General features: G+C 36.5%; 3 protein-coding genes across 3 annotated transcripts; 1 reads left to right on the forward strand and 2 right to left on the reverse strand.

The window, feature by feature from the left end:
* Window positions 1-12,105: 12,105 nt before the first annotated feature.
* On the reverse strand, window positions 12,106-15,205 carry LOC145059154 (F-box/kelch-repeat protein At1g55270-like). The gene is made up of 2 exons (XM_079007020.1): window positions 14,654-15,205; window positions 12,106-13,599 (listed from the first exon to the last, which is right to left on the reverse strand). The coding sequence occupies exons 1-2, from the start codon at window positions 14,723-14,725 to the stop codon at window positions 12,349-12,351; spliced, it is 1,323 nt and encodes a 440-aa protein (XP_078863146.1). The 5' UTR covers window positions 14,726-15,205; the 3' UTR covers window positions 12,106-12,348.
* Window positions 15,206-17,722: 2,517 nt separating this feature from the next.
* On the reverse strand, window positions 17,723-22,704 carry LOC145059155 (DEAD-box ATP-dependent RNA helicase 11-like). Its single transcript, XM_079007021.1, has 7 exons — window positions 22,512-22,704; window positions 21,292-22,257; window positions 21,122-21,205; window positions 19,844-20,086; window positions 19,591-19,758; window positions 18,659-18,772; window positions 17,723-18,584 (listed from the first exon to the last, which is right to left on the reverse strand). Exons 2-7 carry the CDS (start codon window positions 22,066-22,068, stop codon window positions 18,051-18,053), a joined length of 1,920 nt encoding a protein of 639 aa, XP_078863147.1. The 5' UTR covers window positions 22,069-22,257; window positions 22,512-22,704; the 3' UTR covers window positions 17,723-18,050.
* Window positions 22,705-61,541: 38,837 nt separating this feature from the next.
* On the forward strand, window positions 61,542-64,930 carry LOC145059156 (serine/threonine-protein phosphatase PP2A-2 catalytic subunit-like). The gene is made up of 11 exons (XM_079007022.1): window positions 61,542-61,835; window positions 62,300-62,356; window positions 62,436-62,519; window positions 62,600-62,671; window positions 62,761-62,832; window positions 62,968-63,008; window positions 63,181-63,247; window positions 63,878-64,069; window positions 64,160-64,249; window positions 64,327-64,434; window positions 64,588-64,930. The coding sequence occupies exons 1-11, from the start codon at window positions 61,743-61,745 to the stop codon at window positions 64,651-64,653; spliced, it is 942 nt and encodes a 313-aa protein (XP_078863148.1). The 5' UTR covers window positions 61,542-61,742; the 3' UTR covers window positions 64,654-64,930.
* Window positions 64,931-72,089: the final 7,159 nt, after the last annotated feature.

Consider the following 72,089-nt stretch of genomic DNA (forward strand, 5'->3'; position numbering starts at 1 on the left):
TCTTCATGCTTTATTTAGCTTGAATCTACAGTATGAGAGGTCCCATGGTGAAATGATTCCTAGATCTGGACCTTAAGAGGTCCAGAGAGTCCCTTCCATTCTGCTTTATGCCTTTTCCTTGGAGTTATGAGCTAGGGTTGTCATGATATGAAGGATTTCACCAAAATAAGCATAGAGAGCCTTGCATGTGTACCAAGATTCGACCTTTATGTGGTTATTGTCGTAAGGAATCCAGATCTATGGATTAGAGGAACAGATCTGACCTCAGAAGGTCAGATGAGTGTTGTCATGGGAGCAACTCGCCGAGTCCATGGGAAGACTCGACGAGTCGAGTAGGGTTTCCCCGCGATTCGAATGCAGTGGAAACTCGTCGAGTGAAAGGTTCACTCGACGAGTCGAGTGAGGCCCTAGAGGAGTCGGGTGACACGCATGGACTCGTCGAGTCACTCTTGTGCACTCGACGAGTCTGGTCAGAGTTGACCGTTGACTTGAGTTGACTTCTGTTGACTTTGGGGTTTTGGTCAACATGAGTAGTAGAGATCGTAGAGGGGTAAAATGGTCTTTTACCCACTACCCGATTAGAGAGGTAAAGAGATATTCTCGGTTTAATTAGAGATATTTGCCTTATGTGTTAGGCGGTGGCGAGTTCGAGATTCAAGTGTAAGGATAACTGCTTTCTGCTTTCAGGTGAGTCTTCTCACTATACTTTACCTTGAGTGGTAATTAGAGTTATGTGACAGATTTATTGTATGTTATTTATGTGATGTGTTGCACTGCATTATTTCTATGTGATTTATGTTGTGTGTATTCCAGAGCTTGACAGAGTCGGGACCGGAAGGTCCACAGAGTTAGAACCGGAAGGTTCACAGAGTTAAGACCAGAGGGTCCACAGAGTTAGGGCTCCAAGGCCCACAGAGTTATAGCCTCGAGTGGCTAGTATGTGTTATGTGTGGTATTTTGGGGAACTCACTAAGCTTCGTGCTTACCGTGTTATGTGTTATGTGTTTCAAGTTTTCTCAGGATCACGGAACGGCACCGGCTCGATTGTACACACCAGAGGAGGAGTTATGTTTTAGAGGATCATGGATTATTATTTAATTTATTATGGAGTTATGTTTAGTAATTTAAACTAAGTGGGATTTTTTACGAAAAGGGTTTTAAGAATTAAGCGAATTTAAATGAAAATTTTAGTTTTGAAAATTTCGGTGTTACAGAATGCATTCCATCTCGAGTATTTTGTCCTGATTAGGTCATGACAAAACTAGGGGTGGCCACGATGTGATGATGATTGGAATCGAGACTGGATAAGTTGATTGGTTGAGTTGACTCGCTGAGCTAGGACCGAGTCGAGTTAAAACTCACGACGTGACCATGAGTTAGTCACGATGTGAGGGTCAGCAGTTGGAGCTTGGACCGTTTACTTTAGGCCATTTTCGAACTTTTGGGCCTATGTTGATCCTTACAGTTCTCTAGTTGGGAATGGTCCATTAGTTGGCCTAGTTTGGATTTCGGCCATTATTAGGCCTTATGATTTATGGGCTCAACCTTAGATAATAACTAGGGTTGGTATTGATTATGTTCAGTGTGAGGAGCCACTGTGCAAAAAACTTGGGTGTGAGATTTGCAATCTTCTGATTGAGGTGAGTCTCCTCAATGTGATTGGTGAGTCGAAGGCACCAATGTCGACTCATGATTTATTATGATTAGGATGCTAGTTGTGTGACATCCCCAAATTCACTGTCATTTTAAAAAATTTAGTTATGCTTATTTGAAATTAAGAGTATTCATTTTAAAGAAAAATATTGCGAAATTTGTTCCCATAAAACATGATAAATATATTATCAAAGCATTTCCGAAGAAATGTATTTTGTTTATATTAAAACTTGGGATGTCATCGCCAATACAGAAACATAAGCATAAACTGACCTGATATTCATTTACACTAGTGATTTACATCTCCTTTAATCGCTCAGTGTAATGTAGATTCGTATCGAAACCTATGATACAAATAAACTGAGTGGGTCGGGTTGGGAAACCTAGTGAGTACATAGGGTTTTCAACCCACAATAATAAAGTTATTATGTTACATCATCAAACAATTAACCCAATTTCCCATCCCCATTATCTTCTTTATTCTTAATTGTCTTCCTTAAGAATCATCTATTCCTCAATATTTATTCCTAAGGAATAGGCACGAAGTCAATCGCTGTCAGGGTTTATATAACAGGCACTAAGTCCATAGCTCCCGATGCTATTTATTAGGCACTAAGTCCATAAATACCAATGTTCATCTATAATTCACTAAGTCCATAGTTGCATGGGTTTATCTCCTTTATTGACAGTATTATTTTAGGGAGTCCACCCACAATACATGTCAATAGGTTTTTAGAGTACATCTGGTGAACATATAGTTCACAACACCTATAGGTTGCGAGCCCGCTATTGTTCCATTGGACTATCTAGAATAGTTCGTGGTTGTCATCTATACTCTGCTATACGACTGGGCTATTGCTTGGGTCAAGGCTTCTGATCATCTTTCACCTCTCATCATCTATATCATCTTTCATCTCTCATCTCATCTTTCAACTACCCATCTTTACCCATCATAATTATAGGTATAAAATATGTATACAGTTTAAATCGAATAAAACATGTATATCTTGTTCATCAAGCATAGATATCAAGAACATAGATAATATGCACGCATAGCATGTAATTTATATTAAATACTTCATATCTATGTGTAAGATGAAATTAACTATGCACTCACTTGTTAAAGTGATGATTCAAAACTCGAGCAGCGCTTCGCTTCTAACAATTCTATTTTCCTTCGACGAAACCTAGTATCATTACCGCTAGATTTTAGTCTAATTTATCGTGACTATTTACGAGCGATATTGTTTTATAAGTGTTAAACAATACTTTTCAACCACTATGTACAGACATGGGCCAGACATGAAACACCAGAGGGCAGGACCATTTTGGCATTTAAGCTGTTCTAAAATCCAACAACCCTATGCGGCCCTTCAAACCAGATTCCCCATAGCAAAAGTACTTAAAAGATATTATAATAACACTTTATATTTTATAATACTTAGCACATATATTTTTATAGGTTCATAATAACGATATTAAACTTAAACATAAGCTATACTTAAAGTAAGGTAAGCAAAACTTACTTATAAGGGGGTTTGGCTAGGAACCGGGCTCTGCGGGGGCAGAACTTCCAAACCAAAAGCTCTTCTTCTTGGAGCCTTCTGGCACTTCGGGACTCGCCTCTAGCACTTAGGAAGTACTAGGGAAGGGGAGGGAGAGTTTTGGAGTATTGAGAGAGAAAGAAAGGTTAAGGTGTGAAGAAATGAGGCTTCCCTCACATATATTTATAGCTGATCTCCTCGGACTACGTTGGGCGTAATCCTCGGAGTACATTTCATGTACTCAGTATGTTGTGCGTACGATGCCTATGCTACGCGTACGAGGGGGAAGCTATCAACATCCGAAGCGAAGACGTGGGGAGCAAGGGAGGGTCAGGATTCGGCCACGTCGCCCTCTTCGCATCATCCAACATCCATTTTCGTATGTCTTTATATCGTTAAGCTCCTATTAACGAGATCTTCGATTCTCGTTTAGATTGTGTCGGCTAAAATTGGTCGATCAAAAATTCAAATTTGGGTTGTGCACTGTTATGCTAAATCTTAGAAAAATCATAACTTCCTCACACGAAGTCAAATTTGGACATTCTTTTTATGCATGCTCTCGGTTTAGCGTATACTATGACTTTTGTTTAGATTGCTAAGGATAAAAAGTATTTTATTGCAAACTCACTTTTTACGTCACAAAGCGTCGTGTCGGTTTAGCCGTAAAACTTCGACGGGTCATAACTTCTTCGTTACAAATCGGATTTTAGCATTCTTTATATGTACGTAACCCTTGTGAAATATACTATAAATTGGTTAAAGATTATTTATTCTAAATAATCTTCTATCAAAAAGTCATTTCTGACGCTTATTGTCTCTAAATTGACTAGCTCGAATCTGTCGGCGTTACAATTATCTCCCCCATAGGATGATTACGTCCCGGAATCATCAACGAAACAGCGCTCGTATAATGACTTCATACGTTATCTTTTCATCCTAGGTAATAATCGTAACTCTTATATCTTTTACTAACGAGTTTCTAACTCTTAGACTTCTTAACTGTTGGCGGTGCTCGATCTTGCAATCGTTCTTCGTACTATGTTGGGCTTTCAATCGTAACCTCCGAGTTACAACTAAATCTTTTTTGGAGACTCCTTCTTCTTCTTAACAAACTTAAGACAAGTTCTGACCTCTCATTGTATGATGCAACGCCTAGACTCAGGTCTTTTAGAGTCAAATTCCAGAACGGAATATACCTTCCTTCATGTTCTAATGTGATATAATCACATTCTAGCATGTAGCATTTCTAGCTACAAGCTTCTTACCTTAACAATGGTTGTGATGCTTCTATCGATCGCTTCGATTATCTTTCACTTCAATCTTCTGGCTTAAGTCAGATGTTACATCGATCTTGGTTCTCTAAACCACATAACATACTCGTCTTAGTCGGACTCGATTTGATATGACCACTAGGGTCATAATAACAATCATCTTCTTAGTCATTACCTAAATTATGGTAATGACATACTTGAACAAAACGGAATCAATTATTAGCTTCTTGGTAACCTTGTGACTTTCCTTGATCCAAGTGTGAGTCTTGTGCTTCCGGTAGTATAGGCCTCTACTACCTTTCACACCTACTCATACTTGTCCCAAGTATTGTCTCGCAGTTCTCCAAGTCACCATACAAGAAAAATCATATAGCAACTGAACACATCAGATAACATAACCAAGGTTTATATTATTTCTTGAAATGGTTACATAGATGTTCAAGTTCACCCTACACTAGGCCTCTTATAATAGGCTAGACCACGTGATACTATCAACATGAGTACTTTATATCTTGATATTTGGATATATAGATCCTTACTCCTGATCCCTTGCATCCTCGCCTACTTCATTAAGGATCATCTGGAATGCACTTGCCTTTGGCTTCGGCGGTGTATTAGGCCTTGATGCTTCATTTTTCTTCGGGCAGTCCCTAGAAACATGCCCTTCTTTGTTACATCCAAAACACACCTTATTTTTGAATGTGCACTCATTGGCGTAATGCCCAGACTTTCCACACTTGAAACATGGCACCTCCTCGCCACATTTTCCAAAGTGTTTCTTCTTTCACTTATCGCACCATCTTGCTTTACCTCCTCCTCGTCCTTCGAACTTCTTCAAACCAGACTTCGAGAATTTGCTCTTTTTGTTGGACCTTGAAGATTATTCAAACTTTTTCTTCTCGGCAACTTCAACCATGTTGGCAGCTCTACTCTTGATCATCTCCTCAACAGACATAGCAGCCCAAATAACCGCCTCAAGATTAGGTGTCTGGCGTATCGGCGCAGCATACTCCCATGGTAGTACCTTAGTATACTTATCGAATTTTGTTAGTCTGTCAAGGACGATGTGCAAAGCAAACTCCATCTTTTTTGTGAAGGCATAGGTATAATTGTCAATGGACATGTTGCCCTTTTTCAATGTCAAAAACTTGTTTTCTAGTTCCAGCATGTTTTGGGCTGAGCAGAACTTGCATTTAAAGTGGACCAGGAACTCTGCCAATGTCAGTTGCAGTGGCTCATTAGGGCTTATAGTATTCCCCAATGTGTTCCACCAGCGAACAGCACCACCTCTAAACTAACGCACTGCATAAGTGGTTTGTAGCTTGCCCTTGCAACCACACGTTATGAAAGATAGTTCCATTTCATAGATCTAGTCCATAACTCCAATTGGATCTTCTTTCCTAGTAAAATTTGATGGTTTTCAATTCATGAAGTCTTTGTACTTGCATCCATTTCTTTCGATCCCTTCGTCTTGGTTATCTCTTCTAACCACTGGCGGTTCATCTTGGCAACCAGTTCTACTATAGTTTCCTTCTTCTGACTGACCCTCAGTTCACGTTGTACAATGGGTACAGTAGGTTCATCCCTATTAAGCAACATTTGCCTCATCTCCTCCCTTTGTTCGGCCATCATAGTGAGAATCATTGCTTGGACTACTGCCATCGTGATTGGCTCGGGTGCAGCTGCTACCTCTAGTGCACGCTCAATCACAGACCGCTGATTAGCATTAGCATTTCCATCAGCCTTTCAAAATCCGCTTCGAGTTCACACCATGTCGATCTATACACCAAATCAGACGTACGGTGTGCAGTGATGAGAATTTAGATAGGAAAGCTTTATTTACGATAGACGTATAAATCTCCTTATCACTCTAAAAAGTTATATGCTAGTTCTAATACCGTAATTAAACACTTAGAAATCTGAACACATAAAGTTTCCAGATCCGATCAGCAACAGACCATAGATCCGATCAAAAGATAGCATCATAAAGCATCACAAATCATTTAGCACATAACAGCAATTTAGGCATCTCCCTTAAATAAGCTAGTGCTTTTGTCTTTATTTATAGCAGACACTCATCTCACAATCATCGCTTAGCATTCTAAGTTTAAGTCTAGAAATAAATCCTTATTCCTAGTTTGCTTAAACTAATGCTCTGATACCAACTACCAATTGTGTAATCCACAAATTCACGGTCATTTTAAAAATTTTATTTATGCTTATTTGAAAATTAGAGTATTCATTTTAAAGAATAATATTGTGGAATTTGTTCCCAGAAAACATGATAAATATATTATCAAAGCATTTCCGAAGAAATGTATTTTGTTTATATTAAAACTTGGGATGTCATCGCCAATACAGAAACATAAGCATAAACTGACCTGATATTCATTTACACTAGTGATTTACATCTCCTTTAATCGCTCAGTGTAATGTAGATTCGTATCGAAACCTATGATACAAATAAACTGAGTGGGTCGGGTTGGGAAACCTGGTGAGACATAGGGTTTTCAACCCACAATAATAAGGTTATTATGTTTCATCATAAAATAATTAACCCAATTACCCATCCTCATTATCTTCTTTATTCTTAAGTATCTTCCTTGAGAATCATTTATTCCTCAATATTTATTCCTAAGGATTGTCCTAAGGAATAGGCACGAAGTCCATCGTTGTCAGGGTTTATATAACAGGCACTAAGTGCATAGTTGTCGATGTTATTTATTAGGCACTAAGTCCATAGCTACCAATGTTCATCTATAAGGCACTAAGTCCATAGTTGCATGGGTTTATCTCCTTTATTGACAATATTATTTTAGGGAGTCCACCTACAATACATGTCAATGGGTTTTTAGACTACATCTGGTGAACATATCGTTCACAACATCTACATGTTGCGAGCCTGCTATTGTTCCACTAGACTTTCTATAATAGTTCGTGGTTATCATCTATATTCTGCTAGATGACTGGGCTATCGCTTGGGTCAAGGCTTCTCATCATCTTTCACCTCTCATCATCTATATCGTCTTTCATCTCTCATCTCATCTTTCATCTACACATCTTTACCCATCATAATTATAGGTATAAAATATGTATACAGTTTAAATCGAATAAAACATGTATATCTTGTTCATCAAGCATAGATATCAAGAACACAGATGATATGCACGCATAGCATGTAATTTATATTAAATACTTCATATCTATGTGTAAGATGAAATTAACTATGGACTCACTTGTTAAAGTGATGATTCAAAACTCGGGCAGCGCTTCGCTTCTAACAATTTTATTTTCCTTCGACGAAACCTAGTATCATTACCGCTAGATTTTAGTCTAATATTTATCGCGACTATTTACGAGCGATATTGTTTTATAAGTGTTAAACAATACTTTTCAACCACTATGTACAGACATGGGCCAGACATGAAACACCAGAGGGCAGGACCATTTTGGCATTTAAGCTGTTCTGAAATCCAACAACCCTATGCGGCCCTTCAAACCAGATTCCCCGTAGCGAAAGTACTTAAAAGATATTATAATAACACTTTATATTTTATAATACTTAGCACATATATTTTTTATAGGTTCATAATAACGATATTAAACTTAAACATAAGCTATACTTAAAGTAAGGTAAGCATAACTTACTTATAAGGGGGTTTGGCTAGGAACCGGGCTCTGCGGGGGCAGAACTTCCAAACCAAAAGCTCTTCTTCTTGGAGCCTTCTGGCACTTCGGGACTCGCCTCTAGCACTTAGGAAGTACTAAGGAAGGGGAGGGAGAGTTTTGTAGTATTGAGAGAGAAAGAAAGGTTAAGGTGTGAAGAAATGAAGCTTCCTTCACATCTATTTATAGCTGAGCTCCTCGGACTATGTTGGGCGTAATCCTCGAAGTACGTTGCATGTACTCAGTATGTTGTGCGTACGATGCCTATGCTACGCGTACGAGGGGGAAGCTATCAACATCCGAAGCGAAGAAGTGGGGAGCAAGGGAGGGTCAGGATTCGGCCACGTCGCCCTCTTCGCATCAGCATATACTCGACTTCTAAATTCCTAACTTTCGCATACTAGCTCCGTTTTTTACGTTCTTTATATTCATGCATAGGTGGTGACGTAATCTACAACTTTAGTTTAGACTCCGTCGGCTAATTTTGATTTTATTTTTAACGATATATTTTAACACGCTTAAACAGGTAAAGTCAATTAAAAATTCATAACTTTGTCATCCGACGTCTATTTTCGTCTGTCTTTATATCTTTGAGCTCCTATTAACGCGATCTTCGATTCTCGTTAAGATTGTGTCGGCTAGAAATCGTTCGATCTAAAATTCGAATTACGGGTTGTGCATTGCTATGCTAAATCTTAGAAAAATCATAACTTCCTCATACTAAGTCAGATTTGGATGTTCTTTTTATCCACGCTCTCGATTTAACGTATAGTACGACTTTTGTTTAGATTGCTAAGGCTAAAAAGTATTTTATCGCAAACTCACTTTTTACGTCACACAGCGTCGTGTCGGTTTAGCCGTAAAACTTCGACGGGTCATAACTTCTTCGTTACAACTCAGATGTCAGCGTTCTTTATATGTACGGAACCCTTGTGACATATACTATAACTTGCTTAAGATTATATAATCTAAATAATCTTCTATCAAAAAGTCATTTATGACGCTTATTTTCTCTAAATTAACTAGCCCGAATCTGCGGGCGTTACAAGTTGTCTGTGTGACTCTTGCATGTGTGATAAGTGATATGTATAATGGATGGGGTCTGATTCCAGGCAGGTCCTGATAAGTGTAGTGTATGATGTTTATCTTAGTGATTCTTGCATGTATTTTATGTGTAGTATTTATACCAAGCGGGCCTAATGAGTTTGAATGGGTGGGGCCCTTCTCATGTTAACAAATATGTTCCGGGTGGGGCTCAATGTCGGGCGGGGCCTGATGTCGGGTTGGGCCCGATTTTTGTGGGGTAAGGCCCAATGTGTGTATGGTATGTGATATTTTGGGGGAACTCACTAAGCTCTGTGCTTACGGTTTATGTTTAAAATGTTTTTCAGGTGCTCCCAGTTCGCGAGGGAATGGCCCAGTTTGATCGCAGCGCATCCACCCATGTTTCCACACTTTATGATTTTGGGAATTGTACTATGATAACTATTACTCTGATATACTTTTGAATGATTGAAATGGTTAAATGGTGTTTATGGTTGAACTTATAATGAAATTTTTACCTTATGAGTTTTGGGATGTTACATAAATGTTTTTGTTAATGGTAAATGGTCATCTTGGATATTTTAAGCTTTGTCGCTTACCTTAAAACTTTGTTGCTATATTGGATGCTAAAGGTATTGAGTGGTATATTGCATATGTTGCTATTTGGATCATAAATACTACATTTTCATTAAATTTGAACACCGACTAAAAACACCATATTCTGATTACACAACACATTGTCATTATATTTGAAGGTTTTTTCATAATACAAATACCAATACAAAATACACATAACAAAAAACAAAGAATTTCATTATTGAACCTACACTTTATATATAAGGACTTATTTAAAAAAAAAATTAAAAAATTAAAAAAAAAAAAAAAAAAAAAAACTTCAATTTGCAATTTTTTTCTTCAAGTTTCATCCTATACTCCATACAATCACAGTTATGATCAAAATCATTCACCCAACCTATGATAATGGTCCCTGAACCAATTATAGAAGATCAAGAATTAGGGAAAAATCAGAAAATATGAAGAATGAAATTAGAAAATATTAAAATCGTTACCCTTACATTTACTGTACAAGCATAATAGAGTTTCCCAGGGTTTTTCTTGCTATAAGATGTGTGAATCACTGCAGTAGCTCCACAATTGCATTCTATATCAATCATTATTATCGAGTTGAAAGAAATCGTTGGTGAGGGAGAAGTCTATGAAGGAGAAGATAGCATAGAAAGGGAGGGAGGTAGGGATGTGTATGCTTTTAAGATGCAACCGCATTAAAAAAAAATACACCAACCTTGAAAAGAAAAAAAAAAGTGCACATGCGTGCAAAGCATGTGGGGAGCTTAAATGGAAGCATTTAACGGTTAACGTCTATAGGGACTAACCGTGCAAGAAAAAAAAACAACGGATGGTCCGAGTTAATTTTTGAAAATAGGGACTAAACACGTTTTTGGCATGTGTATGAGGGACGATTAGTGTAATTTACCATATATATATATATATATATATATATATATATATATATATATATATATATCTCTCTCTCTCTCTCTCTCTCTCTCTCTCTCTCTCTCTCTCTCTCTCTCTCTCTCTCTCTCTCTCTCTCTCTCTCTCTCTCTCTCTCTCTCTCTCTCTCTCTCTCTCTCTCAACAATATTGGAGATGAGTAAAGGGTCTATGTCTGAAAGCTCAAGAAATATAGACATAAAGAATAGTAAATAGATTACACTAACGGTACTAAGGAGATTTGAAGTTATTGTAGAGAGAACCAATATTGATAAAAAGTAATAAAATAATAAAATAAAATAAAACTGGATGATTTCATCAAGAACTTTAGCAACGCATCTATGATTCAACATGTTGAATCGCTCAAATGGTTTCATGAGAGATGATACAGAGAGATACTTGAATCAACTTGGTTTCTAGAATAGTTGTTTGATTCGATTGATTGTTTTATAATTATGATAATAAAGAAAGATTCAACATCCCATCATTCTTGTACCAAATATAACGAATGTTCTTTTTTTATGGGTTCAATGTTTCAAATCTCACCAGTACCGTGTGGGATTTCTAATTCCAATGTAGATTAGACTTCTTGCATAATTTGTCTTCAAGTTATATGTCTTGTAGAAGTAGTCGGCAGTCGATAGCTGCGACAAAGACTGGTCCCTAAAAAATGCGACAAAGACTAGTCCTAAAAGATGACTAAGACCGACCCGGTCAAAAACAAGTCGAGAAAAAAAAAGAGAAGAAGAACTGAGATCATTGGACCGGTTTGACAAAAACGGACCGTTCCGAAACCGATCCGAAACCAATCTCAAAAAGACCGGAAGCCAAAATTTATAAACATATCATTTTTGTGTTAATTACACAATTTTTTAATCACGCATTACTCAACTTCTTTTCTTTTCTTATATTAAATTTTAGTGTATCATTTTCAGTAAATCTTAATGTATCATTTTTGTGTTAATCACACGTTTATTATCGGAAAAATTCAAAACATAAACCAAAAAACCGAAAAATATCAAAACCGGACCAAAAAACCTCGAATAAGGCTCACAAAATAACCACAAGACCGGACCGAAAAAGACCAAAACCAGAACGGTCAATATGCATCTCTATATGGGAGTTCCAATTCTTTGGAAATGTGGACTGGTCTAATGACTAATTGTGGCTATTGGGCTCTTATAACCTAGCATATTTTTATTGCAAATAATTTTAGAAAAATAATTTAAAGTGATGCTGGCACAACGGATTGCTAGAAGATAACCATTTTGTATAATACAAACATCAAGTTGGATTCAAACGTTTTTTAAAATGTAAAAGAATCAAGAAGCAATCTAAATATTCATAACATGGAATCCTAAGTTCTAACCAACATGTATACACAAATCATTTCATAACTATACTAATTGGATCTTGAAAAAAAAAATCATACCACATTTATAAAGAAAGAAGAAAACGACATATACGTTCAAAGATACAGGTCTCTCCAATCTGCAACCAAATCCATGTCCTTTAACCAATCAACAGGTTTTCAAATGCCCAATGAATCAATCTTCATATATAATAATTTTTCAAACCATTGCGAAAAAAAACCCTATGCTTTCTTGGATTTAAAGATCATATTCTTTACACATTTGTAACCTGTTCTTGAACTTATCATACCTGAAGCACCTGACAATGCACAATATGACTCTTTTGCCCATTCCTCCCTGATATACTCGACCATAAATTTGTAAACAAAGTCTTTATATGCCCTTTCCCTGCAATATTCTCCCAAAGATTCGGATTACTTTCCACTTTTTTATCTTTACTCGAAACATCAACAAGACTAATACTCATATTATTCCGAATAATACACAACTTCCCATTAAGATTCACAAGAGCAGCTGCCTCCATTGCAGGCGAGCTTCCAAGATGAACTTTACTATCAATAAACTTCTTCCAAGAATTCGTGTCCTCTTCATAAACCCTAATTTTACACCCATCACGACAATCCAAAGCAAAAAGCTTTCCGTTCATGGAAATACTCGGATTCCTCCACCCTGCAATCATTCCATCAGTAATTGACACCCACGTGTTTGATTCTGGTGTATACGCTTCACTCAAAACCTCTCTATGAGCTCCAAGTCCTTTCAAGAACCACTTTCCATTATAAACGACTCCAATAAAAGGCACCATTGGTGTACTCATATCTGTAATAAAACTCCATCGACGTTTATTTGGATCATAAACTTCAACAGATCGAAGAGTCCTATGAACTCCATCACATTCACCTCCCGCAACATAAAGACAATTGTTTATAACACAAGATCCAAAAAAATGTCGCTTTCTTTGCATATCGGGAGCTTTATGCCATCGATTTGTTCTCGCATTATAAAACACCACACGTCTCATCGAACCCTTTAAAGGATCTTTCCCGCCAAATAAATAAAGATGACAACCGCTCAAAACCGCACATCCAAACCCAAGGGCATTTTCGTAATCAACCGGGACAGGTGGAAGTGGTTGCCAAATTTGGTAAGTGGGGTCGAATGCATGCCATGAGATTCTTCCATCACGATCTCGTTTGAAGACATAAACCCATTCTTCAGCCATTCCTAGGGTTTTTCTAAGGGAGTAAAAGTAGTTGCTTGATAAGAGTCTGAAAAATCTTTTGGAAACTAACCGGAGTTTGTTGTGTTCGGCTCGTGGGACCCGCGTTAGACACGCAATTGCCAGGTCATCGGGGAGACCCGGGAGGAGGGGCGGTTGGATGCGGGTCCGCTCTTTTCGGCTGTTTTTGGTTTTGTGTGCGTGTGGGTTGATGTCGGGTTGGATGCAAATTTTTGACCCGGGAACGAATTTGCGGGCCCCGGCGACTGTTTTTAATCCCGCATCAACTTTGCAATAGCATGATACGGAATCCACCTGAATCGGAAGGGTAAAATGGTCAATTACTTTAATTCAGACAGTTTACTCGGTCCAAAAAAAGTCATACAACATTTATTTGAGACGGATATTGTTTATCCAATGTCATGTGGGCTGTCTGTGTACCTGATTTACATCTCACATGATACTCTGTCAGTCTAGCTGGGATGGTGTGGGCCAGCTTAGAGGTTATTGGAAGAATAACCTTTTTTTGAAGGACAATGAGAATTAGATAATAGGCTATAAAAGAAGATGGGGGGTGTTTGGATGTGCTTTTGTAGTTTTGAAGTTGTATAATGCACTATACTCTTTGATAGTAATTTGACCCCAAAATAATTAGATAATCATAATCAGAATTTGGTTATACAAATACTATAAGTATAAACTAATTAATGAAACTTGAAGTCATAGATGTCATAGATGACAATTGGGAGAAACAAATAGTTTTTACTCATAATTTAGCAAATGAACTCTGTTTTCGTAAAGCAGAATTAACAAACAGACAACAATTAGTACTCCATTTTTAAGATCAACAAAACCTTGTTAAAAGAAAGCACATTTAACAGAATTCCTTCCATAAATAATGTCTAAAACTCTTAAAATTTTGCACATTGTATGACTAATTTCATCTGGAAATTGCTATACAGTATACACTACTCTACAGATGATGTAAAGAACCAAAACCCATAAACTAAGGTCAATGATTCTTGAAAAAGAAATGCTCGTTTCATCGTAATTCCATTTGGGTACCTCTCGATACTAGTAATCTACCCAAAGATTATGTAAAGAAACAAAACCCACAACCTAAAATCAACAATTTCATTAAAAAAAAATTGTTCATTTCATCGTAATTCCATCTGGGTATCCCTATATACTCGTAACCTACTGGAAGATGATGTAAAGAATCAAAACCCAAGAAATTCAATGCATATAATGTCAATAATTGTTAAAAACAACTGTTAATTTGAGCACAATTTGATGTGGGTACCATCTATATAGTAACGAAGTACAGAAACAATAAGCAAGAAAAAGTCAAAGAAGACATGGGGCTCACCAATGGAGCTTGAACTCGAAACCCCCTTCGCTGCACATTAGGCGACCTTTCACGTTCAGATAATTGAGCCATCTCGCTCACAATTCCAGTAATTTCATATAAAGAAATTCAATTTCTTTTCGTATAATAAACCCACAAATCAAATAATCAAGAAATACATGGTGTTTCAGATCGATAATCGACAATCTTGAAATCTGATCCAAAGATTAAGGTATTTCAGAAAGAAAAAAGGAACCCCAGTACCCAAAAAATGACTTTTTTTCTTCTAATTTTAGATGAAAATGTAACGAAAGATGTGTGTGTGTGTGTTTGTTGGTGCTTGAAAGTAAGAGCTTTGCAGAAACTTCAAAAACTTGAGAGTGTTGTTTGGTGTGAAGAGAAGAGAGTCTAATTTGATTAAGTGGGGAATTACATCTGGAGACGTGTTGATTTTGTTGTCAAGAAAGTGGAACATTCATTCATATGAATATCATCATCATATATTCATATGTGAATTTTGACTCTCAATTGGGATATTATTGTTTTAGAGTGATTTATTTCTATAACTATTAGATTTAGATTTTTTTGTTGTTGTCAAATAATGATTATGTTTCCAAAAATATCATATATGGGGAATAATAGATTTTTGTCTATAAATATAAAAAATGTATATATATATTTCTTTTTTGTGAAATTAATTATTCTTCTAAAACATACTATTTATTTTGTATTTTCTAAAAATGGTGATTAATTTATGACAAAATAAAGGGTATGTGGCATAACTAATTATTTTTTGTTATGTAGAATTTTTTTAGTTTTCTTGGTTGTAGATTAAGACATTTGATCTTAACATAGTAAAATACAATTTAAATGACATGTTTTAAGACAATAATTTTATCAACTTAAATGATACTTTTTTATATAATCTTATCATTTTTTTTTTTTTTTACAAATCGAAACATAGTGGAAACCATTGATTTGATATACATCTATTTTGATGTTACAATAGTTTGTGCATATATGTTGACAAAAAAAGTGCACTTTTTAGGCTAAAAGGTTAAAAAAAACAATAGAGAATTGAATGTAAAATATTTACTCTTTCTAAATTTGGGATATATGATGAGATATCCTTTTAAATGAAATGATGTAAAGTGTAAATTCTTTTTTTTTCAGACAATAAATCTTTTGCAATGGTCATATTATAGAAATAAATTTTACTAATACCTTATAAACATTATATTTCAAATTTACCCTTTGTTAAGATTTTGATGTGATTTAGATGTCAATAATTATGAAATCAATAAGTATCAAACAGTAAATTTTTCGGTCAATTTGTGTAACACAGTATATTTTATAAAGTTGAGTTTTAGAATCACGTGTGATTAAGATTAACAAAATTGTTATGAACAATAGTAAAAAATTATGATAAATTATGTAAAAGTCATTATATTTTGATATTTTTAATGTTTTACCACTACTATATTTTACTTTTGTGGCAAAAAATATTATCAACCATGTGGACCTGTTATAATACGATTAAAGTGATCACTATATAAAATTTTGTCAAAGTCAGTGACTTTAGTGAACATTATATTATTAAATTTTGACACTGTGTAATATATATATAAATGTTGATAAAACTTCTATTAAATTACGACCGTGTTGACATGTTATAACAGGTCAATGAAGGTCAAAATGATCGACATAGAAAATTATTAGACTTGAATGACTTTTATTTATTATAGAAAAATATAATAGTTATACTATAAAAGAACCAAAATATATAGAAATTTATGTATTTTGCCTAAAAAATACTAATCTTTGATTAGGCTAATTAATATAGCTTTGTTAAGGTCAAATATTGAATTGCCGGCCGTTGGTTATATTATTTTTTTTTCCTACAACTTGATTCATCTAAAGTTAAATATCTTAAATGTTATTTGATAAAACTATAAAATATAAAAACTTAATGAGCTACAACAATATTTTATAATATGATTGATCAAAAGGTAAAGGCATATAACAGATATCTAGTTCTCTCAAAACATGATTTACTTTATTTACTTGAAAACGTCTAAAAAAACGTTTTATTTGTTCCGAGTCAGAAAAACCAATTTCAAAGTTATTTTGTTTTTTACCACATAAACAAGTTATGACACTATCGTTTCATGTCGATTCGTCCCACAAATTTTCATGAGAATCTTAAACTGATTCTGTAACAGATGGATTTTTCGTATTTATGTTTTAAAGTCAAATATAACGGCACCCTTCGATTCTTCTTGTTTTTTGATGCAAAACAACATCCACTCATTGTTTATCGTCGTTATATAATTAATCTCAACTTTCCACGCATAACCAGAATTTTACAAACTACCTAATCCATCATTAACTTTTTTGTTCATGCACAAATTGAAAAAATTGTCCAATTCAAAATAACACTCTGCTGCGGTTTTGTGGATTAATCTGTGGATTAAAAAAATCACTATATTATAAATTTTGCAATTGAACATTGTCATTCAAGTTTGACAACTGTTTCTTTGTCGATCACTAAATATGTTAGGTAGTAATAGTGTAATCTAAAAAGTTGTCAGATTGTTCATATAACATGTCAAGTGATTGACGTTGTCAATCTTAGGCTGTTTTTATTTGATTAAACTACAAAAATGATCAAAATATACTTTTTTGTAGTTTGCGTACGAAAGAGCAACTAAACAAGTGCATAATAACACTATAACTCAATATAGAAGAAGAAACTTTAATCTATTAACATGAAAACAATATCAGTTTTAATTATATTTAATCGATAAGATTTTAAAAATATCAAATGCCACTCATTAGATAACCAAGCATTGTATCGATGTATCAACAATTTAATTAAAAAGAGAACATTAAATATAGCTTTTGAGTAGATATTTTACAATAAATAGACATCACCAACCTACATTAACTTCTTTCTCTCAACAACACCAAACCGACACTTCTTTACTACACAATACGTCTACCTCTTAACTACATACCAAAATAAAGACCTTTCTAACAACACAACCAGAATAATAATAAAAATAATAATAACAATAAAAATAAAAAACATTTAAAAACAAGCACACTTTCATTTTTTAAACGATAAACAAGGCTCTGCAGAAAAATAGCAACACAAAAGCCGCAAATAATCTACAGACCCTCAACTCGGGTTGCAGAAAATAAAAAAAATAAAAATACGTTTTTATCATCATCGTATACATGCCACGTCATCACCCACCCACCACAACCCATCAACCACCAAATTTTAACCCTACTCTGTTAGCAGAAGAAGACCAACTATCCTCTAAACCCAACTTCACCCATCAAGGGTTAAAAAAAGTAAATTACACCAAAAACAACTATTATAATAATAATAATCATAATAATAATATTAATATTAATCCCAAGCACTCGCAACACCGGGATTATAACCACCACCACCACCACCATACCCGCCGCCGCCGCCACCATATCCGCCACCATAAGCTCCACCGTAGCTGTTCATGTTCCCGCCGCCTCCGCCGCCATAATAATCTCCACCACCGCCGCGGTTGAAATTGGAGTCTCGCCGGAAATCGCGACCGCCGAAGCGGCCACCGCCACCGCGGCGGTTCTTGCCGCCGCCGTAGGAAGCGCGGGCGGCGTAGCGAGCGAGCCAGGCGGGGACTTCTTGGTTGGCTTCTTGCATGAGGTCGGAGAGGGGGCGGGCCATGGAGGAGTTGTTGTCGTTGAAGAAGGCGGTGGCGAGACCGGATTTTCCGGCGCGGCCGGTTCTTCCGATTCGGTGGACGTAATCGTCGATGTCGTTTGGGAGGTCAAAGTTGACCACGTGGGCCACGTGTGGGATGTCGAGTCCACGTGCTGCTACGTCTGTTGCCACTAGGATTGGTGTGTTTCCGCTTTTGAATGATCTTAATGCTTGTTCGCGTTCCTACAAGGGTAAATTGGTCATTTTTTATTTACTAAAATGAATTTTTTTTAAAATATGAATAAATAAATAAATACCTGTTGTGTTCTATCACCATGAATAGTGGTTGCAGGGAAGCCATTCATGCATAACCAATATTCCAATGAATCAGCACCTTTTTTTGTCTCCACAAATACCAATGTAAGAGCTTGCTGAAAAAACATTAAACATTATTATTTATTACATTAATCAATGGGAGAAAAATTAGAATTTTTTTTTTTAAGAAAGAAAGATTGAAAAACGGGTTAATATCATAAAAAACCTTATACATTGTGGTTTTCTCCGGATTAAACCACAAATTTAAATTTTCTTCGAGGGCTTATATTTTGTATTTGTTCTGGATTAAACCTCAACTTTATTTTTTTTATGAAAAAGACCTTGCATTTTTTTTCATTTTTTCCAATCTTGTGGACCTTTTAGTCATTTTTCTATAAAAAAAAGTTGTAAAATGTGAGGGTTTTTTCAGGAAAAACTAAAAAAGTTGAGGATTTATTTGGAAACATTTAGAAGGTTGAGAGGTTTTTTTCCAAAAAGACAAAGTTGAGGGTTTTTTCAGAAAAAATGAAAATATATAAAATGTTTTTCATGAAAAAATAAAGAAAAGGTTTATTTAGGAAAAAAACACATCTTTTATGTTTTTCTAAAAAGACCTTGCATTTTTCCATTTTTTCCAATTTGGCCCTTTTAGCAAGTTTACCGAAAACTTTCGGGTTTTAGACAATTTTTTCCCAAAAAAAACCCCAACTTTTCTTTTTCCTAAAAAATCCACAAATGCGACGGTTTTTTCATTTTTTTTTTAAGTTGAAGGATTTTCCACAAAAAAAATTGTCTAAAACCGGAAAATTATCAGTAAACCTGCAAAAAGGTCTAAATGCAAAGAATTTTTTAGAAAAAAGAATCAAGTTGAGATTTAATTTGGAAAAAACACAAAATACAGGGTCTTTTATGAAAAAATTATACTAAAAAATACCTTTCCATGAGTACCATTGGCCCTTTGGGCATGAAGAAGGTCCATAAGATGGCTTCTTTTGTCACTTTCTTGTACATATTCAACTCTTTGCACAATCAAATCAGTACTTGATCCAACTCTTCCCACAGCCAAAAATATGTAGTTTGCAAGAAAATCAGAAGCCAATCTCTACATAATAATAATAATATTACATGTCATCATTAAAAACTTCTTTTTCTTTTTAAGAATTAAATTAATTTCGCCAAAAAAAAACCTGAATCTCTTTGGGGAAAGTGGCACTGAAAAGCATTGTTTGTCTGACACCTGGTGGGGGCATGTCCATTTGTTGGACAATTTTCCTGATTTGTGGTTCGAATCCCATATCAAGCATTCTATCAGCTTCATCCAAAGCTAAATATCTGATAAACTGTAATGACACTCTTGCCCTTTCTAGAAGGTCAACCAATCTCCCAGGGGTAGCAACAAGAATGTCAACGCCCCTCTCTAGCTCTCGAAGCTGTGCTCATCAAATACAAAAATTACATTACACATCATACATAGTGGGAGTGTGGGACCCATCAAAAAAACATGTAAACAAATTAGACTCTTATACAATTATGTTTGTTTGTATGTTCTTGAATTGGAAAGATAGGAAAAGTGTAATGTGAATGAGTAATTCAAACATGTTGTTTGTTATGTATAGTTACAAAAGTAGATGAAATTAAATTGATAAATAAACAGAAAATGTTATGTTATAGAAATGCAATTTAATGAAATAAGATACATATATAGCTAAAATAAACTGCATGTGGTTATATTTTATGTGGTTTGAAATATACAATATATGTTTTCAAAGAATCGATAAAAGCTTATTTATCACTTTAAAAAAATTGTTTGCAAATATAGAAATTAGAGAAATTGTTTAGTTATTTTCAGAAGAAAGAACGAAAACCATTTATTTGAAGTTTTATTTTTTTTATTAAATACTATTGTTATTGAAAACTACGTATGAAGAAAGTAATTTATAATTATAATATATCACTCCATTCCATCAAAAAATACGATGAAGAAAAAAACTCCTCCATGGAATGCTCCAATCCATTCCTATGTGGCAAATAAATATGATTTTCTTTATTCCCCGTAATGCTCAATTCCATTCCCACTTCGATTATTATATACCAAACACTACTGAAAATCTTCACATGTTCCCATTTTATTAAAAGACCAAAGTATCCTTGTTATATATATACTGAAACAAATAGATATCAAAAATAGCACTATATGTTTTAATAATTAACCAAAAAAACATTTACTATACACAACCAAAAAAAGTAATTAATTTTTTTTATTAAATTCCATTCCTAGTGAAACATTATAACTCCTTCATATTCCAATTTCTTTAACAGATTACATTCCTTCTAAAAACATTCTACAAACCAATTGCCCCATTAATTTCTCCTTTTATCCAAATCTTTCCTTTTGTCTCAAGTAACATACTGACATTAACCACAAACTTTATACAAAAAAACATACAATCACAAGAAATACACACCTGTTGATTTATTGGGGCACCACCATAAGCAACCACAACTTTTACTCCAGTTTGATAAGCAAACTTCCTAGCTTCTTCATGAATCTGCATACAAAATCGCAAAGGGTGAGTAAGTCCTTCAAAACACATATAAGAAAATAAGTATAGAAAACTTAATATCATATACATACTTGACATGATAGTTCCCGTGTAGGGGAGAGAATAAGAGCAAGTGGACATGCTGTACGTGGCATTCGTGGAGCTCTTTGACCAAATTGCCCTCTCATTATCCCACTGATGATTGGAAAACAAAAAGCAGCTGTCTTTCCTGACCCTGTTTGAGCACAAGCCATTAAATCCCTTCCACCAAGAGAGATTGGAATGGCATGTCTTTGAACAGGAGTTGGCTTCACATACTTGCACCTCCTAATGTTTAAATTTAAAGCTTCCCCTAAATCAATCTCAGCAAAAGTGTTCACAGGAGGTGGGACATTATCACCACTTGTCTCCACTGGAATATCTTCATAAGCATCAAAGTTGATTCCAGTGTTCTCCTGTTCTAAGAAGTCTTGTTCACTAGTAGTGTTTTCTTCATCTCCAAAAGGGTTAACTTCACGGTCTCTTCCACGGTCCCAGCCACCACTCCTGTTGTTCCAACCGCCGCCGCCGCCACGTCCACCGCCACCACCACCACCGCCACTGTACCCTGACCTGAAGTCGTTTCTAGGACCAGGAACAGGAGCAGCCCAACGGTTGGGGGCTCCCCCACCGACAACGGGTACAGCAGAAGTAGAGCCAGTGTTGGCGGTGGCTGGTGGTGGTGCCGCCTCTGCGCTACCAGGTCTGTTACGGAGATGTGGAGGAACATAGGTTGATCGGTTTGGGGCTAAAGAATTTGAATTCCCTACATATGAACCAGCAGCCGCGTTTTCAGCTGCAGCAACTGAATCAGCCCAAGAAGTTGGCATACTCAAACGAAACCCTTGGTTTTAGCTTTTTCCCCCCTCAATTCTCCTTCGGAACCAGGTTTTTTGTCGAACACCTTCAAAATTCCCAAAAATAAACAAACTTTTATCGATTCAATCTAACCGTAAAGCTTTCGTCAACATCAAAACGAATAATACAATCTGCTTTCCACTCTATCCACAGCAAAATTCCTGATCAAACCAAAAGCAGTAAAAAGTTTAGCGTTTCCTCGAAGCATAAAACTCAAAGCAATACAACATGCAACATACGCAAATGATCTACAAATTTCAACAAATATATGAAGATAGAAGCAAGAAAAATGCATCACGAGTTGGAAATATGCTTTTACGATAAGAAAAACACGCATCCATTATAAACATATGATAAACATGTAAAAGTAAAAGACACGCGAACATGTATGAGAAGAGAAGAGAAGATAACTTACGCGAATAACGTCGATGGGAATGTGCAGGGTAACCAAAGCAGAAACCCTAATTTTGTGAGGAAGAACAAAAGAAGAAGGCGATACGAAAAATAAAAATATCTTTCTTTGTCCGTGGTTTTCTCTCTCTCTCTCTATCTCTCTACAAATTCTTTTAAAGAAAATTTGGTTTTGGGGTTTTTCTTTTCTTTTAGGGTCTCGGCTGTTTCAAAGGACACAAATAAGGGATGGGAAAGTGGAAAGTGAAAACCAATAGAAAATTGGGGGTTGGGTGATGCCCTTCAAAACCTACAAATATTGTGGTCAGTATTTACATACCTTTAACCTTCTTTTTTTGTAAACACTTTTTCATCATTTTTGTGTTACAATTACAAGGTTTATGATAAATAACTAGGACAAAAATAATGTAATACAAACTCACATTTCACAATTTTTTCATTCTATCCTAATACTTCATTCCTTTCTTCTATGATTCATGTTTACCAAAGAGCACCTAAAATTTCAAGCACCATACCCACAATCATCTAAGTGAAAGATCTCCCAACAAATACTTGGTGAAGAAACTACTACTCACACGGCTTTTAAGCAAAATATAGTAAAAGTTTGTCAAAACAGACAAAAGGTATTAGGTATACATAAAATTTATAAATAACGAAAACCCAAAAAGGAACACACGAGAATCATATTTCCCATGTAAATCCCATAGCCATTGTAAACGATAAAATGACACAAAGATGTATGAAAACCGAGAAATTTATATCAAATAAAATCCAATTTGGCGTTTTATAAGAATTAAAAAAAAAATTATTTATGACTTTAATTTACTTTGTTTTAAAAAAAAATATTATAAGTTAAAGAGTTAAAACTCAAATCGACCAATCAACTATTTATATCCATGAACTCAACAACAACCAATTATAAGGAATCAATACAGAAAGACAAATTTAAAGACATTATTAAGGGTTATTGTCACTATAACCCAATAATGTTTCGTATATTGGTTTAAATGAGATTTTTTTTTTTTTTTGCTTCTGAAGGGTACGAACTTGTATTTTACCTGTTAATTTCGTACATTTACCTGTTTTTGAAGGTTACACTGTCTTGTTAATAAAAGAAATTGTTAATAAATTTGTGGACCCCTCTTTTAATCTGTCTTGTTCATCATCACCACCATCTGTCTCCATCTCCTTCACCTTCATTTAAATTCATGCTTAAACACACATTGCTTTTGTTCATAGCTTCCCTTTCTACATCAATATTCTTAGAAACCATAAACTAAATCAAAGAACTGAGATGATTCATCTAGTGTATTCATCAGCCTGCACCTCTGCTTCGTCACTATTTTGTTCCTCCGGAATAACTATGTGATCTGATAAATGTAACGACGTGAAAATTTAAAACAATTTTTCATTTTTAAAATGCAAACTCTTCATAAGATCTCGTATAAAAATCTCTTTTATTCAATTACAACCACAACTCCATTAATAATCCAGGATCCTCATAACTCTTTCTTTGGTGTGTACAATCAAGTCGGTGTCGTCCCGCGATTCCGAGAGGAAAACCTGAAATACATAACACATAACACGGTAAGCATGAAGCTTAGTGAGTTCCCCAAAATACCACATAAAACACATATTAGCCACTCGAGGCTATAACTCTATGGACCCTCTGGTCCTGACTCTGTGGACCCTCTGGTCCTAACTCTGTGGACCTTTCGGTCATAACTTTGTATACTCTGGAACACACACACACAGCATAAGTCACATAGAAATAATGCAGTACATCACATCACATAAATAGCATACAAAATACTTTGTCACATAACTCTAATTACCACTTTAGGTAAGATATAGTGAGAAGACTCACCTGGAAAGTATAAAACAGCTATCCTCACACTCGAATCTCGAACTCGCCACCCCCTAACACATAAGGCAAATATCTCTAATTAAACCGACGATTAATCTTTCCCTCTCTAATTGGGAAGTGGATAAAAGACCATTTTATCCCTCTGTGGTCTTTATTACTTATGTTGACCAATACCCCACAATCAACAGAAGTCAACTCAAGTCAACAATCCCACTTGGCCCGACTCGGCGAGTACACCTTTGTGACTCGTCGAGTTCACTCACCTTCCCGAAGTCTCTTGAAGATCCAACTTAACTCGTCGAGTCGACCCCACGACTCGTCGGGCTACATCGCGATTCAGTCCAGACATGAAACCCTAGCCGACTCGTCGAGTCGGCTCATTGACTCGGCGAGTCCATTCAGACTTTTCCTTATCCAGACGATTTCAACCAGATCTAGCACTCTAATCTATAGATCTATCATTCCAAAGCTTAACACTTTCGTAAAGTTTCGATCTTTACACTAATGTACGGTGTTATAGCTCCAAAACACCAAAACACATTCTTCATGAAGGTTTTTGCTCAACAACCTTCATTTGGGCCACTAAAGCCGAGGCATCTAGCCTCTAAGGACCTCTCAAGTCAGATCTGAGGTTTCCCACCTCAGATCATGTCTCACTTAGCTCAAAGATAAAAGGAGGGGAGTTAAGCCCTAAAACTCCCAAGATCTAGAGGTCTAATCACAATTAGATGAAAAGGATGCAAGGTCATACCTTCCACAGCAACTCCATGAGAAGATAAGCTAGATCCACAGCCTCCATCTCGTTCCTTGCTTGATTCATGCACCTTTCCTTCCACATAACTCACTAAATCACTTGATTTCATCATAAGAACTCAAGCCCAAGCTCCCATGGTGATTTAGGGTTTCTCACAGAGGATATGAGGCGCACCCAAGGTCATAAGTTCCTTTAAATACGCTCCAAACCTGGAACTTAGGATTTTTCTCGGACCAGTATCTACTCGGCGAGTCCCCCTTCTGACTCGTCGAGTCCACTTATTAAATCCCCCGAAGGATCCCGACTCGACTCGGCGAGTTAGACCCTTAACTCGTCGAGTCCCCCCTTGAAACCCAAGATTAACCTTTACAATAATATCCCTGAAATCCGGATGTTACAATAAAGTTCAACCATCAATAACAAAACCCTAATGACAGCATCACCTCGACCACCACTACCACCACCGGGAACTCAACTGAATCTGGAGGAGACTACTTATTGACTGTCAGACTATAAGTGTTGGCTAATGCCATACCCATAACAAAACTCAACATCTCGAATGCCAACACAATAAACAACCACATACAAAGTACAGTGTAACAAATCATCACAACCCTTGGTTTGGTTGCCGTTGGGAACTGTCACAATATTGAAATTCTCAAGCATCGATGCTAATTGTAGCTTGAATCTCAGTTTAATATCTTTTGAAATTAGGATACAAAAATTCTTCGAAATGATGTTACTTGTAACTTGAATCTTCTTAACCTTATATAATTAGAGATTAATAAGGTTCTAAAACTCATGAAATTATAAGCTTTGATGTTACTTGCTATTTTGTTTCATGCCTTTTATAATACAGGAGTATATGAAAATGAGTTGAATCATATGTGTATGTTGCTTTGTCTGGTTCATCCCACTAAACAAAATTCGAAGTACTGATATGCATACTTCGTAATGGTGACGAAATTGCGGGTATTGGAGCAGTCGGTGAGAGGCCTGACCGAGGATGATACCACATGAATCGTTGGCAGTACTGATAGTGGAGATAATGTTGGTAATTTTGACGAGCATTCCCTAACCCATTTTGTGAGGTGTTGATCTAGGATTTGGTCCGACAACTGAGTCATAATCAAAATCACCATCGTCGATCAAATTTGATGTTCATGATTAGGGTTGGTTGAAATCGGAAGACGGGGAACAGAGTGAAGAACCATCGATGATCAAGATTTGATGTACATGATCAGGCGACACTCTCGATAACAAAGAAGATGAAGAACAGAGTGAAGAACCAGAAGAAAATTGATTGGAATCAGAAGAGACACTGCTGCTATTTTTTTGATTTGAACGTCCGATTTCTTGTGATGCAATTCATACGTGATTATTGGTTTTTCTCTAAACGATAAGCAGACTCCGTTGATTTCATGACCATCGCTATTAAATTTAGGGTTTTTGTCAAGTTCGGTAACATGGTGGCAATTGAGGTGGGAGTTTAATAATTGACTTTGCATATTAAACCTGCTGACTAGGAAGGGCTCACCGGATGACCCCTTCAATTTTTTCAAAATGACTTTTTAAACCTTAAAAACATGAATTTGTACCCTTCAAAGGCAAAAAAATCACGAGGGACCATTTAAACCAATATACGAAACATTATTGGGTTACAGTGACAATAACCCTATTACTAACCACTATAAATTTTAAGGAACAATAGGATATATAAGATGAGAAGAACCATACACCAATTCCACTAAGTATATATTGAATATATATGTCTAATAATCATTATGGTATGATATTGCTAATAATATATGATCCTATAGGGTCACATTTTGTATATTTATTATTAATATGAATGTTAATATATAATATCAATTCTTGTTATTTAATTAGGAAATAATTATTGTTTTATGAAAATAATAATTATAAGAGATTATAACTAGTTATTATTTCATATGGTATGAATTAATAAGTCATGCACAACATTTTGAACTAGTTGGATTCTTTTGTCTTTTACCTAAAGACAAAGTTTAAATTTTATAAACTTGGAGTTTATAAAAATTAAAGAATTTGTCCTCTTTTGAGAGGTATGGCCAAAATTAATAAAGTGATATGGAGGTCGATTGTCAACATTCATGCTTTGTATTCCCATGCTTCTAGAGGCTACAAATATTCTAGAGTATTTATTATAAGGCCCTTACTTTTCATGGGGTATATGAAGGATGTGTCTTGCATGTTTTTTGGCTATTTTTTGGTCTTAATCCTTCTCTTAAAGCTTATGGGCAAAATTTCTCTAGATTCTCCTCCTCTCTTTCTCTCTGTCTCTCTCTATCTCTCTCTCTCTTTTGAAGTTAGTTTGGTGGCTTAAAGCTTCCTTGAGTTGTCTTCTTTAGTGCTTATTTGAGTTAAGCACTTAAAGGCTTAAGATGCTCAATAATACAATAAAGAACTAGCATTCCAAGTGTCTTACTCTTGATGGTGGGTACACATAGAGAAAATCATGTTCTTTGATTTCTTGCTATCTTCATCAACACCCCCAAAACCAAGTGGGTTCAAAGGCTTCAAAGGTTGTCATTCTAAAAAAAAAACTTTGTTGTTTTTATTTCATTTTAACCTCTATAATTTGATCCTTGATGGTTTGGTTTTGTTATAAATTAAAAATAAACTTGTTATTTTTTTAAAGCTTTCGTTGACCGGTTTTTATGAAAAACTAACTTATATTTTGTATCAAAACCCATCAGTAGTATCAGAGCCATCTTTTTTATGTTAGAATGATTTTTTATATTTGATAATATTTGGTTTTTGGAAAACAAACATGAATTTCTTTTGGTTAAGAAAAATCCATATTTGTGTTCTTTGGCATCTTCTTGGTTAAAATTGTTTATTTTTATATATAACCATTTTTCATGCATTTTGGTTATATAAAAAGTTGTCTTAGAAAAAACAAAGAGTTGTTTGTTATAATATTTGATATGTTGTTGTGTATAAACAAGTCATTTTGACCTTTGTGTTGTGTTTGGTTGATATTTATTTATTCATAAGATGTAATAGATAAATAGGTACTTTTTCATTTGTTGATTTGTTGTAATAAATTAGTTAGAATAGTTGTATTTCTTTTTAAATGTAACAAGATGAAGAAATGACCTCCTCGAAGATGACGTAACCATTTAAGACCATAAGCTTCTACTTTTTGTATTGGGCTTAATTATAGTCTTAATGGTTTAAGTGTTGCAACTTTCACTACATGAAGATTTAAAGTTCTTTTGCAAGCAATAGTTAACTTGGCAAGTGGGAGCTTGAAGACCTTTTGAAGTGTCCTTTGAGTCTTTTAGGAAAGACTTAATAATTCTTGTAATGACTCACAAAAATTATTACTAGACATGGTTTGGTTTATACACATTATAATGCATGCATGTGATGTTTATTTTTATGTTGTTGTATGTTATGTTTTGTGTATGAAAATGAGTTTTACATGTCAAACATCATTTTAAAATAAGATAATATCACTTGGAGTTTGAGTAAAAAATATTTAAAAGATAACATAAGATATTTATAAATGAATATTTATTAAGATGTTTTTACCGGTTACCGGTTTACTCGTTAAAAATTGATTTTTTGTTAAAAATAGTTTTATAGTAAAACTTATAAATACCCAACTTTGAAATATTTGAAATGATTTAAAATATGTTTAAACATTATATAAACTTCATGTCTTTATAATAAATAAGGAGTTTTTATTAAAAAGACTAAAATCGGTTTATAGCGTTGTAACGACAATAATAAAGCTATTTATTATTTTTTGCGTTGAAACTTAATATATGATATTTGTGTTTTAAACATAACGCAACATGTTGATATTATGTTTTATGCATGCCAAATGAGATTTAAAAAATAAGTATCAGTACCCAAGTTTTGGTTTATCAAAATATGACTTTTATCATAAGATGCATAAAATTGAGTTTATAAAATAAAATAAGTTTATTCTATAAATTCATGAAGTCATAAGTTTTTTATTGTTACAAGGAGATTTAAAATTGTGATTTTATAACTCATCCAAAACTCCAAGTCTTAAATATGAAATGAAATATTATTAAAACTATTATCGGTTCTTAAAACCGATCTACGACTAAACTTTAAAATACCGTATTTTAGTTTATAATTGATCATGGCTAATGGCAAATAAAATGAAGTTTTATTTGGCACCTAAAGAACCTCATAACAAGTGATATGAATTTTACAAAATGGTACATGAATTGTTGGATGTACGCAATATTCATGAGACCATGTTTTTATAAACTATAACTGTAAAACATATACAAAACATTTTCTAAAAATGCAAGTCATTGCTGTCATTTTGAAGAACACTTGTTATCATTTGTATGTCTTAGTGTCACAGGGTCACCTAGTCATTAGGATTCTCTTATGATGTTTAGGTTAGTTTTGTAGTTTCTGGTTTCTAAAGGGTAACCTTGTCACTGGAAAGTTACAATACTACAAGTTGTTTTAAGTAGGATGACTTGATCGGAATATTGTGTGATAAAGGACACCTAAGAATGAGAGGTATGAGGCATAGATGGGATAAACATGTCAAGTTAAGCAATAGTTGTTTAGGATCTCATAACCTAGGAGTTACATATTTTATGCAATTGGTAATCGCTACCTACCGAGTTTGATTAAGTTAATGGGATAAAGGTCACCTAACCATTTACTTGTTTTGTTACTTGGATCCTAGACTTTAATAAATTAATGTTTTAAGAAACAATAAAAGGTATTAATTTTTAAAGACTAAATATTGAAAATACTAAATGAAAACTTGTTAAATTTTGTTGATAACTATTAATAATTTTACGCCCTACAAAATCCCACTCTTGTTGAGTATCAAGATGTAGTAACATATGATGGTTATAATTTCTATAACCGATATAATATCTTCAGGTCCCGCCTTAAGGAAGAAATTATATATACTGAAAGATCTCATACCTGAATAACCTCTGCAAACCAGTCTGTCTAATCATGATACTTTGATGGAAGTATTATTGTGATGATGTTGATGTATCTCACATCATACTGGAGTAATTAACCTTGACTTGCATAAAGTCTTAGATAATTATGAAACATATCAGATGTATCATCAAGTAAAGCAGATATTCAATCAGGACAGTAGAAAGTGCTTCAAGTTTGTTCAAGCATTGAATAAAAGGAAGTCTAAGAGATTGTGTACTCAAATAGACTTATAGTTCAGTTAAGGGAAATACAGCATGAACCCAGAAATCAAGAAAGGATCTAAATGATTGATGTTGCTTCTATTTTGGAAGAAATTGGACATTGAAAGAAAAATTGATTCTCTAATCTCATTAAGCTGAAGAAGTCTGACTTGGACAAGACTTCTGATATATATGTGATAGAACTATTTATTTTCCATCATTCACTTGAATATGTTATACTTCAGGTGACACTAATGATTGATATTATGTGCAGATGATTTGAATAAATAATCAAGTGATTACAAACAAATGATATTTCGTGTTGAAGATATAACAAGTGGTATAATCTTTATTTAAACAACATATGTTTTGTACCTATTCTTATAGGGACACATAAGAGTTGTAATTTATGAATAAATCTAGATTTATTTATCATTTAATGGATGTTCACGTTCATGTTCTTAAACGTTGTATTATGTGTTAAATAAGATTTTCTCAAAATGTTAATTATGAAGTAAATCTATAAGCTTTCATTAAATTGATGGTTCTAATCATAACACCTAATTAATCAAATGGTATTCGATTCAATCTTATTTATGTCATAATCATCATTACTATATAAATAAGAAATACATATACCAACTTCAAAATGATGGAATTTTTTAAGGCAAATGAGTTTGATTCATTTGATAAATGTGAACCCTATTTATATGGGAAGATGATTCGAAAGTGTCTTTATCTATTAATAATTAAAGAACAAAGGGCTTGACAAAGAATTATACATAAGTGATGTATGCAATATTTTCAATCCATTAATAGATTTGGTGATAGATGTTTAATAAATTTCACTGACGACTTTTATTCGTTATTGTTGAAACATTTGATTTGCTCAAATTGTTTCATAGTGAATATTGAGATTCGACTTAATGAGATCATAATTAACCTTTCCTTGTGATAAATAAAATGAGTTTTGTAAATCAAGTCTTCTTGAAACATCTTAGGAGTTGTGGAATTGATTCACTACTCACTTCGTCAAAACACTCACTCGTCATTAGTATGGTTCTTATGGCACAAAATCACATGGTCACTTGGATCTATCTTGTAATGCTCGAGGTAGCCTTCGTATTATCTAATGGGATAAGGTCACCTGGTCACAAGTTGAATGTCGATAGTACAAGTTTTGAAGAGGATAAAAATAGATCATTCAATCTATTATATGATGTTTTTAAAAGATCTACTATTTACTTTATAAATTTTTGGAATTATGTTCACTGCAATAAATATTATATATATATATATATATATGTGTGTGTGTGTGTGTATATATATACACACACACACACATATATATATATATATATATATATATATATATATATATGTGTGTGTGTGTGTGTGTGTGTGTGTATATATATATATATAACATCCCAAAGATCGAGGGCAAAACTTTCATTTTAATATATAGATTCAAAAATTCATTTACATTTATCCAAACATTAAGGTATTACAAATTAAAACAATTATCAGAGTAATTCCCAAAATCATAAGTTGTGGAAAAACATAGGTGTGTGCTCTATGATCAAGTCGGGCCCTTCCCTTGCAAATAAAAAGTATCTAAAACCATAAACCACAAACTGTAAGCACAAAGCTTAGTGAGTTCCCAAAATATCGCATACCATACATAACCATGAGCCAAATGTATCAGTCATATCAAATCAATCAATAAAAGTGTTACGTGTCAACCATAGTCATGCCATTTTGCCATGAGCCGCCTCGTGGTCTTCCTTTCCAGGCCGGGGTCACAACCCTGGGTCTTACAGACTAGTGCCGGGAGCCACCTCGGGGACTTCCATGCAAGCATTACAAAGACAACTAGCATACAATCTACATTACTTAAATAATTAACTGCTAGAGTTCAGACTCTGGTCTTGCATACGGTTTGGCAAGAGTCGCCTTCTGGTCTTTCATTCAAACTGTCAAGGGTAGGGGTGAGCATGGGTCGGTTTGAGTCGGTTTTGACCTACAACCGAACCGAACCCAATAAAATCGGTTTTCAAAAAAATAAAAACCGAACCATGAACCCAAACCGTCGGTTCGGTTTGTCGGTTTTCAGTTTCTTCATGGGTCGGTTCCGGGTTTAAACCGAACCCAATGATAATCCCAATTAAACTGATTTGAGGCTTGATAGAGGTTAACGATTCCTTATATTAAGGGTGAAACATGCGCAACTTTCATACACCCATCGATGTGGGATAGATCAAATTGCAAATTAAGCAAGATTCGAACCCTTGACATCATGTTCAAGGGGAAGGCGCTCAACCGCTGGGCCAAGAGCGTGTTTGTATATCTAATTCGCGCCTCAGATATATATATTCTTATGATTACATATAAAAAAACATGGCACTCAACCATTGAGTCGGTTTCTCGGGTTGGGTGGGTCACTTTCTAAGCAAAAACCGAAACCGAACCCGATTTTTCGGTTTTTAAAAATTTGAAACCCTAACCGTCGGTTTTGCTTCGGTTTCGGTTTCGTCGGTTTTGATCAGTTTCCCGGTTTCTTGGTTCGGGTTCGCTCACCCCTAGTTAAGGGTTACCATGGGTCTTCCTGCAATAAATAAACCAAATGGGGCGACATTGGTGCCTTCTACCCATAGAACATTGAGGAGACTCACGTCGAATGCAGAAGTTCACTGAAAGAAATCCATAGTTGCTGCCCTAACGATTCCTCCGGGCTATCAATACCAAGATAACACCCAATTAGCAAATAGTTTCCAAACTATAATCCATAATCTATACTTGGGGTAAAATTGTTGGATTAGTGTCCAAGTCCATAACTATTTTGGTATGTACTTGACCTGATTGTGAGCATGGTCCTTTTGGGTTGCCTTCACATTGGTGACTAGACAGGATGACTGTTGAGGAGAGAGGCTATTTTATTGTTAAGAATAATAAATTAGGGTATAAATATGATTTGTTAATATATTATATGAATAATATATTAATTTGGAATCATATTATTAATTAGTATTTAATCGGAAATTAATTTCGGGATTAAAGGAATTAATTAAAAGTACAGGGGTTGTTTTGTAATTATTTGATAGTTGAGACTTTGGGCTATTGGATCACCTTTATTAAGGCTTGAACGAAAATCCTAGAAGGATCTAGGAGTTTTCGTCCAAGGGCTTAAGTAAAGGAGTCAATGGACTTGCTTAGGCCCTAAGCTAAGGGATTAGGGTTTCCACCTTGAAACCCTAGCTAGCCTAAAGTATAAATAGCACCCTAAGGCACTAGAATTCGACCACCCCTTGGTAAAACCCTACTAGGGCCGAATTTTTGAGCTTAGTACCTTTCGTCCTCTCTCTCATATTCATCCTTTCACTCAAAGTGTGTTTGTGAGCCATTAGAGGTAATACATTTGTGGTACTTGCTTTCAAGAGCTAAGGAAACTCAAGGAATTAGTTGTTATTACCATATAACAACAAAAGGTATGTATTCTATTCTCCTATGTCAATTTCGAAAATAGTAGATGCATGCTAGGTTTCCTTTTGTGTTCATAATGTTGTATGACTAATAGTGAAAACATAGATCCGTATCTAGGGTTGCATGCACACATGGGATTGTTTGTATTAAACCCTTCAGTGGTATCAGAGTCATTGGTTTTTGTTTTCAATTAGGTTCAATACAAATGTATGAATTTGACAAATTAGGGTTTATGGCTAATAAACCCTAGGGCTTGGATTTTCGAAATTAAGGTTTCAAAACCCTAGTTTTCGAATTGTCTTAGGGTTTCCCAAACCCTTTTCCTTAGCCACCAAGATTTCGAAATTAGGGTTGTCTGACCCTTGGATTTCGAAATTTTCCTTGTCCCCATGATAAGATTCCCAAATTTTAGGGATTTGCATAATGTCATATCTTGTAATTATCCCTTAATTGTTTAAATATATAATTAAAGATCTTTTGAATTATCCTATCCTAATTTTCGCATTTTAGGGGATTTGAAGGATTAGGTTAAATTAATTGTTTAATTTAATAGATAACCCTTCAAGATTTGATAATTCAAATTAATTGTTTAATTTTGAGATAATTATTAAATCAATGTTTTAATATTTAGAATTTTAAATTAAAAGATTTTAAATTTTAGAAATTTTAAATTTGATTAAAACCCTAGTTTTTTGAAAAGTTCAAATTACACCCCGTATGGTTTTATTAAGTTAATTAAAAGTACCCTTGCGAAGACGTTAGTGGAGCGTGTGTGGTTAACCGACACACTAAATGGTTCTAAGCAAAGGTAGCAAAGGGTGAATCAATGTTTGTCATAGTTCGGTGGAGCGTGTGTGGTTAATCGACACATCGAATAGATGACTATAACATTGGGGGCACCAAGTATATTTGCATGGTTATTCACACCCTGTTTTGTGATCCTCGACATCCCAGTCACAAATCGAGGGGCATATAGAGATTTAAACATGTCATTGAAAAGTTCAATGAATCTCAAAAGATCTAGGAGTTTTCAATACATTTAAAACCTAATATCCTTTTCGTCTTCATGGTGGAAAATTAGTGAATCGTCATTCACTTACCTTCAAATGTTCTGCAATTTGGGTTATGGCATCCCTCTCCCAAGTTGTAGAGTATTGTGTTGGGTCCTATGTAACGCCTGTGTTTCCGGGCTTGCCATTTTTAGCAATGTAATAGTCTAGGTTAACTTTTGTAACCCGTTTTAAAATAATGAGATTGTATTATTTGAGTATTATGTGTTTTGTGCTTAATTGCTTAATTATGTGGTATGATTAATTAAGAATAAAAATAAGCGTCAAAATTTAAGTGTAAAGTAAACTTGATATCTTTGGATAATGTTGTAGTAGTTGAAACGAGGTTTCCGAATATATATAGAACGCCCAAATCTGACTTCGTATGAGGAAGTTATGATTTATCGAAGTTTCGGCTTAGCGGTGTGCAGCCCGAAATACTCGATTTGAGATCGAGCGATTTTTAGCCGAAGCAATCTAAACGAGGATCGAAGGTCTCGTTGTTGGTATCGAAGCGATGAAAAGTTAGGCGAGAACGGACGTCAAACGAAAAAGTTATGAATTTATAACGAAGTTTTTCTGTCCCGGCCTATTAAAAATAAATAATAAAAATAAATTTAAAATTAGCCGACGGAGTCTAAACGAAAGTTGTAGAGCGTAGTCTCACCTTCGCGTGGATATAAAGAACGTCGAAAACGGAGTTCGTATGAAGAAGTTATGAATTTCCGAAGTTTATTAAATAATTTGTATTTAAATTTAATCTTTAATTCGGATGATTATCCGAAGGAGTCACCGATCTGATCCGAAGTACGCCCCGCGTACACCGAGGGATGTCGACACTCGCACTCGAGCACTTCGGATACGTAAGCAGTGACGATTTCGGACCTGTGCGCCCCGCGTACTCCGAGGCTCCAGCCTCCTATAGATAGAAAGCGAGGGCAGCCGAGTTCTTTTGCTCTTTTCTCTCTTCTCTCTCCTGTTTTACATCGATTTGCGTGCCAGAAATACCCCGAAGCCCCGGTATTATTCCCGAGTCCCGAAGCAAGTCCTGAGATCCCGAAGATCCCGAGAAGTGCGGTTCCCGAGCCGAAGCTCTGCCTGCGAGAAGTTCGATTTTTGTGAAGATCTTCCAGATCTACTGAGGATTACTACTTCTGAAAGTCGTAGTGCTGTCCGATCATCTTCTGATCAAGTGAGTGTATACTACCTTTCATAAACACGATAATAATACAAGTATGGTTTGAGTGTATTAAGTATATTGTTGTTTATATGTGTGAATGTGTATTCACTTTCTTCTATCTTATAGATCTGATTATTTCTCTATGAAATACGTGTTATGTGTGTGTGCCTCATCTGTTATGTGGAATATGTATTGATTAAAGCATGTTATACAGGTTTTTAAACTATGTATAAAAATGTATATTTTATCTACTAATATGTTGGGTAGAACATGGGTAGATAGTTGGTGTGTAATAAACAGATGAGAGGCCTCGTTGTTGTTTGATTTAGTCATCTAGCGGAGTTTAGATGACGACCACGGACTTTTCTAGACAGTCTTGTGGAAACATTAGCAGGTTCGCCACCTATAGGTGTTAATGAACTTGGGTGTTCATTCGCTGTACTCCATCCCCCTCATGGTTGCCTTATTTGACTTATATTGCTAAGGAACCCCCAAAGCATGTGTTGTCGCCCCGATGAAATATTGTTAGACTAGGTCCCTTATGTTAGTTGTTTTAGGGACATAAAGTGAGAATAACGGGAATGGGTAATTGGGTTATTTTTGGTTGGTGGAAATTAAATATGATTATTTATTGTGGGTTGAAAACCCTATATGCTCACCAGGCTCCCAAGTCTGACCCACTCAGTTTTAATTTGTATTACAGGAAGTGGCGCGAGGGCATAAGATGGATGAACCATCAAGTTGTTTTGTTTACAAGTCTGTATATGTATATATTTGTTGAATGACTTGTAATGTTATCGTTTATGCTTATTGGTCTGTATCGGAACATGACACCCCGAGTTTTGATTATATAATGAAAAATACATTTCTTTTATGAAACGCTTTGGTAAACATTGTTTTATCATGTTTTGTTTTTGGGAACAAATTCCGCAACTCTTTCAAATCAAAAGGATTTACTCTGAAATTATTTTAAAAGCATAAATGAAAATCGGTCTTTTCTGGCCGAGATTTTGGGTATGTCACAGTTGGTATCAGAGCATTAGTTTAAGCGAACTAGGAATTTGTAGGATTTCTAGACTTAAACTTAGAATGCTAAGTGAAGTTTTGAGATGTGTGTCTGTTATGTTTTAGACACGAGCACTGGTTTATTTTAGGAAAGTTGCCTAAAATGCTTTTATGTGCTAAATGTTATATGTTGCCATATATGATATTATTTGTTCGGATCTATGGTCTGTTGCCGACCGGATCTAGAAACCTTATGTGTGTAGGATTCTAAGCGTACGTCTACGATATTAGAACTAGCATGTAAACGTTTCGGAGTGATAAGGATGATTTGAATATCTATCATGATTGAGGATCTAATTTCACCTTATTCAGTGTGTAGATCAAAATGGTGAGAACAAGAAGTGGAGTTGGAAATGCTGACGAAAACAGGAATCAACCATCAGTGATTGAACGAATACCTGTCGTAGCTGCAGCACCTGAGCCAATAACCATGGCTGGTGTGCAAATGATGATTCAGACGATGTTGGATCGTCAGATGGATGAAACTAGACGGTTACTTCAACAGAATCGTGAAGAACTGTCAATTCATGTGGAAGAGCCTGAATTAAATGAAGGGCACTCGGAAGGTGGAAACTTCAGTGGGTCTGTTGGTCAAGCCAACCCACCGATAGTTAGGCAGAACAACCATGATGGAAGGAATGATGGAATGGGATGCAAGTACAAGGACTTTCTAACTTGCAAACCATCGACCTTCAATGGAAAGGAGGATCCGATTGGGGTTATGGATTGGATCTCAGAAATGGAGTTAGCCTTCATGACTTGTGGCTGCAGAGGCAAGTTGCAGACTATCTATGCAGTGCGTCAATTCCGAGGTGGAGCCGTTCGTTGGTGGAACACTCTAGGGAAGACGTTGAGCCCTAATGAGCCACTACAATTGACATGGGCATAGTTCTTGGTGCAGTTCAAGCGCAAGTTCTGCTCGGCCCAAAATCTGTGGGAACTAGAGAACAAGTTTCTGACATTGACGAAAGGTAGCATGTCAGTTGATGAATACACCAATAACTTCACCGATAAGATGGAGTTTGCCTTGCGTATCGTCCCAGACGATTTGACAAAGGTGGACCGGTATGCGAAGGGACTCCCATGGGAGTATGAGGTGCCAGTACGTCAGGCACATACTCTAGAGGCAGCTATCTGGGCTGCCAAGTCTGTTGAGAACATGATTAAGGGGAGAACCATCGACAAGGTTGAGGTTGGTGAGAAAAGAAAGTTTGAGGGAACATCTGGTTCCGGTAAGAAAGGAAAATTTTCGAAATCTGATTCGAAAAAGTTGGGAGGAAAGGGAGGCGAAGCGAAGTGGTGTGATAAGTGTAAGAAGAAGCACTTTGGGAAATGTAGCGAGGATGTAACCTGCTACAAGTGTGGAAAGGTTGGACATTTTGCCAATGAGTGTCCGAACAACAAAAGGATGTGTTTTGGTTGTAATGAAGAGGGGCATATTTTGAAAGACTGTCCGAAGAAGAAGGAGGCAGCTAGGCCCAACATTCCACCAAAGCCGAAGGCGAGAGCCTTCCAGATGACACTTGAGGCTGCGAAAGATGAAGCTGATGTCGCTTCAGGTACCTTTCTTGTTAACGAACTACTTGCTCAAATTTTGTTTGATTCTGGAGCCAACTACTCCTTTATTTCGCATGAGTTTGGTAGAAAACTTGCTTTGCCTGTTGATAGACTAGATAATGCTTTATTAGTCGAAGTTGCTAGTGGAAAGTTTGTACCTGTTAGCCATCGTATGAAAAACATCTTAATCGACCTTAATGGGAATAAGTTTCACGAGGAATTATTGCCTATCGAACTTAATGGTTTCGACATCGTTCTGGGAATGGATTGGCTTAGCGCCAATGATGCCGAAATTTTATGCAAGAAGAAGATAGTTAAAGTAAACCCGCCTGGGAAAGATTCATTTATGGTGTATGGGGACAAACGGCGAGTAAATTCTAGAATCATTTCTCTAATGAAAGCCAAAAAGTGTTTGACCAAGGGATGTACATCATATTTAGCATTTGTGATTGATGCTAAGAAGGAAAAGAAGGTGATGCAGAGTATTCCAGTGGTGTGTGATTATCCGGAAGTATTTCCCGAAGATCTTCCTGGATTACCACCTGATAGACAAGTGGAGTTCAGAATAGACTTGTTACCAGGAACCACGCCAATAGCAAAAGCACCTTACCGATTAGCATCGACGGAGATGAAGGAGCTAATGATGCAACTTCAGGAGTTATTGGACAAAGGTTTCATTAGACCTAGTTCATCGCCCTGGGGAGCTCCGGTGTTATTCGTGAAGAAGAAAGATGGAAGTATGAGAATGTGCATCGATTACAGAGAGCTGAACAAGGCAACAATAAAGAATAGATATCCGTTGCCGAGGATCGATGACCTATGTGATCAATTGCAAGGTTCGAGCTATTTCTCGAAGATCGATCTAAGGTCAGGATATCATCAGCTAAAAGTAAGAGAGCAAGATATAGAGAAGACTGCATTTAGAACGCGATATGGACACTACGAGTTCTTGGTTATGTCGTTTGGACTAACCAATGCTCCGACAACATTTATGGATTTAATGAATATGGTTTGTAATCATTTCCTTGATAAATCTGTGATAGTGTTCATAGACGACATTCTGATTTACTCGAAAAGCCAGGAGGAGCATGGCAGACACTTGCGAGAAGTGTTGGAAGTTTTGAAGAAGGAGAAGCTGTATGCGAAGTTCTCCAAATGTGATTTTTGGATTCGTGAAGTCCAATTCTTGGGTCACGTGGTCAACCAAGAAGGGATAATGGTTGATCTAGCAAAGATTGAATCTATAATGAAGTGGAAACAACCGAAAAGTCCCACGGAGATTCGAAGCTTTTTAGGATTAGCCGGATATTACCGAAGGTTTATCCAAGGCTTTTCTTCGATTGCTACTCCATTAACAGCTTTGACCCACAAAGGAGCTACTTATGCTTGGAGTGATAAGCATAAAGAAGCATTCAAGAAGCTAAAGAAGAAGCTATGCGAGGCACCGATACTTTCTTTACCCGATGGAGTTGAAGACTTCGCTGTTTATAGCGATGCGTCTGGGGTTGGATTGGGTTGTGTTTTGACCTAAAGAGAAAAGGTGATAGTATATGCGTCTCGACAGCTGAAGGAGCATGAAAAGAATTACCCGACTCATGATTTGGAGTTGGCAGCGGTAGTTTTCGCTCTGAAAATATGGAGGCATTACCTCTATGGCACGAAGTGCAAACTTTTCACTGATCATAAGAGTTTCCAATATCTCTTTAATCAGAAAGAATTGAATATGAGGCAACGACGCTGGCTAGAATTACTTAAAGACTACGACTGCGAGATACTTTACCATCCCGGTAAAGCAAATGTTGTTGTTGATGCTCTCAATCGGAAGGTCAATCTTGAAAGGAAAAGGCCAAGAGCGTTGAGAATTGAAGTTGTCTCGACCATTGTGGAAAGTATAAAGAAAGCTCAAGAGGAAGCTTCTGAGAAAAATGACCGAAAGGAGGAACGTTTGGGTAAAACATTGGTGTTTGGTACAAACGGTCATGGGCTGAAGGTATTCCAAGATCGTATCTGGGTACCTAAGTCAGGAGGAATTAGGGATCTTCTGATGGAAGAAGCTCACAAGACCATGTACTCGATTCATCCCGGTAGCACTAAAATGTATAGGGACCTAAAACCCTACTACTGGTGGCCGACGATGAAGCTTGATGTTGCAAAGTATGTGGCCGAGTGTGTGGCTTGTGCGAGAGTCAAGACACAACATCAAAAACCGTACGGGAGTTTAGAACCATTTCTTGTGCCTATGGGTAAGTGGGAAGACATTGCTATGGATTTTGTCACTAAACTGCCCAGAACAAAGAATGGTCACGACATGATTTGGGTGGTCGTTGATCAATTCACTAAGAGTGCACATTTCATAGTAGCCAAGGAGAAATGGTTTATGGAGAAGCTTGCGAATTCTTACGTGAAGGAAATTGTGAGGCTTCACGGTGTTCCGTTAACGATTGTGTCGGATCGTGATAGCCGTTTCACCTCGAGGTTTTGGAAAAGTCTATAAGAGGAAATGGGTACCAAGTTATGTTTAAGTACAGCTTACCATCCGCAGACTGATGGTCAGAGTGAAAGAACAATACAAACACTTGAAGATATGCTGAGAGCATGTACCTTGGAATTCCTAGGTAATTGGGATGAACATTTACCATTGGTAGAATTTTCCTACAATAATAGTTTCCACTCGAGCATAAAGATGGCACCTTATCAAGCTTTGTACGGGCAGAAGTGTCGTACGCCGTCTTGTTGGCTTGAGGCTGGAGAAAAGCAGTTTATGGGTCCCGAGATGGTCCATCAAACTGCTGAAAAGTTGAAAATAATTAAGGAAAGAATGTTAGCAGCTCAGGATCGTCAAAAGAGCTATGCTGACAAGAAGCGAAGACCGATGACTTTTGAAATTGGAGATTCGGTTTTGCTTAAAGTCTCGCCGTGGAAGGGACTTATAAGATTTGGTAAAAGGGGAAAGTTGAGTCCAAGGTTTATTGGACTGTTTAAAGTTCTTCAAAGGGTTGGGAACCAAGATTACAAGCTCGAATTACCCGAAGAACTGAATGGAATTCACAACACTTTTCATGTGTGTTATTTGAGGAAGTTCACGGGAGAAGTTCCCGACATAATTCTAATTTCTGAATTGAGAATTGATGAGAACAAAAGGTTGATTGAAGAACCAGAGGCAATTGTTGACCGAAAGACTAAGAAGTTGCGACGCAAAATGGTTGGGTTAGTGCTTGTCCGATGGAAACACACGAATGGGCCGAATCTCACCTGGGAGACGGAGAGTGACATGTTGAGTCGCTATCCGCATTTGTTTGTTGATGTGTGATTCCGAGGACGGAATCATTCTAAGGTGGAGAGAGTTGTAACGCCTGTGTTTCCGGGCTTGCCATTTTTAGCAATGTAATAGTCTAGGTTAACCTTTGTAACCCGTTTTGAAATAATGAGATTGTATTATTTGAGTATTATGTGTTTTGTGCTTAATTGCTTAATTATGTGGTATGATTAATTAAGAATAAAAATAAGCGTCAAAATTTAAGTGTAAAGTAAACTTTATATCTTTGGATAATGTTGTAGTAGTTGAAACGAGGTTTCCGAATATATATAGAACGCCCAAATCTGACTTCGTATGAGGAAGTTATGATTTATCGAAGTTTCGGCTTAGCGGTGTGCAGCCCGAAATACTTGATTTGAGATCGAGCGGTTTTTAGCCGAAGCAATCTAAACGAGGATCGAAGGTCTCGTTGTTGGTATCGAAGCGATGAAAAGTTAGGCGAGAACGGACGTCAAACGAAGAAGTTATGAGTTTATAACGAAGTTTTTCTGTCCCGGCCTATTAAAAATAAATAATAAAAATAAAGTTAAAATTAGCCGACGGAGTCTAAACGAAAGTTGTAGAGCGTAGTCTCACCTTCGCGTGGATATAAAGAACGTCGAAAACGGAGTTCGTATGAAGAAGTTATGAATTTCCGAAGTTTATTAAATAATTTGTATTTAAATTTAATCTTTAATTCGGATGATTATCCGAAGGAGTCACCGATCTGATCCGAAGTACGCCCCGCGTACACCGAGGGATGTCGACACTCGCACTCGAGCACTTCGGATACGTAAGCACCGAGGGATGTCGACACTCCTTCATGAAAATGATTGTGAGGAAATGCTTTCACTAAGAGAGATTTTATGGAGATAACGATTATGTAAATTGCATCCTCAAATTCGATTATGATTACGGCATCCCTCTTCATAGTTCGAATTGTGAGATTTGGAAATTAGTTTGAACATTTGGGACTTAGTAAAATAAGTTCTGAATTAATATAGACACACATGTGAGCTGTCTAAGGAAAGGTGTGTGATTTTGAGAAGCCTAGATAAAGGCTTATCGAAGCATATTGTATTAGAAAAAATGAACTTTGGAAGTCAATAAGTATTGTTTTCTAGAAGTTTGGTTGGTTTCTAAATACGTGTCAAAGCTAGTGGGAGCATAAATGTTATGTTGGAATGGATATAATCATCATGTTAGTGGGAGCATGATTATTATTTAAGTATTGCAAGTTGGCAATATTAATTATAGAAAAACAAAAGTTTCACTTTGCAAAGTTGCAGGGGTAGAAAAGTTGTTTTTGCTATAATTAAGGGAGAGAATGTTATACTTCGTTTCCAATCTAAAAGCTTAGATCGAGAAATTTTATTTGTATTTAGTCAAGGGTATATTTATTATTTGCATTCTAAAAATACGATTATGATTACGACATCCCTCTTCATAGTTCGTATTTCGAGAACACGGCAAATAGAAATATTATGACAATATTATATTAAGAAACTAGTAAAGTATCACATTTTTTTTATGAATTGTATCCCATACGCTTCGGGTATACGATCAATTGCATATTTTGTAATATTTGTCTGTTCTAAAATTTCCAAATGCCTAGGGCATTTAGAGGAAAAAATGAAATAGAACCAGATTTGACTAAAATAATTAAACAACTGTCAAGGACAATCTAAGGTTCGCCAATGATTGGTCGCTTGTGGACAGTTGGAAGTATAGTCCTGGATGGACCATATTGACATTATTATGAATAGATAATACTCTATTTAAAATGAGTCTTCATATGGCAAATATGGAAATGTTTCCTTATTGGGAGTTGGACGTTAAGAATTTATGTCTAGATTAGAAACTTCTATGCAAGAAGGATGTTCAAAGGAATGTACTTTGAATATGAGACTTCATGACTATGGAATAGTCTTGTAACAATCTCCAATAGAGTGCTTTGCAATTTCATTGACAAAGTCTTGGTGACTTTGGCGCTATGATATTATGAAAGGATCGTTGCATAAAATGTTAGAATCTAACATATTCAAGTAGTGGCGAGAATTTTGTATTCTTGCACTAATGGGTTAGGTATTGTGAAATGAGCATCATTGGAAATGTGTTCATTTGATCTATTTCACAAAGTAAAGACTATAGAAAAACATAATGTGCATGCTATGAGCATGGGACAATTGTTGTTATAATTCAAGTAAGAAGTTGATTACCCGAAACAACAAATAATGAGTAATCAATATGGTGATTAAATAAAAGGTGTTTTATTTATACTCAAAGGTTTGGGGCCATATATGATTAGTATTATTCTTGTGTTTCACTTTGCATGTTTTGACTTCCTGAATAATAAGATTATTCAAACCCTCCACGGTCGCTCATTCTTTGGAAGTAGGAATGAAAGAAGACTGTCATGAATCTGACTGTAGATTGTCTAAAGCGTTTTAGACATTGCAAAAGTTTGCTGCAGGATTCATGAATGTCGCTATAAGATTAGAGTATTGGAATAAACCCACACTCATTTGGATCGCTTCATGGATTTATCACGAGTGATTGGTGATACGATAATATCTTATATTCTTGACACCAAGATGTGTGAGTTGTATTTTGCGAGTCAGTTACACATTGATAATATGTAAATGCACCAGTAAACTTGGTGTTATAAAACATATTGTTGTGTGTGATTCGGTGAGTGAGTGCAAGCGAGAAATGAGTCGAAGTTTATCCGTTTCTTTTACCCAAAGTGGGATAAAAGCGATATCTGTGGGCCCCTCGATGATTTAGTGATGACACCCTAAGCGCTTGGCCAAGCCGGGACTAAGTTGATGTGTTCAATTGTAGTCTGTTGTCAGTCGTCATAAATCAAAAATCAGGAAACAACACGTAAACAGAGAGTATGATTAAAATCCATGTCTCAGTTCATACGATATGTAGAATAGAGGAATATATGATCCCTTATCTAAAGGACACGCTTACGATAAGATCAGAGTTGACAATGGCTTTTGAAAGCTACGATTGCTAATCAGGTTTTGATGTCATACGCAGAATAGTTATTAGACTTATCCAAGTGGGAGACTGTTGGATTAGTGTCTAAGTCCATAACTATTTTGGTATGTACTTGACCCGATTGGGAGCATGGTCCTTTTGGGTTGCCTTCACACTGGTGACTAGGCAGGATGACTGTTGAAGAAGAGGCTAGTTTATTGTTAAGAATAATAAATTGGGGTATAAATATGATTTGTTAACATATTATATGAATAATATATTAATTTGGAATCATATTATTAATTAGTATTTTATCCGAAATTAATTTTGGGATTAAAGGAATTAATTAAAAGTACAGGGGCTGTTTTGTAATTATTTGATAGTTGAAACTTTGGGCTATTGGATCACCTTTATTAAGGCTTGAACGAAAATTCTAGAAGGATCTAGGAGTTTTCGTCCAAGGGCTTAAGTAAAGGAGTCCATGGACTTGCTTAGGCCCTAAGCTAAGGGATTAGGGTTTCCACCTTGAAACCCTAGCTAGCCTAAAGTATAAATAGCACCTTAAGGCACTAGAATTCGACTACCCCTTGGGAAAACCCTACTAGGGCCGAATTTTGGAGCTTAGTACCTTTCCTCCTCTCTCTCATATTCATCCTCTCACTCAAAGTGTGTTTGTGAGCCATTAGAGGTAATACACTTGTGGTACTTGCTTTCAAGAGCTAAGGAAACTCAAGGAATTAGTTGTTATTACTATATAACAACAAAAGGTATGTATTATATTCTCCTATGTCAATTTCGAAAATAGTAGATGCATGCTAGGTTTCCTTTTATGTTCATAATGTTGTATGACTAATAGTGAAAACATAGATCTGTATCTAGGGTTGCATGCACACATGGGATTGTTTGTATTAAACCCTTCAAAAATGACCATTTTACCCCCAACCCAACTTGAACCAAAACTGAGGCCGACGTCTAAAAACCACAAAGGCCCGAAGCCAAAAGTTCCACAACGACCCACTAATGGCCCAATTTTCCAAATTGGGACCAACCCATATGGGCCTTATCCTTAAGCCAAAAAATTCCATTAGCCCAACAATTGATCTTAGATGGCCCAAAAGGCCCAAATCAACAAGACCCACATCCAAAGTTAAGTCCAAGCCCAACAACCAAAAAATCCACTGATCAGACGAATGCACGGCGTTCCAGGGCTGAACGCATGGCGTTCGCCGTCAGACAAATTGACGGAGACTCAAGACAGAACCCGTTGCGTTCCCAGGGGCTACGTATGATGTTCGCGGCTAAGTTCCAAATTCTCATTCTAAGGACTTAATCCATTAATTCCAACATTTAGAACCCCACAATAATCCCATAACAGTGACTTAACCCATAAAGTCAGAGGCTTTAAGACTTTGCATGACTTAAAAAGCTCAAATCTTGATTTCAAGCACTCAAACTTCATAAAATGACCAATATCTCAAACATGGGGGAACTTAATGCATCAAGACTTCAACTTTATATCAAAACCAACTCAGAAAAGACAAGATCCACAAATCTTAGGCTCTTGGAGTTTAAACTCACAAAGAGCTCTCAAAGGACCATAACATGCATACTTCATGCCCTAACTTAGATCTTATGATGTAAAAGCATCAAGTTGAGATCTTTATACCTTTAGATGCTAGATCTATCTGAATAAAGCTTGGATCCAAAAGCTCCAAGCCAACCAATGACTCTTCAAGAAGCTCCTTCTTGCTCCTTAAGCACTAAAACACACTTAAACCACTATGAAGCTCAAGAATCACTCAAATGGAGGCTAGGGTTTCGTTCTTAGGGTTATAGAGAATGCAGGATGAAGGAAATGAGGGTTGGAGGTGAGTTAAGGTGTGTAAATAGGGTCTAAGGCCCTAATTTAGGGTTTCCATCTGATCATACGAACGCCCTGCGTTCCTTTGGGGAACGCCCTACGTTCCCAAGTCCTCCTACGTCCGTCTTTCCCATGTACGCCATGCGTACATATCTAGTACGCCTTGCGTACCTGGTTCAACCTAAACCCTTCTAACTTCAAATGGTCATAACTTCCTCGTTATAACTTTGATTTTGACATTCTTTATATCTACATAAAGGTGGTGAGAAGCCCTACACTTATACCAACTCATATTCACCTTAAAACCTCCCGAACAAAACCTAAAATCCATAAAATACCAAATTATCAAATTACAATTATACCCTTGAGCTTCGAAGACACAATCGAACACTTGGATCACTTAAACCATAACAGCTGATACGTGTGGAATGTACTGGTTTTAATACTAACTAACTCAAACACAAAAATAAACACACAGAAGGTGTCACACCCCCGAACCAGGATGGTGGAAACGTCCAGGGGCGGATGACGTCATTGTATAATATCATAACAATTGAATATAAATGGGCATACCAACCCATACGACATACATTAAGAGATATAAACTTACATGGTTATATAGTGTATTTGTTCAAGTTTACAAAACATTAACTGATAAGTAGCAATTCCAAGATACAACAAAAATCCAGTTCCCGATGACTTAAGTACCTGCTGACTGGTTACATGAGAATACAAGTCATTTTGAAAATCATCAACAATGAATGTTGGTGAGTTCATAAGCATTTTTGTATAAAAATGGTTTGTATTTGGTTTGCTTCAAAAGTACGGTATGTTTCTAGAAAATCCAATATTTTCTATAAAAGTGAATTGTATGTTTATTTCCAAAGACTATGAGTATATGTGTGCATGTTTCTCGTAAACCAATATAGTATTGTTAACCCTAAGTGAGTTATTATAACCATGCTAATGTGACTGTTATGCCTTTACGACGTTCTTCAGGCATCGGAATCGGTAAGCTATTTGTCACCCTATACTGGCATGTCTAGCTGTAGCGAACAACTCAGGTGTGGGGTTGTCAATCCCCGTATAGATCTAAACACAAGTATCTCGCTCTCCTTCCAGGAGAATCTAGTTATAATGCAGGACTTAACATGTACTCTAGGTAGGTACGGTGAAGATAGTGTCTCACTAGAGCATTAACGGATTTATGCGAACATTGACTCCCTTTATTGTATAATGAAATGACATCACTAGTGTAAATTCGTAACAGGAGTTTTATGACACGCATTTTACAGGTTTCACGACATGCAGTTTATGACACACGTTTTAACAGTTTCATGTTACACATTTTATGACATGTATTATGTGACACGCAAATTATTCTGTCATCAGTTTATCTTGTAGTCTCTTTTGTGAAAACTATGTGTAAAATTTTATATTAATAGCTAATAATAGATATGTCTAATAATAACATAAAAATATTTTCTTTGGTTTCCAAACCACTAAAATAGGAACAACGTACTTTACAACTATTTTTAATAGAAAATCTATTTCCGGTAAAAGTTTCCAAAAAAGTTGAAGTTTAACTTTACATCTTTTTACTGGTCACAAAATATTCTTATTTTTTTCTTTTGGGTTATCACTAGTCAATCATGCTTTTTATGTAACAATATGATAACCAACACATATGTCAAAAAATTTAGGTAGTTAACAAGAGATATTAACCTTTTTATGCAAGAATATGTTCCATGTTCAGCATATAACTATAGTGCATGGAATTGTCTAATGGACAAACGTATTCCAAATTGTAACAAGTTTGTAAACCACGATTTTCATGTGTGTAAGCATGAAGTTTTCGACATCAAATGCATAGATCATTCAATAAGCAAGTTGGTGCATGTAAATATCTAAAGGGTAAACGAAACCTCACTTGTATCCCCCCCCCCCCCCGAAAAGCATGAAAAACACAAAAACATGGGGATATGAAGCTCACCTTGATGATTTCATGAGTTGTAGGAAAGAAAGGTAGGAAATGTTCGTGCCTAGCCTTGCACTAGTTTGAAGGGATTCTCGAAAAGGTTGATGTTCTAAGAAGCTATACATGAAAATGGGTATGTAAACATGGAGTTTTTAACTTAAAGATGTATCAAACACTAGAGGTTTACAAGGAAAATTACCAAGTTTACGAGTTTCTTGAAGAGAAACACCCTTGAAGATGGCACACACGAAAATTTGAGAGGAAAAAGGAGAGTGTTTGGAGAGTAAAATGAGTGGAAGTGATTCTTGTGTGTGTGTGGGGGGGGGGGGGGGTCGACCGACCTTAAGAAATAATAGGGGAAAAGTGGCTTGGTCTTTACTTGATGGATCATTTAGTGCAATGCATGGGAGTATGATGGGAAGTTATGGGCCTTGCTTGGTTGTTCCATGGTTCAAGAGATGTAAAATGGTGAGGTGTCACCACATATTGTAATTTCTTTTTCCTTTTTTTTTTATTTTTTTTTGTTTTACTTGCCCATAACCGATTTTATTAATTTGAGGAAGAGGGTTTTCGGTTTTTAGGGTGTGATTATGGGATTTTGGGCTTAATTTGGCCCAATAAGGGTTTTTGGTCCAATAGGGCCCAAAGGAAATGGGTTTTCAGCCTAGAGTATTTGGGCCGAGAAGTCTAAGCAAAAGCCCAACAATTTGTTTTTGTTTAGCTATTGGATCAAGTTTGGGCTTACATGAGATTATTACTACTTGATTCTTAGTGTATGCATATATGTATTCATATAACATTGTTGTTTTGAATTTAAATATCTCAATGAAATAAGGTTACATAGAGGAATTGTTTGTACAAGAATCATAATCTCAACTCTAAATTTGCTAGTTGTGACATCATCCCCCCGTTAGAGGGTATTTCGTCCTAAAATTTTCGTTCTAAAGCAGCTCTCAAGAACTAGGGAAAAGATGTGGGTACTTTTGCATCATCTGGTCTTCACGTTCCTAGGTGAACTCAGGTCCTGGCTTGGCACTCCATCAGACCTTTACAATGGGAATGCAACTTTGCTTTGTTTGTTTCACCTCCCTATCCATTATCTCCATGGGTTCCTCGACGAAATGGGGATTTTCATTCACCTCAATCTCATCAAGAGGGACAACAAGGGTTTCATCGGATAGGCATTTCTTCAGATTTGACACATGAAAGACAGGGTTTACATTGTTGAGCTCTGGTGGTAACTGTAGTTTGTAAGCCATTGGACCGATCTTTGCAAGGATTTCGAATGGTCCGATATACCTGGGATTCAATTTTTCCTGCCTTCCAAAGAGTATCATCCCTTTCCAGGGAGAGACCTTTAGCAGTACGCGATCACCGACTTAAAATTCCATGGGCTTCCATCGTCTGTCAGCGTAGCTCTTATGTCGGTCTTTGGACGCCTGGAGTTGTTCCCTAATCTGAACGATCTTCTCAGTTGTTTCCCTAATAATATCGAGCCCGATGAGTGTGTTGTTTGGTACTTGTTGTGTATCCCCCACCTCAGCCCAATAAAGAGGTGATCTGAATTTTCGTCCGTATAGAGCCTCAAAGGGGGCGACCTTGATGCTTGTGTGATAGCTATTTTTGTACGAGAATTCAATCAGTGGGGAATGGGCATCCCATGACTTGCCGAAGTCTATCATACGGGCTCTAAGCATATCTTCCAATGTGTGGATGGTCCTCTCACTCTGACCATCTGTTTGGGGATGGTAGGCAGTGCTCATATCGAGTTGGGTTCCCAATGATCTCTGGAGTGACTGCCAAAATCGTGATGTAAATTTACTATCTCTGTCAGAGATAATAGATATCGGCACACCATGTAATCTCACAACCTCCTTTATGTAGATCTGGGACAACTTTTCCGTTTTATATGTTTCCTTTATTGGCAGGAAATGAGCGGATTTGGTCAACCGATCAACAATCACCCAGATGGCATCCAGTCCATCTGCCATCTTGGGCAATTTGGTTATAAAATCCATTGTTATTCGTTTCCATGTCTAATCGGGTTTCTCTGGTTGTTGCAGAAGACCCGGGGGCTTTTGATACTCTACCTTAACTTTGGCGCAAGTCAGGTGCTTGCTCACATAGGTAGAAATTCTAGCTTTCATATTCGGGCACCAATATTGTTGTTTGAGATCCAAATACATTTTATCAAAACCTAGATGGACGGAGTACTTTGTTTTGTGGGTTTCTTCATAACCACGTCTCTGTACCCACCGAACTTTGGGGTCCAGATCTGGTCCATAAGGTAGTAGGCTTCATCATCATTGATTGTGAGGTTTTTGTCCATCCCACGCAAGGCTTCACTCGCGACGTGTTCCGGCTTCAAAGCTTCCAGTTGAGCCTCCTTGATTTGCGAAGACAAGTGGGAATGGATAGTCATAGTTAGTGTTCTCGCTCGGCTACCCGAGTATTCTTTCCTACTTAGGGCGTTAGCCACCACGTTGGCTTTGCCCGGATGGTAACGGATCTCACATTCATAATCATTCAGCAGCTCAACCCATCGTCGCTGCCTCATGTTTAGTTCTTTCTGGTTCAAGATATGTTGGAGGCTTTTGTGGTCTGTGAAAATGGTGCAATTTCATAGAATAACATCATTTTCACATTTTCCCTAAAGTAACTAAGATTGAGAATTTTAGAAAAACATTTAGTTACTTGTGTAATTACCATTATACTTTTTAATGAGAATTAATGTCCTATCCTAGCCGTTCGGCTAACGACCCTCCACTAGTTAAGGAAGCGGTGGGTGAGAGTAGACACTCATTCAATCGCCATTTTATAAGCAATTTTCTTATACCCACCTGATAGACCAGCTTTGTGAATGAGGCCTACTAATGGTTAGAATGACTGTCTTATACGTATATATAAGTATTAAGCTTTTAATATTATAATAGTATAAGGGTTGAGTTTTAGACTTTTAAAATTCTAGAGTTTAGAATTTAATGTGTCATAATTAAGACTTTTCAAATTCCAAAACTCGAAGGAAAGTTTTTAAACTCTTCAAAATCTTTTAGATCAAACTAATAAAATAATCATATAATTTTATCTCTTACTAATTTGACATAATTCAACTCATATAGCAAGACAATTCAAATTAAATAATACAAATAATCAACTTATCATATAATCAAATTATCTTAAAATTTGACAATTGTCTTTTAATTGGATGAGAATAATCACTACCATATAAAAAAAATCAAATTTTATGATACAAAATAGTTTATGGTAATGATTCTAATCCAATTTTGGCCAAGAAACTCGAAAAACTACAAACAGATGATCCAACTCGTCGAGTTCATGGCATGGACTCGTCGAGTTGGACCAACTCGTCGAGTTCCCTCATGGGACTCGTCGAGTTCAACAGTTAGAGGCAAAAAATCAATTTTTTCCAGCTTTGAAAATAACACAATTGCATCAATATAAAAGAAAACATCCTAGTCGCTGATACCACTGATAGGTTTTCAGCACTATAACAATCATATGGTGCACATACAACCCTAGATGCTTTGGATCTAAGTTTTCTCAAGTTATACATTCAACATTCATTTTTCCAAAGCATATACCCTAGCTAGCATACAATTGGAGATATACAACATAAAAACTAGTTAGAAGAATACCTCTTTGTTGTAGCTTGTAATCCTTGGCCTTTAAAGAGCTTAGTACCTCAAGTGTGATACCTCTAATGTGTTACAAACACCAAAAGCAAGAGGAGGCTTATGAGAGAGAGGTTATGAAGCACAAAATCAGCTAGTACTTTTCCTTAGAATGCATGGGCACCGACTTTAGGGTGTTAGGGGTTACATTTATAGTGTCGAATGCCTAGGGTTTCTTCCATGCAAACCCTAATTCACCATGACTCTTCACATTTCATAGGCCCTTTGGAGTAAACCTTCATGCACTCTCATATAGGTTTATCCCATCCTTAATCAAACATGAATCATTGGCCCAAACTACAAGTATTACTGATTTACCTAATTAGTCCCCGTAAATTTAATCAATTTCTTTTGATCACTAAATTAATTCCAAATTAATTATTGATCAATGCCAATTAAATAATATGATTCCTCAATTAATATATTATTCATATAATATATTAATAAATCACAAGTAACATCTTTCTCAAATATCCATCATATCAAATTGCTCCGGTGAAGGCAACCTAAAAGGACCATGCTACTATCGGGTAAAGTACATACCAATTATAGTTATGGGATTAGACACCTAATCTAACAGTCTCCCACTTGAATAAGTCTAATAACTATAACTACTAATGTAACTTCAAGATCTGATTTGCAATCTTAGCTCTCAAATAATCGCTGTCGAACTCTGACGCGTCCTTTAGATAAGTGATCATACAATCCTATGTTCTTCAAGATATCGTGTGGTCAAAGACATGGAATAAAGTCATACTCATTGTCCAACAATTTGTTTCCCGATTTCTGATTTGTTTGACATAGAACTTAATTGAACACATCAATTCAGTCTTGACCGGGCCTGACACATAAGTCAAAACAAAATCATCGAGGGGCCCAATATATCACTTTTAATCCTCTTAGGATAAAAGGAACATATAAACTTCGACTTATATGCTTGTACTAATTACTTGTTAAATTATACACAACAACACGTTTTATAACATCAAATTACTGATGCATTTTCGTACTATCAATGCACAATCAACTCGTAATCAACAACTCATATATCTTGGTTTGAAGACTATATGATATTATCATCTCACAATCACTCATGATAAATTCCATGAAGTTGTAGCAAACTTTTGCTATGTCTAAACACTTTATACAATCTACAAGCCAATTCATGACAGTCTAACCTCATATCTTACTTCCAAAGTATGGTTGATTGTGGATATTTCGAATAATCATATCATTCTGGAAGTCAAAACATGCAAAAGTGAAACACAAACTAAACAATTAACAGAAGACAATAAGTTTTACTTATAAATAAAACCTTTATTATTTAATCATCAAATGTCATTTATATTTATTTATTACATGCTTCTAACTACCTATCTAATCACTAAAACTAATATCGTCTCTTAAGCCAATGCTCTTAGCATGCAGCAAATGCTTAACCCTACCTAGTCCCTTCGTAAGGGTGTCTGTTGGGTTATCCTCTGATGATATACCCTCTTCACTACGAGGAGTCCCTCTTCTACTCGATGTCTTACGAATTGATATTTTATGTCGATGTGCCTGGATCTGCCATGATCCCTTGGTTCCTTGGTTAAGGCGACTGTACCCTTGTTGTCATAAAAAGTGTCTATAGGCTCCTTTACAACTGGTACAACTCCAAGGTCTCCGATGAAGTTCTTAAGCCATATTGCCTCCTTCGACGCTTCGCTTGCTGCTATGTACTCAGATTCGAACGTTGAATCAGCTACAATCTCCTATTTGGAACTTTTCCATGTTATTGGTCCTCCATTTAGGGTAAATACCCAGCCTGACTGAGAGCGGAAATTATCTTTGTCGGTCTGAAAGCTGGCCTCACTATACCCTGTCAATCTCAAGTCATCACTCCCATCGTTGGTAAGGACCCAGTCCTTAGTCCTCTGTAGGTACTTAAGAGTGTTCTTTACTATAATGCGGTGTGCTCTACCATGATTCCCATGATATTCACTAACCATGCTCAAAGAAAAAGCTACATCAGGGCGAGTACATGTCATAACATACATGATCGAGCCAACGGCAGAAGCATATGGTACTCGGCTCATTTATGCTATTTCGGTATCGGTACTCGGACTCTGAGTCTTACTCAGTTTGGTATTGCTTTGGATAGGCAATTCTCCTTTCTTGGAATTCTCCATGTTGAAACGTTTCAACACCTTGTCCAAGTAGGTACTTTGACTAAGTCATATTAGTATTTTACTCCTATTTCTCGATATCCTTATCCCTAGAAGGTAAGCAGCTTCCCCGAGGTCCTTCATAGCGAAACACTTCCCAAGCCAGGACTTAATCGCATGTTCTTAGTTTGCGGAATCCTAACCACGTGTGATACTAACGTTTATATGGGACCATCGTGGTCCATTCGTAAGGATTCGCTAGCTTCTCTGTGATTTACGGATTTGATCAATTGGGGGAGTAGTTTTTGATTATGTTTTCAATTTTCAAGACCTTTTCATGAAAATTGGTCATATAAAGTTTATGGTTCGAAATGTGCCGAAAATCTCGGTAGGGTTTCTTGTCGTCTCTTCTTGTCTAGTTGTCAACTCCCTCGATAGTCATCTCTATTGGACAATTTCTCTTAAAATGTCCTGTTGCACCGCACTGGTGGCAAACTTGACTTACTTCTGGGTTGGGAATTGGGGTGACGCATGGGGTCGGGGCCCTACAGTAGTGGGAGATGTGCCCCATCTTGTTGCACTTTTTGCAACAAAATGTTTGGTAGGCTCCCCAATGATGGTAATTGCACTTGTTGTAGGGTGGATTGTTCCCAAGGTATGATTGTCTCGATGGGGGAGGAGTAGGGTTAGTATGGGTAGGGACTGATCCCGCTTGTTTCCTTTTAGTAAGCCTCTGAATCGAACTGACTCCTTTTTCGTTCCTGAACTTTCATTTCTTGTTCTTAGGTTTAGGTTTTTGTGTGCATGGATGAGTTGTTCTTCGTTGGTTTCTTTGGTTGTTGTTACGTTTGGAGTTACCGACACTGTTTCCAACTTTGTTTGTGTCATTGGTATTGAAGTGTGCCATGATGGCTACCACGACTGCTGTTATAGTGGCTTGGAAAGCGGCAGAGTCTATTTGTAGGACTGGCGCATGGTCGGGGTACTGGTTACCTTCATGAGAAAACATAACTCTGTTGCACACGAAAAATGGGCTTGTGAGTACTCGTAGTTAGTTCCAAGTGAGTTTACTCGTATAATCCTAACATACTGGTGTTAATCGGTTCAACCTACATCCCCATGATGCAGTTATAGTGGAGGGTGGGAACATGTATTATCTGACGTAAGCTCCGTCAAAATAGCACATGGCTAGCAATATGGTCAACAGATTCTGTTGTATGGATTCTTGGAGGACGTACTCCCCTTGGTTTACTACTACTGGTTGCGATTAAAGGCATTATGAACCTAAAGCGAGTAGTGTGGCGATCCTCTCTTGGCACACAAAGTGCTTGGCCATTCCACTTATATTAAGGGTGCCCTTTTTGTGTTCCTTACACCGTTAAGGTTATCCTAGCCTCGATTGTTGTGAGCGGTGGTCTCCAAATGACCATCTCATCTTTTAAGGAGTGTGCATGGTCTACATAGTTCTCTGGTCCTACTGATGGGTTTTGTAAGTCATTTGGAATGACGTTCTTGTTACTTGTGGGGGATCGGATTTACACTGTTGCACACCGGGTTTTGCATATGGTCTCCATTACTCCATGACGGAGGGTTGGAAACTGGGAGTCAATTCGGGTTACTCGTGACCCAAACGGACATCTGATTCGTGAGGGTGTTGGCTATCGGAGTTTGGTGCGCGTCGATTGTGGATTGGATTGCCTTTTGTGGAGATGTGCCCTGAACCGGGTAGGAGTTAGTTGCTCAACTTGTTTTCGCGTGGGTATCATTTTATTTCTAGGTATGTTTATTCCAGGAGTACCTATATAGGGTGTTTATGTGTCTGGGAAGAAAAAGGTGAAAGGGTCTCGGTCCACTCTCAGTTGGGTAAAGCTCATCAAGGGTTTCCTTGGCGCTTTTATCCTTGTTGGGTTCTTAATCGTAATTCTCCCTTTCACAATTCATCTCTAGGTATCCCTTAGGATCCATTTCTTGATTTTCCTCTTGGGATTCTTTTGGTTTCTCCTTGCCCCGTCCGCAAATCATCGTGATAGAGTTGTAGAAGTCTGGGTGAGGAATTTCAACTACGTCGTTTGTGCAAGAGTCGTGGCTCGAGATATACGGGGATATTTTAGGTGTGAGGGGTTTATAGTATCCTAAAATACTCCTATAGTATTTTAAACTTGATGTTCGAATTCTAGTATTCTCTTGTGTGCATAGTTGTTAGGTTTTAGGGTTGTTGCAACACCACCATCACTCCCAAGCACATGTTGGTCATATCTCAGATAAATATAGTTGATCAGGCTATATTGATCCCAGATATGATTACATAACTGCCCAGGTTTGACTATAGTGTTCAACCTTAAGTTACTTTTGGTTTCTTCTCGTTATGATACTGGGTTAGCAATTATGTATACTTTTTATAAAATACTTATCTTCTTAAAGTATACTGTTAGACAGAGTTTGTTTTAGTCCCATTGTATTTATAGTTGTATATCATGTATGGCTAGATATACCAGTTCACTGTAAACAATGCTCTGATACCAATCTGTCACACCCCCGGACCAGACGGCGGAAATGTCCGAAGGCGGGTGACTTCATTGTGCAGTATTATAATAATTGAATATAAATGAAACAGAGCAATCCAAACATCATACATCGAGATAACAAACTTACATTGTTTACATATTGTATTTGTTCTTCGAGTTACACAAAAGATACATAAGTAGAAAAGAATCCAAACTATAGCTAAATGATCTTGCACCAGTGTCCCTTGTTTCCTGCTTACTAGATCCCTGAGAATACAAGTCGTTTTGAAAAGTGTCAACTAAAAAGTTGGTGAGTTCATAAGCATTTTTGTATAAAATCGTTTACAGTTGTTTAGAATCGTTCTCGTTGTACTTTCAGAAAATCATATATTTTCTATGAAATCGTTTGAAGTCTTGCCTTGAAAATCATGGATATATGTGTGCATGTCATTACTTTTGTTCATCCTTATAAGGAGTGATTTTGAAAAGTAGTGTGATTTGTAAAAGCGAGTTGTATCCAGGAATAGTTCTTTTGAATAGTAACAATCAACCGTCTCAAGAAAAATCCCTTATTTTCCAAAAGGAAATATGGTTGAAAATCATGTTCCTCTTATCAAGTAAAATTGAGTGTCTGCGTTCTAGTTTATCGTTATCGAAATCGTAAAAGAATCGTTTTCCCCAGAAAAACCTATATTTTCTGCTACAAAATAATTGTAAGTTCTGGTTTATCGTTATCGAAATCGTAGAAATCGTTTTCTCCAGAAAATCCTATATTTTCTGCTATAAAATATTCGTAAGTTCGGGTTTATCGTTATCAAAATCGTAGAAAATCGTTTTCTCCAGAAAATCCTATATTTTCTGCTATAAAATATTCGTAAGTTCGGGTTTATCGTTATCAAAATCGTAGAAAATCGTTTTCTCCAGAAAATCCTATATTTCCTGCTATAAAATATTTGTATAAGGGTTGAGTTTTATACTTTTAAAATTCTAGAGTTTAGAATTTAATGTGTCATAATTAAGACTTTTCAAATTCCAAAACTTGAAGGAAAATTTTTAAACTCTTCAAAATCTTTTAGATCAAACTAATAAAATAATCATATAATTTTATCTCTTACTAATTTGACATAATTCAACTCATATAGCAAGACAATTCAAATTAAATAATACAAATAATCAACTTATCATATAATCAAATTATCTTAAAATTTGACAATTGTCTTTTAATTGGATGAGAATAATCACTACCATATCAAAAAAATCAAATTTTATGATACAAAATAGTTTGTGGTAATGATTCTAATCCAATTTTGGCCAAGAAACTCGAAAAACTACAAACAGATGATCCAACTCGTCGAGTTCAAGGCATGGACTCGTCGAGTTGGACCAAATCGTTGAGTTCCCTCATGGGACTTGTCGAGTCCAATAGTTAGAGGCAAAAAATCAATTTTTTCCAGCTTTGAAAATAACACAATTGCATCAATATAACAGAAAACATCATAGTCTCTGATACCACTGATAGGTTTTGAGCACTATAACAATCCTATGGTGCACATACAACCCTAGATGCTTTGGATCTAAGTTTTCTCAAGTTATACATGCAACATTCGTTTTTCCAAAGCATATACCCTAGCTAGCATACAACTGGAGATATACAACATAAAAACTAGGTAGAAGAATACCTCTTTGTTGTAGCTTGTAATCCTTGGCCTTTCAAGAGCTTAGTACCTCAAGTGTGATACCTCTAATGTGTTACAAACACCAAAAGCAAGAGGAAGCTTATGAGAGAGAGGTTATGAAGCACAAAATCGGCTAGTACTTTTCCTTGGAATGCATGGGCACCGATTTTAGGGTGTTAGGGGTTACATTTATAGTGTGGAATTCCTAGGGTTTCTTCCATGCAAACCCTAATTCACCATGACTCTTCACATTTCATAGGCCCTTTGGAGTAAACCTTAATGGACTCTCATATAGGTTTAGCCCATTCTTAATCAAACATGAATCATTGGCCCAAACTATAAGTATTACTAATTTACCTAATCAGTCCCCGTAAATTTAATCAATTTCTTTTGATCACTAAATTAATTCCAAATTAATTATTGATCAATACCAATTAAATAATATGATTTCTCAATTAGTATATTATTCATATAATATATTAATAAATCACAAGTAACATCTTTCTCAAATATCCATCATATCAAATTGCTCCGGTGAAGGCAACCTAAAAGGACCATGCTACTATCGGGTAAAGTACATACCAATTATAGTTATGGGACTAGACACTTAATCCAACAGAAGGTTGTATCTTTGTATTCTTAGACCTGAGATACATATATGAGACTTGAAGTGTAAGAATTTTTGTGCTTTGACATGGTTTAACGATGTTCCGTAAAAAGATAGTCATAAGGGCCATCGTTGGGTATGACATGAACTACATTGATAGGCGTATGTATTCAAGATGAAATTTGTTCCTCTTATTCGTTCAGAGTTAGACATCTAAGACCGATCGCTAGTACGTGTAACGTACCCCTTGGTACGCCTAACGTACTAGGTTGCTTGCCACCCAAAGCCATTTAGTGCTTAGTCCATTCAATCATAAGGTCCAACTCTCAGATCTCTTCCATTTTAGGGTTCTAATACATAAAGATGGCAAATTTAACCCTTAACATGTCTTAATGAATCCCAACATCCATTTTGTCCAACAATACTCATAATAAGAACTCAAACTCATGCATAGACCAATAACTACCATGAAGATGACATTTTTATGCATCATAAACAACAAGGAGGCTAATATGTAACATATCTGACTCATGGAGTTGCTCAAACTCACAAGGAGAACCCATGAGACCAAATAAAGCTCACAAACAAGCCCTAATTTCAAACTATTAAAATGAATCATCAAGGTAAGAACTTTATACATTCTAAAGCTTACAAAGTTGATGAATACTCTGGATCTAAAAGCTCAACCTCCAAAAATGCTTGGTCTCCAAGCTCCTTCTTATTAAATACACACAAAAATGCCACAAAGTTACTTTCAAAGCTCAGGAACACTCAAGGAATGAATTAAGGTTTCAATGGGACGAAATGAACAATGGAGGCTGATGAGGGTAGGGGTCCACAGACTATAATGATGTTTAAATAAGGTTCAAACCCTAAAAATTAAGGTTTGACCCTGGCAGTTGTACGCCCAACGTACACCACGTACGTCCATCGTACGTAGTTGAATCCTCGTGACCAAAACGATCTCGTACGCTAAGCATACCAAATGTACGCCCAACGTACGAGGGACCAATTTTGTCATTTTTCTCAAATTTAAAGGACCAAAGAAGTAGTACCCCGAATCGAGTGTTACATGTAGGTAATCATATGATTTGTTGTTAATTTTTGTTTCTATCAAGCAAATCTCATTTTTGATTCAACCAAATGTTTGATTTTAATTCATTTCATATTAGCCACTTGAATAAGGGCTAACTTAATCAAATTATTCAATTTGTGAAATTTGTAATTTTTCTACGAATTGACAATAAGCAACATACATCAAATTGGTTATGTGATGAGATTGAATATCAATGCAAAGTTTGGACTCCCGAGCTTACAAGAATGAATAAACATTGTTTGAAAATATTTATATAAAACTTAATGCAATATTTCAACTTAATTTTAAGAGCTTGTTTAGATTAAATTAGAAATGTTAGGTTTAATTCAAAAAACTTGTTTTAATTAAACAACTTGGTAAATAAAAGACACTAGAGCTTGTTACTATCTTCCGGTACCAAATTCGGTAGACACAACTTAAAACCACTTCGAAATTACTTGCATAATTAGAAAAGTCAACGCAGAACTGTATCATATTTATTTATGATTTTTTTTTTAAATTATTTTTTATGATGTTTTTTGTTTTCTTGTGTTTGTTTATAAATAAAACTCTATTTTCTTTTATTGTTCGGACAAATGTGCCTTGCACAAAAACACATAAACATACATAAACCTTTAGTTTGTGTCCTCGATGGTAAATCGCGCTTACCTTTACTACTTCCGTTTGTATAACAAATAATAGTTATTATTAACCCTGTGTTATTCGTCGGATCCGACATGCTAACATATTTCTTATAAACAAATATTTTAAATTTAATACATTATTAACTACGATTTACCAATTATTATTGTTATCAAGTTCGGATTGTAGCATGCCACAACATGGGTATTTCCAATTTACGAAATACGAAATTAAAAATAAATCGTAAATCCCCAAATAAGCTCCATTACAAGACAAGAGAGTCTTTATTATTATTATTTTTTATTTATTTATATATATATATATATATATATATATATATATATATATTTTTTTTTTTTTTTTTTTTCAAATTTCGAAATATTTAGAAAACCGGAAAAGGTTGTGGTGATCGAAGAAAAAAGGGAAAAATAACAAGTCAAGGGTTTCAATTTTCATTTTTTCTTTTTCGATTTTGTATCGGTTTTCACCACCACCCAATCCCATCGCTCCCCCACTGTCTTCTTCACTCGCTCATCGTTTTCCTTTTGGTTATGTTTCGCCATCCACAAGATTTTGAATAAACAAATCCTTCGATTGGCCACGAATTCAAAAAAATCATGAGCTTCGATCCAGTTATGCAGCGCGTTAATCGCAATGTCGACGAACATATCTCCCAGCTCATGCAGTGCAAACCCTTGTCCGAACAAGAGGTTATTACATTCCAAATCTCGTTTTTATCGTTTTGATTTAAGGATGGGTTGTTTTGTGGGTTTCGTTTGTGATTAATCTGATGATTTGAGATGATTTACGGGGTTAATAGATTTGAGTTAGGCAGATCTGCTTGGGTCAGATCTATTGCGTAAAGTACGAAGCTTTTTTCTTTCAGTTATGGAATTCCTTCGATATTTCCAATGAAAATCCTTTGGAGATTATATATATGACATATTTTATGCATATGTGCATGAACAATATGTTTAATTTGCGATATACATCCGTTTAGTTTTTTTTTTCGAATTATAGTAATTGAAATTCGGACATGATTGTATAATGTTCATGATCGATTGATGGGGTATGTGCTCTATAATATACTCTTATTCTTAAATTTTATCACCTTTAACCAATCATATCAAATGTTGTTGTGATTCCGTGTAGTTTCCCCTTTCCTGTTCTTCAGGTTAGGTCATTATGTGATAAGGCGAAGGAGATTCTGATGAAAGAAAGCAATGTCCAGGTATCTTTTCATAATCATTTAATAATACCAAAAATGTGAGATTAAAGAATTTAGATTTGTTTCTTCATGTCTTTTGCAGCCTGTTAAAAGCCCAGTGACAATCTGTGGGGATATTCATGGACAATTTCATGATCTTGCAGAGCTTTTTAGGATTGGTGGAAAGGTGTGTGTTATGTAATGATGATAAAATGATATGACAATTGACATAACTTATAAGAGCTGATTATGTTGTTCTTTATATAGTGCCCTGATACAAACTACTTATTCATGGGAGATTATGTTGATCGTGGTTATTACTCAGTTGAAACAGTGACTGTAAGTTTTCCACCAATACTTTTTTTGTAAACTTAAGAGGGTATTTTTGTAATTTCATCTATTTTCATACGAGTTTTTTGTCCATTCAGCTCTTGGTGGCTCTCAAAGTGCGTTACCCACAACGAATTACTATCTTAAGAGGAAACCATGAAAGTAGGCAGGTATATATATATATATATATATATATATATATATATATATATATATATTTTTAATGTAGTTTTAATTTATTATGCATTTAAATATGTATTATTTGATATAAAATAACATAAGTTATAATGTTTATGTTTATCCAGATCACTCAAGTTTATGGGTTTTATGATGAATGCCTAAGAAAGTGAGTTCCTACATTCTTTTAATCATCTTTTTCCAAAAAAAAAACATTTTTTAATCATTGGTATATAATCTAATATACCCTTCAATAATGAATGATTAGAGGATTATAAGGTATTTTTCACCTTAAAATTCTCCAAACTTGAATTTATTTTTTGTTGCATTTTTTTTTGTAGATATGGTAATGCTAGCGTGTGGAAGACATTTACGGATCTATTTGACTACTTTCCACTCACTGCATTGGTTAGTAAAATGACCATTTTACCCTTCTGTCCAAATAACGATATTAGATAAAAATTACTGTTTAATTGTTTATTTGGGAACTTTTAGATATAAATCGGAAACATTCCCTTATTTTTTTTCGTTAACATGTTCTCTTGATAAATGACCATTTTACCCTTCTGTCCAAACAATGATGCCAGATAAAAATTACTGTTAAATTGTTTATTCGGGAACTTTTAGATATAAATCGGAAACATTCTCTTATTTTATTTTGTTAACTTGATTAGTAAATGACCATTTTACTCTTCTGTCGAAATAATGATGCATTGGTTAGTAAAATTATGATTTTACCCTTCTGTCCAAACAACGATACCGGATAAAAATTACTGTTTAATTGTTTATTTGGGAAGTTTTAAATATAAATCGGAAACATTCCCTTATTTTATTTTGTTAATATGTTCTCTTGATAAATGACCATTTTACCCTTCTGTTCAAACAATGATGCCGGATAAAAATTACTCTCTAATTGTTTATTTGTGAACTTTTAGATATCATCTGGAAACATTCCCTTATTTTATTTTGTTAACTTGGATAGTAAATGACCATTTTACCCTTCTCTTATGATACATACATATATATGTATATTTATAGGTTGAGTCTGAAATCTTTTGTCTTCATGGAGGATTATCTCCTTCAATAGAAACACTTGATAACATAAGAAACTTTGATCGAGTTCAAGAAGTGCCTCATGAGGGCCCCATGTGTGACCTTTTATGGTCTGATCCTGATGATCGTTGTGGCTGGGGTATCTCTCCTCGTGGAGCTGGATATACATTTGGCCAAGTATTTCATATTTTCATTTCATATATTTTTTTTATTATAAATTATAATTTTATAAACTTCATTTTTTTATTTTTATTTTATTTATGTCAGGACATATCTGAGCAATTTAACCATACCAACAGCTTGAAGCTCATTGCTAGGGCCCACCAGCTTGTTATGGAAGGGTTCAACTGGGGTCATGTAACCATTTTTTTTTTCTTTTTATTTTTTGACATGTAATTTTGTCACTATTTTTTTTAATCAATTTGTTTTAATAGGAACAAAAAGTTGTGACTATATTTAGTGCACCTAATTATTGCTACCGATGTGGGAATATGGCTTCCATTCTTGAAGTAGATGATTGCAAGGGTCACACATTCATCCAGGTTTGTCTTTTTTTTTTTTTTTTTTTAAATTATTATTTTTCTATAAAGTTACATATAATTTCTTATACTATATTTACATGTGACTTGTGTTACAAATTATATGATGCTCAACTTACTTAAAAATGATGGATTTTTTTTAAAAAAAAATTGCAGTTTGAGCCAGCTCCAAGGAGGGGAGAACCAGATGTGACACGTAGGACTCCTGATTATTTCCTATGATTCAAGAACTCAATTTTCATGAAAAGGGAAATAAAAAGCAAATCATATCAAAAAAAGACATACTTCAATCTCTTAAATCGCTTTGGTTCCTTCATTTTTTTCATTCAAATTTCTGTTTGTAGAGGAAAAGCTTCTATAAATCATTGCTGTCCTTTCCTTTTCCTTTTATTTTTTTTGTTTATTTTTTTTCTGGTATAATTCTTTTTTGACAACTAGTTAAGAATGCTTGCTATTAATTTGTTATCAAGTTCATTGGAAATTGGATGGTTACTCTTTCTGTGCTGATGTGGAAAACTACTTTGTTTCTTGCTTAAAAACCCCAAAAATATAAATCCATGAAAACATCTGTGAAGTTTTCTTGGACCTTATTAGATCTGTTTCTAGATGTTGAGAGGGTGACTATTTGATAAAAGTTTGAATCTTTGTTATAGTGAGTAGTTTTTTCCCCCGAATTGGATTAAGTGCATTTTGGTAAAAAAAAAAGAGAAGGGATGGGGTAAAAGTAAATTGAAGTTAATGTAGAATAGGGATGAGCATATAGACCGGGGAATCGGCCGGAACCGGAACTGGAACCCGAGATACTATAATTTTGTCAATTTTTGGAACCGGGACCCGGTAAGAACTGGTCGTTGGAACCGGCGCAAAACCGGGAACCGGACAGGATAATTCACTCAAATTTTGAAAGTTGCATAAGTCATTCAATTTAACTTTTTTTTTTTTTTGATTTGAATCTTTTTCCTATATGTAGATTATGATTTGAAGTTAAGTTTAGACTATAAAAACAAATGATTTTCTTAAAAATTAAATGAGTTACAAGCCCCACAAGAAAGAGTGTTAAATCAGAACTTTTTTTATGTTTAAGCAATTAAATGTAATATGATTTTGTTGTTTAAATGTGCATAACTCACTCAATTTAAGTTTTTTTTATCTGAATTTTTTTCCTACATGTAGTTTAGGTTTTGTAGTTAAGTTTAGACTATAAAAACTCTTGATTTAGTTAAAAATTGAATGAGTTACAAGCCCCGCAAGGAAGCGTGTCAAATCAGAATTTTTTATGTTACAACAATTAAACGTAATTTGATTTTGTTGTTCAAATGTGCATAACTCACTCAATTTAAGTTTTTTTGACCTGATTCTTTTTCCTACACGTAGTTTAGGTTTTGTAGTTAAGTTTAGACTATAAAAACTCTTGATTTGGTTAAAAACTGAATGAGTTACAAGCCCCGCAAGGAAGCGTGTCAAATCAGAATTTTTTATGTTACAACTATTAAACGTAATTTGAATTTGTTGTTCAAATGCGCATAACTCACTCAATTTAAGTTTTTTGACATGAATTTTTTTCCTACGCGTAGTTTGGGTTTTGTAGTTAAGTTTAGACTATAAAAACGCTTGATTTGGTTAAAAATTGAACGAGTTACAAGTCCTGCAAGGAAACGTGTCAAATCAAACCGGTTCCAAAATTAAAAACCCGACAAAAACCGGACCCGGAACCAAAACCGGTAGAACCGCTGGGCCGGTTTGGTTCTTGATTTTGGCCGAAGCCGGTTCCCGGGTCTGGTCGGTTCCGTTCGGTTCGGTCCGTTTGCTCATGCCTAGATTGTCCCGTGAAACCTATGATTGTCGATGTAGCAGGTTTCACAAAACCTTTAATCTCTTCCAGAAGTTGGGTCAATGGTCGTATATTATATTCACCGAGCTCCTATTGTCCACATATAATCTATGGATGAGGGCCTTCCCTGCTGACCCCTTGATTACCTGTAGTTCCGTTCATTCCGTTCCCTGATGATTCAGCGGGATGGGATCACTCGATGTGAACTCTAGCTCAACCCACTTCCTTTTCTTTATTGGCGATTTTCCTATCTCCTATTTGCGGCATCATAACCTCGGTATCGTATACAATATATCCTCCTTCTGATGGTCCGGGGTTTCCATGGACGGAGTGGTTTTATTTCTTTACTTCTCTCTCTTCATACTTTACAGTAAATAGTGGCATTGTCCATTTTCTTATGAAAATCTTAGTATTGATTGGGGTATAGAGGATACCTTTTATGAGTCTTCCCGCTATCCTCCTTTATTGGCTTCTTTTGGGGGCGTATTTCATAAGCCTCATGTTGGTAAGGCTAGCTTGTTATGGTACCTCGTTTTATATCTTCGTACATGTCTCAGATATCTCCCCGTGGAATTTAGGTTATCCTGCCCGAACCTTGATGATACAGGTAAGTTTCTCTCCTTACGTTTTGACGGCGGCAGGTTCAATTCCTTTCCTCATGCATATATTTTCTACATTTGCTTCTTCTCGCCCGAGGAACCTATTAACTTTTCTTATCGGCTCTTTGGTGTTAGTCCACTCTCTCCTTACTAACTTGCGAACTAATTCCCTTTCTAACAATCCATACGTGAAAGTAGTGATGATCACATCTCTTGTGGGCATCTTCCTGCTTATTTCATTAAATCATTTGAAATAAGCTTTATTAGACCCTCCTTCCCTCTCTCTACAAGAAAATATGGCATGAGCCTTTTGATGGACCCTCTATTGTTGTATAAAGTTGTTGCAAAACTTCATACATAGTTCTTCAAAACTACTTATGTTCTTCGGGGGGAAGGTTGGTTAGCCAATAGCGAGCTGATCCATCAAGGTGTAACGACCCAATTTTCACGCCCAAAAATTTCATTTAAAATAAGTGGTTTGTAAAACATTTGTAGTAAAACATCATCCGATCATATCATTTCATAAAACATATCTCGTGTCTGAAAACCCAAAACATGAAAATAATAATAATGTCAGAGTACAATCCCAGAACATCTCATAATGCAGAAATCCAATGTGTGTGTGTATGATGTGCCGCTACTGTGCCAGCTCCTTCCCCTTCGCTGAAGAGGTACCTGAAACCAAAACTGAAAACTGTAAGCACGAAGCTTAGTGAGTCCCCCCATCGTACCACATACTCGATGACGCAACCCTACTTGTCCTCCGTTGTCCAAAAGATTCTTACTTGGATTGCCCACTGATCCGGTGTCTTCAGTAGTACGGGCCCAATACTACTGACCACACCGCATCAGTATTCACTCCAAGTCCTCCTCCTTGGATCTTGGATTACAAGTACCTTACTCTCATGAGCTCCTAACTGCTATCTACTCGCTCTCAAGCATCTCAGCAGCAGAAATATCCTAGGCTAAGGCATCACATAACATATATCATAATATGTATACCTAGCTTATTCTAGTATGCATAACATAACATATATCATAACACATAATGTAAGGGTACTTTTGGGGGATTCACCGTTCGGGCGCTGACTGATCGTACACACGGCTCCGCTCTGTTTGTCTCAAAACTCTTTTTACTCTTCTCAAAAGTTTTACTTCATTAGCAATTTTTTTCTCAAATCCTTAGTTTGAGTTCAGATGCGCCCGAAGATGCATCCGAATCCCTCAAACCAAGGCTCTGATACCAACTTGTAACAACGTAAATTTTTAAAACAAATTTTTCATTTTCAAAACATTCATTTACTCACAAAATAACATCAAACATATTGTATCAAATGTATTTATCACAAAACATCTCCCCAAAATCCAAAACATAAACTCCTCAAGTGTGTACGAATCATGCCGGCGCCTTCCCGCGCTCATCACTGGTACTTGAAACACATCACACAACAACTGTAAGCATAAATGCTTAGTGAGTTCCCCAAAATACCGCATACAACACATACGCCCCTCAAGGCTATAATACGACCCTCCGGTCGATGTATCTCAGCGGGACCCTCCAGTCCCGTAGCTCGATGGACCCTCTGGTCCGGTTATAGCTCGTTGCCCCCCCCCGGCCCGGTCTGTATCGTTGGACCCTTAGGTCTGGTCTATAACAACATACAACATACACATAACACATAACACATAATCTCATACATAACACATAGGACCCTCTGGTATACACAATATACCACTCTAGGTAACGTATAGTGAGAAGACTCACCTCGATGTCTCGATAAATATCTGACTCGGAATAAGTGTGATCTAGCCTCCGCCTAATCACATAAAGTAATACACTCATAAATACAACTGTACTCAACCCTAAAAGTCAACAAGGTCAACAGTCAACTTTGACCGAACTCGGCGAGTGCACTAGGGCGACTCGGCGAGTCTACACGTGTCCACTGACTCTCTTAGATCCTCTCTTGACACGCCGAGTACCTCCCTGACTCGACGAGTTCCACCTGGCATGAATCGCGGGGCCACCACGACTCAACTCGCCGAGTCTCAAGAACAACTCGGCGAGTTCCGGCTTGAAGTCAGCCCGCCTGACTCACCCTGACTCACTGAGTTGTTCCCTCAACTCGACAAGTCCACTCACTGAGTGATTACGGGCAAACTTCGGAACTACTCGCCGAGTCTGTTCTTCAGACTCGGCGAGTTCATGCCATGCATAAACTTAAAACCACTTCTGAGGTCAGATCTGTTCCATTAAATCATAGATCTGGCCTCCCCAAGCATGATAATCACGTAAAGTCCAAACCTTGATGCTCAAACAACATCTATTTGCTCCTATATGATGTGTTAGCCCCATATTTCATAACCCATGGTCAAAACTCCCATGAATCCTCATAAAGCTTGAGGAATAAAGCTTCTCTGGACCTCTATGGATCCCATTCCAAGCCTCATCACAAATAGGGACGAAATGGACATCAAATCTAACCAACAAAGGGGGTCAAGAAACCCTAAACCTCCATGTTCATCATAACAACAGAAAGGGAGCCAAAATATTACCTCCAAAGTGATGCTCTGAGCTCCAAATTCAAAGGATGTCCACCTCCCTTGCTTCCTCTTAGCTAGAACCTCCTTTGCCTTGCCAAACAATGCTTCAAAGGTTAACAATGGCCTCCTCTCTCTCCCAAAACGCTCAAGATCTCTTTAGGGTTTCTCTCTGGGGTTAGTGGCCGCAAATGACGGCCATAAGGCCCTTTAAATAGGTCTTAAATACCCAACTTGCCGAGTCTCCTCACAATACCCAAAAAAAATAAAAGAATAAAATAATACCTGGGAGTCCGGATGTTACAATTTTCCCCTACTAGAATCAAACTTCACCCTCGAAGTCTCATTCTGCAAATAACTCTAGATGTTGCTCATGCATTTCACGCTCCGACTCCCAAGTCAACTCTGACCCTTTCCGATGCTGCCACTGGACCTGCACCAGTGGCACCTCTTTATTCCTCAGGACTTTGATCTTCCGATCCCTGATCGCCACTGGTCTCTCAACATAATTCAGGCTCGCATCCACCTGAATATCCTCTAGTGGCACTACTGCCGACTCGTCGGCTATACACTTTCGCAACTGCGACACGTGGAAAGTGTCGTGAATCTGACCCAACTCTGCTGGCAACTCCAAACGATAGGCTACCCTGCCTACCCTCGCGATTACCCTGAAAGGACCAATATATCGGGGCCCCAACTTGCCCCTCTTCCTGAATCGGATCACTCCTTTCCAAGGAGAGACCTTCAGGAGCACAAAGTCGCCGACCTGAAACTCAAGCTCGGACCGGCGTCTGGCCGCATAACTCTTCTGACGACTCTGAGCGGTCAACAACCTCTGTCTGACCTACTGGATCTGCTCTGTCGTCCGTAGCACAATCTCGGTACTACCCATCACACGCTGCCCTACCTCTCCCCAGCAAATAGGGGTCCGACACCTCCTCCCATACAACAGCTCAAAGGGCGGCATGCCGATGCTCGAATGACGGCTGTTGTTGTAAAAGAACTTTGCCAAGGGCAAATACGTGTCCCAACTTCCGCCGAAATCCAACACACATGCTCGGAGCATGTCCTCGAGCGTCTGAATCGTCCGCTCACTTTGCCCGTCGGTCTGTGGGTGGTATGCGGTACTAAAATGCGGTTTCGTACCCAATTCCTCATGAAACTTATTCCAGAATCTGGAAGTGAAACGTACATCTCGATCTGAGACAATCGAAATCGGCACTCCATGCCGCGATACCACCTCTCTCACGTACATCTCTGCCAACTTATCCGCAGAAGAGCTCTCACTGATGGCCAGGAAGTGAGCACTCTTCGTCAACCTGTCCACAATCACCCAAATTGCATCGACACCCCTCGCGGTTCTTGGCAATTTGGTGATGAAGTCCATGGCAATATGTTCCCATTTCCACTCGAGAATCTCCAATGGCTGCAACTTACCATGTGGACGCTGATGCTCGGCCTTAACCCCGCGACATGTCAAGCATCTCTCTACAAACCATGCGACATCCCTCTTCATACAGGGCCACCAATAATCCTTTTTTCAGGTCCAAAAACATCTTAGTGGCCCCGGGATGGATTGAGAATTTCGATCGATGAGCCTCCTCCATCAAAATGGTACGCATCCCGCCCACGGACGATGTGGCAACCCAAAGTTTATTCCGTTATATTACCCCGTTTCCGTTAACAGAATATTCAATTTTATAAAAGTTCCGTTAATATGGGGTCGTCAAATAAATAAATAGTTATTTATTTATTTATATTTCATGTGATTATTATCATAGCAAAATAAATATAACTCGTAAAATTTCATTCCATTTAATGGAATAAAGTTATATTAATACGACCATTTAACCCGGGTAAAAAGTTTAAACCTCGTTAAGCTTTAGCATAGGGTAGTCGTATACCGGGTGCAACACCCGAGACCTATATAAGGAAGGTGGAACACTTCCTAGAACTCTTTTACCACTCAAGCTCCACTCTCTCTCTACTCTCTCTCTAACTCATTTTCGACTCCAAAACCGCAAATTTCCGCCTCCAAAACGTAAGTCCTCTTATCCTAACTTATTCTAGACATCATTGAATTGTGTTTTAACCCAAAAATCACTCATGAAAGTTGGAAAAAGGGAGTTTACGGCCTAAGAACCTCCTTAGGCCGTAAACACCTAAAATGGTGCCAAATGTCCCGGTTTTCCTTCTTTCGAGCTTAGATACTAGTTGTGGAATTTACCTAGGAGTGTTTAAGCCTCAAAACAATAATTTTTAGGGTATAAAATAGGGTTTACGGCCCAAGCACATGCTTAGTCCGTAAACACCCTCTAACCATGCAAAAATGCCCCAAAAACACTTCCAAATCATGTTTAGGCTTGAGATATGGCTTAGGGAATTTCCATTTCGAGTTTGGAACAATTAAACATCATCATTTGAGGGGAAAACTAGAGTTTATGGTCCAAGCATATGCTTAGACCGTAAACTCCCCCAAACCATGTCAAATGAGAGTTTAAGTCCCCTAAATGGCCCTATACCTTCACTAGAAATTGTTGGGATTGAAACAAGGACTTTAAAATCAAAGATTGAGGGTGCACAAGAGTTCACGGCCTAAGCCATGGGGCTTACGGCCGTAAACTCCCAAGGAGTGGCCTTTGGGCCGTAAACTCCAAGGGAGTAAGCTCTTGGACCCTTAGACATCC

This window comes from Lactuca serriola, chromosome 6 (assembly GCF_051521515.1).
Source record: "Lactuca serriola cultivar US96UC23 chromosome 6, Lser_US96UC23_V15, whole genome shotgun sequence".
NCBI lineage: Eukaryota > Viridiplantae > Streptophyta > Magnoliopsida > Asterales > Asteraceae > Lactuca > Lactuca serriola.

What these genes read in the sequence shown, in the direction of transcription:
- LOC145059154 (XM_079007020.1), bottom strand. Translation starts at nt 14,725, where the DNA reads ATGGCTCAATTATCTGAACGTGAAAGGTCGCCTAATGTGCAGCGAAGG. An exon ending in TTCGAGTTCAAGCTCCATTG is followed by an intron (nt 13,600 to 14,653) that starts GTGAGCCCCATG and finishes CTTCCGATTCAG; the next exon opens with GTGGATTCCGTATCATGCTA.
- LOC145059155 (XM_079007021.1), bottom strand. Translation starts at nt 22,068, where the DNA reads ATGCCAACTTCTTGGGCTGATTCAGTTGCTGCAGCTGAAAACGCGGCT. An exon ending in CACGGGAACTATCATGTCAA is followed by an intron (nt 21,206 to 21,291) that starts GTATGTATATGA and finishes TTTTGTATGCAG; the next exon opens with ATTCATGAAGAAGCTAGGAA. An exon ending in ATGGTGATAGAACACAACAG is followed by an intron (nt 18,585 to 18,658) that starts GTATTTATTTAT and finishes TTACCCTTGTAG; the next exon opens with GAACGCGAACAAGCATTAAG.
- LOC145059156 (XM_079007022.1), top strand. Translation starts at nt 61,743, where the DNA reads ATGAGCTTCGATCCAGTTATGCAGCGCGTTAATCGCAATGTCGACGAA. An exon ending in ACTCAGTTGAAACAGTGACT is followed by an intron (nt 62,672 to 62,760) that starts GTAAGTTTTCCA and finishes TTGTCCATTCAG; the next exon opens with CTCTTGGTGGCTCTCAAAGT. An exon ending in AAGGGTTCAACTGGGGTCAT is followed by an intron (nt 64,250 to 64,326) that starts GTAACCATTTTT and finishes TTGTTTTAATAG; the next exon opens with GAACAAAAAGTTGTGACTAT.